General features: G+C 31.1%; 3 protein-coding genes and 1 long non-coding RNA gene across 21 annotated transcripts; 2 read left to right on the top strand and 2 right to left on the bottom strand.

The window, feature by feature from the left end:
• Positions 1-837: 837 nt before the first annotated feature.
• Rh50 (Rhesus blood group-associated glycoprotein Rh50) lies at positions 838-14,207 on the bottom strand. 7 transcript variants are annotated; one of them, XM_085489240.1, is made up of 12 exons: positions 13,883-14,207; positions 11,578-11,713; positions 11,283-11,345; positions 7,110-7,296; positions 6,651-6,801; positions 5,867-6,014; positions 4,698-4,916; positions 3,446-3,528; positions 2,236-2,379; positions 1,445-1,610; positions 1,086-1,284; positions 840-977 (listed from the first exon to the last, which is right to left on the bottom strand). In XM_085489240.1, exons 2-11 carry the CDS (start codon positions 11,708-11,710, stop codon positions 1,121-1,123), a joined length of 1,458 nt encoding a protein of 485 aa, XP_085345366.1. In that variant the 5' UTR covers positions 11,711-11,713; positions 13,883-14,207; the 3' UTR covers positions 840-977; positions 1,086-1,120. The 7 variants fall into 7 exon arrangements, with proteins under 7 accessions (XP_029169620.1, XP_085345369.1, XP_085345368.1 ...); XM_085489241.1 differs by having other exon boundaries at positions 971-988; XM_029313787.2 differs by having other exon boundaries at positions 838-1,284; positions 2,236-2,367.
• A 1,623-nt stretch (positions 14,208-15,830) lies between these two features.
• Positions 15,831-22,879, top strand: LOC114941320 (26S proteasome non-ATPase regulatory subunit 2). Its single transcript, XM_085489313.1, has 16 exons — positions 15,831-15,866; positions 15,975-16,031; positions 16,223-16,581; positions 16,782-16,958; positions 17,975-18,161; positions 18,632-18,931; positions 19,258-19,340; positions 19,526-19,761; positions 20,533-20,671; positions 20,782-20,902; positions 20,988-21,196; positions 21,386-21,476; positions 21,802-22,089; positions 22,281-22,475; positions 22,608-22,802; positions 22,862-22,879. The coding sequence occupies exons 1-16, from the start codon at positions 15,831-15,833 to the stop codon at positions 22,877-22,879; spliced, it is 2,691 nt and encodes an 896-aa protein (XP_085345439.1).
• Positions 22,880-23,099: 220 nt separating this feature from the next.
• Positions 23,100-53,850, bottom strand: Unc-115a (actin binding LIM protein Uncoordinated 115a). 12 transcript variants are annotated; one of them, XM_029316258.2, is made up of 16 exons: positions 48,032-48,206; positions 47,255-47,565; positions 37,911-38,071; positions 37,600-37,765; positions 36,455-36,686; positions 35,853-36,171; positions 34,232-34,303; positions 33,485-33,668; positions 32,939-33,198; positions 32,587-32,854; positions 32,335-32,418; positions 30,631-30,731; positions 29,096-29,165; positions 27,854-27,936; positions 25,790-25,993; positions 23,100-25,628 (listed from the first exon to the last, which is right to left on the bottom strand). In XM_029316258.2, the coding sequence occupies exons 2-16, from the start codon at positions 47,352-47,354 to the stop codon at positions 25,515-25,517; spliced, it is 2,418 nt and encodes an 805-aa protein (XP_029172091.1). In that variant the 5' UTR covers positions 47,355-47,565; positions 48,032-48,206; the 3' UTR covers positions 23,100-25,514. The 12 variants fall into 12 exon arrangements, with proteins under 12 accessions (XP_029172091.1, XP_029172094.1, XP_029172093.1 ...); XM_029316261.2 differs by having other exon boundaries at positions 27,896-27,936; XM_029316260.2 differs by lacking the exon at positions 30,631-30,731 and adding an exon at positions 29,348-29,445.
• LOC146720032 (uncharacterized) lies at positions 45,495-45,729 on the top strand. The gene is made up of 2 exons (XR_014926284.1): positions 45,495-45,595; positions 45,668-45,729. It is a non-coding gene; the product is annotated as an uncharacterized LOC146720032 (long non-coding RNA).
• Positions 53,851-60,948: the final 7,098 nt, after the last annotated feature.

Here is a 60,948-nt window from a genome sequence, read left to right as displayed (position 1 = left end):
ATGGATTCATCGTCAAACTGTGTAATATGTATTATATGTTTTTTGCAAAATTTAACAATAATCATGAAAATAAATTATCGAAAAACAAAAAACTGTACTATTTTCGGAATATTTTATTTCGTTAATTCGAAACTCCTCTTTGCCAATATCAATAAGAATTACAATTATAATTACAGACCTGCAATTTCAAAAAAGACATACATATATGTACATATACAGGGTGTCCGGTAACTAACGGACCAATGATTAAGAGCGGATTCTCTGGTCAATTTGGAGACGATTTTTCCTTAGCAAAAATGTTGAGAAGTCAATAATTTTCGAGTTATACGCGATTGAAAAAAATGGGTTTTTTGCAAACTAAACGTTTTGGAGTTAAAAGTCTAACATAATTACATTCTTCAGTTAATTTCAGGTAGAGTTTACCGTAATAAAATTTTAATTTGAGGTTTAGTTATAAAGATACATAATGACAAATATTGGAAAGTTGTAAAAAATGATGACTTTTTTCGACATTTTCGCTGAAGAAAAATCGTTCCCTAATTGACCAAAGAATCCATTTGTGATCATTGGTCCGTTAGTTACCGGACACCCTGTATATATTTATATATACAATGCTCAATAATATATAATACAATATGCGATATATGTTTGAGATTTTTTATTTACTCATTAAATTGCTAATATTTACATAAATTGTTATGTAATTATTTTATTAACTGTTTTATTCAACATGTTTTAATATTTTAATACAAATGAAATACAATCTAATCAAGAAACATTTTGTAACAATATTTTTGTGTAAAACTATTTTACAAACGAGAAAAATTTATTCTATCGATAAAAACATCTATTATATTTTCTTATTAATTTTGCACAATTTTTATATTTGATAAAATAGAAATATATATATATATATATATATATATATATATATATATTCATTCCATAAAATAACAAGATTTTCTTATAATTTTTATCTGCAATAAAACTTTGACAAATATAAATAGAATCAAAAGAAAGCCATTAAAATAATTAGTTAAAATAAAATCAAAATATATAGCGTTATATTTATTAATAATACTTACATGCAAGTTTAAATAGTTTCATAAATATCTATTTATTAAATATGTCCCATTGCTATCTGATCGTTGGCACGAGTGTTATCTTTTCGTATTTTCCCGGACGAGTCGTCCTGAGATTCTTCTTCCAATTCCCAAACATATTTATCGTCAAACTTCTCTTTATCGGTGACCCAACCGCATTTTGTTGTACGTAGAATTAAACCTGATTAAATTATATATACATTACTAATTATCTCAAAATATAATTCAATATATAAATTGCAGCCAAGAATCAAAAGCTTATAGATTTGTAACAAAATGAAAAAATTGGTTTTTCTTTCAAATTTTTCGCAATGTATGACATAGAAATCCATTGAAAATACCAGTTATTAATCCAGATACGACGGAGATTCCAAGGGTGACCACTAACGACAGTAATTGGTATCCGGCTTGCTGATGCGCAGTCCTATCAAATCCCGCTGATATCCCATAAATGTCCCTCATTTCATCGAGTTTTCCCGCCGAACTTGGTGCTCGTGCGGGAAAGATCTGTGTTGATCAATATCATTAAAGATCGTAATCATAAAATGTAATAGAAAATATTTAAGATAAAAATATATAAATGTTTTTATCCTAAATATTTTCTATTACATTTACAAACAATAATGTTAACTTTCAAAAATTTTCCATCGAACCGCACTCTTATGCATATTTATGCATGCTCAAATACATATTTCAAGAAGAAACAGGGTCAGAAAAATAATGCTAAAAATAAAATGCGCTTTATCATGCATATTATATTTTTTCTTTGCATAATACTTACTTTGTCTTCTATTGACAAATACCGATAATTTTATTACTTGATAAGAAGCGCTTAATTTTTATTATAATTATTTATATTTATATATATATATATAATTATTTATATTTAAAAAATTAATTATTTATATTATAATAATTAATATTTATTTACATATAATTAATATTAAAAATTATTTAAAAATTATTTATTATATTTACTCAAGATCTTATATTATTTCGCTATTAGATGAAATATATTAGCTAAATTTTACTATAAACCACGCGGTTATATAAATAGAAATTGATTGAAACAAATTAATTGAAAAAATCAATAAATATTAAATAATCAATTCGTGACAACAGAGTTACATACCTCATACAGAGAGTAATCATAAGACTCTTCTGAGGCCAAAGCTGCCATAAGTGCGCCGAAAAGTCCAGCCAACACGCCTGGCATCCCATGCAAATTGTGCACCCCGCAAGTGTCATGAATTTGAAGTCGTTTCTGTATAATTGGCTGTGTAATTAATAAAATTAAATTTAAGAATAAATATATTTAAGACATGAAATGGGATGATTGCAAGCAGAAAAGCGTTTTGAAATGATTATTTTGTAATTATTGCAAAAAAGGAGAGTGTATAAAAAGTGTAAATATATACTTTCTTATTGACTTTGAAAGGGAAAAGTTTTAATAAGCGATTTTAACAAACTTTATAAAACATACAATAATGACGCGAATGTTAAAAAAAAAAATATATATATATATAAGTTTGACATAACAATATTAATTTAATTCTTTATCTAAAAACTTTGATAACTTAATTGCATTGCACTAGAATTTAAATTACTTATGTATTATCTTTAAAATCATATTTTATTTTCTCTCTAAATTTATCTTTTTGTATATTTTTGGGGGAAAAGGGGTATTCTCTCTCTTTCTCTCTTCCTCTTCCTTGTCCTTATATAATTTTGTTTATCTTGTTGATTCCTTCGCTCTTCTCTCCCAAAGTTGATTCATACTTGTACTTGCCCTTATCTCTACGATACAATTTGTTGCTAAGTACTCTAAAATTTCGATTTCATTCTGACAACATCCTACAACACATTCTATTTCTGCATACGCTATTTACAAAGTTTTTCATTTCTATCTGAGTTTCGTAATAATTTTGAAAATTCTTCTGATTTTGTTTTCTTAAATTTTATAAATTTATTCCTTATCTTAAATGTTTATATTTCAGTTTAAAAAATATTTCATCCCTTCTCCTTTTTCAAAAATTTCTTGCCCTTTATGTTTACTACCCTCTCTTTTCAATCATCCCTTCAAATAACCTTCGTATCCCATTTCAACATTAAAAAATCTGCTCCTATTAAATTTCCTTTATTATCTCCAGATATTACAAGTCTTTGATTCTTTTCAGTTACTCTTTTCTTATTATATGTTTTTACTATTTTTTTATGAATATTTTTTTTTAATTATTCTTCTGACTTATATTTTATTTCTCTCAACCTCTCGTCCTCGCTTTCTTTTTTTATACTATTATTATTCCTTATTTTTCCTATTGCATATCAATAATTATAATTACCGTAAGATATTTGTATCCCAGTACACTAATAAAACCGGATAAAGCGCCGATAATCAAAGCACCTACTGGTTCACACATCATACCTATGCATTAAAAAAAGAAGAATAAAATTAGAGAAAAACATGTTTAACTCAATGAACAAGATAGCGCTAATAAAAAATATTATTGCACTTGTTTCTTGAACAAGTATTTTATAACAATTTCTCGTCCGAAGACATTTGAATTTCTTACATAATAAAATATATGAAAAAATGTTGAATTATTACAATCAATTAAAAATGTAAGGAAAGAGTCATTATGATAAATAAATAATCAGTCAGAATATAAAATGTATAAAAAAAGAAAAGCCAACAAAAATATAATAAATAAGAAACAAAATAATTATCTATTATTTCTGTACATTTTTGCAATTAAATAAAATATACTCACTCCAAAAAAAGCGGTACACTTAAAATTTGGAAAAAAATCAAATTTTAAATCACGATAACTTTGTAAATAATAGAAATAAAAGATAAAAAAGTTTCTAAAAAATAAAAATAATTGAAATCTTTACTTTCAAAATCTATTTATTTCAATGTTGCGAGATAGATTTATTAAGAATGACGGATGACGAAACAAAAGCATGCAAAATTCAAAAATAATGTCTCAGTTTGCCAAGGCACATGACGTGAATCAACATTGCAACTCAATGGGATAAAAAGCATATGATAATGCAGAGTCTTCCCTTTAAAATGCTTTTTTATTCATCTTGATACGATGATTTTTCGCCGAGATATTCGTATTTGAATAAAAAAGCAGTTTTTTACTTTTAATGCAAATAACTCTGCGAAAAATCATTGTATGGAGATGGATAAAAAAGCATTTTAAAGGAGAAACTCTGTACTATTATAAGCTTTTACCACATTGAGTTGCAACATTTGTTTCACACCATGTGCCTTGGCAAACTCGGACATTATTTTTCAATTTTGCATACTCTCGTTTCGTTATCCGTCATTTTTAATAAATTTATCTCGCAACATTGAAATGAATAAATTCTTAAAGTAGAGATTCCAAATTTTATTTTCATTTTTTAGAAACTTTTCCATCTTTATTATTTACAAAGTTATCGTGATTTGAAATTTGATTTTTTTCCAAATTCTAAGTATACCGCTTTTTTGAAGTAAGAGTGTATATAAATAATATATAAATAAAAATATCTTGTTTTCACGCGTGAATAAATTAATAAGACATCAAGAATGATTTTTGACAATACCTGCAGCTGTACCGACGGCTACGCCACCAGCCAAAGTCGAATTTTGCACGTGCACCATATTAAATTTATTTTCTTTAGAAACAAATGCGGATACGGCGAATGCGACTACGCAACTAGCAGAAATCGATAGCAAAGTATTGATTATGGCCCGTTGTTGATCATCTCCTTTCAATCCGGCGCTGTTAAATGACGGCCAGAATAGCCATAAGAACACCGTGCCTAAAAAATAGTGATTTAAAAAAATAGTTATTATTATTAATTGATCCTCTGTTAATCATGTAGCATTTTTCTCAAAATATGAAAGAGTAAAAATGTGATGATACAGGCGCATGATAAATATACTGTTAAATGACTTTAAAATTAGCTAAATAAAGATGAAACAAAAATATGTAAATTTATCTCTTAGACAAGATAAAGATGGGTTTGTTTTAAATATATCTAGATAAAAGATATAAAACTATGTGGTAATTCCTCTAGATAAAAAATTATGTCAAGTTTGTATTTTTAATTTTTTAAATAAAAGTCCATATTTTTATTGCATATTTCTTCAGCTAAATGTCACGTATACAAAACGCTATTTAGGAACTGCTTTAACTATAAGTCCCTGAGTTATAAGTCAATAAGATTAAAGTATTGTCAGCATTAGCATGTTACTCAAAGTGATTTACAAGAAGATTATAATGGATAGACTTACATCTGTGTTTGTGTATGTATCATTTATCGGCTTAAACTTCTAATAAATCAAGAAATAATATATATATATATATATATATATATATATATATAAAATTTTAGAAAATTTTTATTTAAATAAAACTGTCAAACAGTGTTTTGTAAACGTCTTGATATCAGCTATAGAATATGTAATAGAATAAAATATGTAAATAAAAGTTTTTATATTTCATATATTTATGAGAAAAGTATTTAAAAAAAAAAAATTCGAAATAAATATTAAATACAAAAATAATAAACATACAAAAAGAAATTTAAAAATGTCTTCATACAGAAACAATTATGCATTAAATTAGAATAATTTCAAAATTATGAATTTCTTATCAAAATTTTCTACAAAAAATATCAGAACATTAAAAAATTTAGATAGATTTACATGATAGTTAATACACAAAAAAAAATTTGTATCTTATATAAGATACGACCACGACACATACCAATCATGGCGAATATATCTGATTGATAAGATGATCCCTCAAGCTCATTTTCTTTTGGTCGATCCTTTATTCCAAATATAAAACTGATAGCTAATCCGAAGTATGCACCAAATACATGAACAAACATACTACCACCAGCGTCGACGGCCTATAAAAATTAAAATAAATATGTGTGTGTGTATTTTATATATATGTATATTTATGTATATTATACACACAAAGACACACATAAATAAATCTATTTATTAATATTTATTATTTTATCAATATATATACTAATATATGAATATATATTTGTATTAAGTTATATATTAATTATTATATATTATATTAATAATTATATATTATATATTAAGTTATTATATTAATTAGATTGTATGTTGGAGTCTTGCTATACAATACATTGGCATTTCACTTTATTAAATACATATGAAGCATTTTTCATATCATTAAGGAGCACCGAATATATCTTACTGTTAGATTTTAATGTTAAGAGTAACTTATTCTGTATAATTTTTTTTGTATATATTATTAATATATAAATACTACTATATAGTTTTTTAGGATAATATTTTTATCAAAGAAGAACATTATATTTTGAAAATGTCTACAAGAGATATTGGAAAATGTTTAGAAGAGCGAATGTAACTTCTTTTCTGATCCCCCTAAAAAGATGTAGACGAGAAAATTATATTTTGATAAAAACGAGGAAGAAAATCTTATTCATAAATGTTATATGTTCTTATAAATAATTGCGAGTGGCTAAAACCAGAGATAAACTTACCATAAATAAATTCTCCCCTATGTACTTGTTGATGGTAAACATAATCAGTTCCACTATTCCCATAAATATTAGTTGCATATAAGTCACCTTACCCAGGACTACACCCATGGAAATAAGTGGTGCAGCAACAGCAACATCGGCATTAAGAAGGCTGAAAAATTTTTGCATAAAAAAGAAATATATGATGCAATAATTAATGACAATCGCAACATTTATCAATATCATAAATTAATAAAAAATTGAACAAAAAGAATTATTTTTAATATTCATGCCTTATCAAAAGAATGCGTCATTATAAAAATTTCATAATGCTTTGCCTGCAGAAAGTTAAATAAATATAATTATCTTATAAATAATATAATTAAATTACCGATAAAAAAACTCATGAGAGATAAATTTTATCCATTAAAATTATCTTAAATTGCAGCTAAAATATATAATTAAAATATTGAATGATACCTTTCCAAAGAAAGATAAGCTTTGCTGCCCAAAGTCATTTGCAGCACGCCATCACAGATTAAAGCCACTTGAACGAGTATCGCAGCAACAAGGAAAGTCAAGCCTACAGCGCTCTGACTGTACCGCTTTAGAAATGTCATTAAGAAGCCAAAGCCGATCCAAATCATTACGTGGACATCTTGATACACTGTGTCATTTTAGTAAGTTTAGATAGGAATTAATATAGAAAGAGCTTGTTACAATTTTTTGGTATAATTTTTTTGAAAAGAATTTTCAACACACACAATTAAAGAACATGTTATGTTTGCTTGCTTTATATGTATTTTATTTTATAATTATAAACTATTCCGAGAATGTCAATGGCATATATTAATCACGATTACTATTTATAGTGATAAGACGAAACATGTTTTTATTATTAGATTCATCAATTTACGCGCATCCTCAATGTAAATGAATTGAAAGATAAATAGAAATATCGTAGAAATAAGGAACAATGCAAGTATAAATTAATTATTGAGAAAGAAGAAAGAAAAAAAGAAAATCAAGGGCAAGTAGCAAAGAAAAACGAATAAAACCGAAAAAATCCAGAAGATCTCAAGTCAGTTTAGAGAGAAAATAAAATATAATTTTAATTCATGTAATATAATAAAAAAAGTTTTTAAATTTATAATGTGTACAATTTTTATTTTCAATCTTTTAATATCTGTTCTAGGAAAAGTAGATTTAAGTAATAAAATATAAGCATTAAAACAACACTTTCTGTACAGACTTTTTGGACAATTAATAAAATATATACATATGTATGTGAAAAGGAACACATAATAATACACTTTAATAATCTAATATTTAACTTTATAATAATTTTTCAAGATCTTTTTACTTTATTTTTTATTTTTTTTTTTTACTGACTTATTTTTTTTTAACTTACATGTATACGAAACCGGCAGAAAAATCGATTCTCCATTCAAATGAGGTGCGACACTATTCTCTCGAAGGGCGGCATCCGCCTTCGGAGCATAATACATAGCAAAAAAAGTGCACATTAGAATGCCCTCGACAAACAATAGCATAATCGCGTGCATTAGACCATCACATATCCAGCAATGAAACGGCATCGTGCGTCATCCCATATGGGAAATGTACTAAATCAATGTGATTTCTAGTGAAATTAGTATATACAAGTAACTATATAATAAACTCAAATTAATCAAAATAGTCATCATCGAATACGCAATACGCTTCCATTAAAAAAAATTTTTTTTACCTTTTCTTTTAAAAGTACATTTATAAACACTTTTAATTTTACATGTATTTAGTGGAATTCGATTTACGAACTTTTTGCATCATTATAGTCAAATAATTTGTTAAATAAACTTTATTTGAAATAATTATAATAAATCAATTAAATTATAATAAATTAATTATTCTTAAAAATAAAGATCACATGATGCTGTATTGATTTATACACCTGAAGCTACGTCGAGTTTACCAAAATATTTAGTTAACTTTCAAATTTAAATTGTTCGACACGGCAACATTTGCCAACAGATGCCAAAGCTGTACTGTCTCCGATGACTAACGCAACTGATAATCTTTCGAATGCACAATAGTAATCGGCGATCTGTTCAAAATATAGAAAAGATCAAGACATCAGAGGTCGTAACTCTGTCTTTCATGTGCTGACATAGGTTTTTTTTACTTTTATTATGCTTTTGTACGATTATGACGCACTTTGGTATATGAAACGGATATACATAGATATCCATACAGGTTAAGTTATGTAAAATATTACAAGTTTCTCTCTTGAATTTTTTTACTAACAAGAAAATATATACAGGGTGTTGCAGGATTTAATCAACAATTGGGAGAATATTCTACAAGTAGAAATTAGAAAAAATAAAAAATAAAAAATTCGTCGTTGTCATGTTCCATTTCGAAAATCACACGAAATCAAAATCATAATACTCTATTCTAACATATTTAATTAATTTTATATCCAATAAATATTTATCATGGACTTGTAAACATGTATTCATTTAAATTTACGAAATATTCCTAACTTATGGATATATGTATTATGAATTATTTATTATATTAGACGACACAAACGTGCATTTTTTTACAATTGTCAAATTGTTAATCTTTGCCATGACAATAGCTTGATGCTATGAATATGATCATAATTTTAATTCGCCAAATTTCAATTATGTACATAATTTCAAATCGTCGAATTTCTATTTTTACAACTATTTTGTATATATGCATCTCTTTATGTATTTTTTCTTATTTCGTTTAATTTAATAAAATATAATTATGTGCGTAAAACAAATTATATTATATAAGTATGCTGCCTTCTAAGCCGGGCAATAGAGCCAAGGAAACGAAACGAAAAATTAATTAAACGGAACTGTATCTCAATTTGAGATCCCAAAGTTCCACATATAAATTAATTTCGAAACTTACATATGGAGAAATAAGCGAGAAAAATATAGGTCCGAAAAGTCGCTGACAGCGACTTTTCGGACCTATATTTTTCTCGCTTATTTCTCCATATGTAAGTTTCGAAATTAATTTATATGTGGAACTTTGGGATCTCAAATTGAGATACAGTTCCGTTTAATTAATTTTTCGTTTCGTTTCCTTGGCTCTATTGCCCGGCTTAGAAGGCAGCATACTTATATTCTTTATATTGAGAGCCGATAAAAATATTTATTTCTGAAATTATATTATTTTTGTGAAATTATATTATTCTCGTGAAAATTATATTATATTCGTGAAACAAATTATATATTCAAAAATTATATTATGCTTTGATAATAAAACTTTAAAAATTACAATACAATAAAATTATTATTGCAATACATACATAGAAATATATTTATTAATTACGTGATTCATAAAAATTCAGTATATAAATTTTTAACAGAAAAAAAATATAATTTTCTACAAGAATCTTTCAATCAAAATATATGCATTTCCATTAGATCCACGCGTCTATATGTATCCGCTACGCTGCACGGCTCGCGCGAAACTGATCATGTGATTAGATTAATTAATTAATATATCCCACACATCAGTTACAATGCGCGGCTCGCACGAAACTGATTCTCATGCGGGGTACCGCGAGCGCGGGACCGATGGTCACATGACCAGTGGTCACATGATCAGTTGTCGCGTGACCAGTCGATCCATTGGTCACGTGACCTCGGTTTCGCGCTCGCGATACCTCGAACGAGAATTAGTCTCGCGCGAACCGCGCAGCGTGATAGACATATGGGGTATGAAATTTTGCGCGAGTCTAATGAAAGCGTAGATATTTGATCATAAAAGATTCTTGTAAAAATTTTTATTTCTTCATTTGTATTTTAAAGATTTAAAGAATAAGTTAAAGATTTAATTAAATAAATTTTTATGCGTTGCATAATTAATTAATATATTTTATGCATTAATTTTAATAAATAATTTTTGCATGCATGCGTCGCAATTTTTGAGATTTTATTATCAAAGATTAATATAACTTTGCTTTGTGTGTGTAATTATATTTGGTTAGATTAAACAAAATGATATGTTTCTGTATTTTGGTCGTATTTCGAGTATTTTGTTTATTGTAAACTAATTCTCGTACAGTCCTAGGCACTTATAATGTAATTATTATTTCAACATATACGGAATGCCAATAATTTAATGTACATAATTTATATGTTAATTCTAGCCCTGATATTCGCAATCTTTGAACTTTTTTTATTTGAAAAATATATGGCATCGACAATTTCCTATTAGAATTTTTGTTTTAAAATGTTACATAGAATTTGTTATTAAAATCTTTATATTCAATTTAGAATTACCTTATATGTATATATTAAGCTGTTATATTATTTATAATTAATACTTAGAAGTTACTGTATACACTATAAAAGAACGAATCATTTTTTTTTGTAAATTATTTTATAAGTAAATTAAATTATTTATAAATTTTTATTGTTTTTAAAAACAAATATATTTTTCTAAATAAAGTTTCAAAAAGTCATTTTTGTTGTTTAATAGCACATAATATATTACGTTGAGTTAACGTACTTTAAAAAAATTGTTTCAAGTAAATGCACATATAGAAAAAATTATTTCATACCTTCAAATCAATTAATAAATGTAATTAAACTTTAATATACTTACTCGGATAAATCCGCAATGAATCTTCGTCTGGTTTCTTCGTTTGTTTATGTTTGTCGGCAATGCCTGTAAGTTTAAAATATTTTTTTTCAGATACAATAAAAATATTAATTAATTATTCAAAATATCTTTTAATTGATAATAACTAAATTCCTTACTTTGGAACTATTATTAATAATAATAATATTCTATAATTCTATTTTTTTTGTAGAAATTATATTATTTTGATGTAAATTGTAAATTGCCTCTATAACAAATATTATAAAATATACGTGTATTATATATATATTGTATATACCGGTGTGATTTTTAAGCAAACTAGCATTTGCTTCCGGGCCATACGTCATTATTGTTCCAATTAAAACAATTAGAATAATTTCTGTCAAAAGCAACAGCAGCACTTGTTGCTTCTCGGTGACCGATGTATACATTGTCTGAAAAAATACAAAAATTTGTTTGAATTACTATAAAATAGTTATGGTACTACACTTAAAATTATTAGTTTTTGTTGTCTAAAAAATGTATTGTCTTCCTATTGCATTCTATTTGCATTCTTTTTTTTCTTATAAAAAAAATTGTACAAGTTTATCTTATACATTATTTCAAATTAATTTTTAAATAGTTGGCTATTTTATTTAAAAATTATCACTGTTATATATATAAAATAGTTTCTAGGATTTAATCACATCATCATTTTCATCTTGAAATACGTTTATCTTAAAAATTCCTTGAATTGCAGATATTAGATTTGACTAAATAAATTTATAAACCAAAAATTATAAACATATTGTTTTAATTTGCTTTTTATTAAAATATTTTATTATTTATTTTAAAGTCTAGGAAAAATGTTTGCGTTAATTTTCCCGATAGCCAATAACGGTCGGATACTATGGGAAAATCATATTTGGGAAAAATGTGATAGTTATAATTTAAAAAAACATATGATTGTATAGAATAATTTTTGACGAGATTTTTCATATCTGTTTTGTGACATTTTACTTCTATTTTGTATATAAAAATAAAAGCGCAATTAAATGGTAAAAAATAATAAATAAAACAAAGTGTTGTTAATATAAAATTCGAATTGAAATCTGTCGTCATCCGAATTTATTATTAGCCTCGGATGCGTCACAGATATCTCCGAGATAAATCATTTCCCAGTTGATAGACCAAGAAGCAAAAAAGAAAAGAATTTGCTGAGGCTTTATTACATAAATACGAGACGTGTTTTTTAAGTAAAGTTCGGTCGAACATTATTAAAAAGAAAAAGCAAAGTAAGAGAGAAAACTTTTATTACTGGTATAACACTTGTACATATTTTATTTTTCTACACGTAGTTACCATTTTTCTCCTAAGCACTTTTGTGGTACCAAGAAATAAGATTTTTTATTAAAAAAGAAAAATAATGACTATATACGTAGAAAACTAAAGTATACATGTAAAAGTGTTGTAATAGTAAAAGTAAAATAGTACCCTAATAGTAAAAGTTTTCTCTTTTATTTTATTTCCTTTTTTTAATGTCCGATCGAGCCTTATTTAAAAAACACGTCTCGTATTTTCATACTGGAGGCGCTCAAACTTCAAAAATATTTGTATGTGCCAAAAATTGACGAGAAAGACAAAAACGAAGATATAATTAAAATGACACGTAAAATATACAGAGTTTTCTTCTTAATATGGCAATAATAATTAAACTGTTGAAGTCGCGCGTTAATAAAGCAAAAAAATTATGTCGTAGACAATTTGTTATTTTATAACATAACGAATAATACATAATGTTGAATTAAACAATATATTTATCGTGATTCACGATGTTGAAAAATTCGTAAAGATGCATGCTAACTGTGCAAATAAAATTAACATCTATAATGATAAAAAAATTCAATCTAATTAAAATATAAACAAATAAGCTTCAAATAAACCTAACACATTTAGCTGGAAGATATATATGTTTGATGCATTATTCATTATATTTATTATAAGAAAAATAATAATATAAAATTAGATTATATAATAAATAATAAAATTAGATTATATAATAATAATAAAATTTGAAAGATAAAAATTTTAATATTTACACAATATTTATTAAATTTTTAAGACATAGCCTAGTATAATTTTCAAAATATACACAAATATTAAAATTTTTATCTTTTCAATTTAATTATTATTATTATTAATATATAAATATTAAGACATAATTATATGTTTAATCCCTCTATAACCATATCAATATCAAAGTCATCAAAAAAATTCCCGTAAAATAATTACTGTATAAACTTTATATTACTGTTTTTCGTCGATATATGATAGACTTTTTAATTTAAAAAATGTTACTTTTAAACGCTCAAAACTTTTTATTCTCAACTAATAATTTTAATTATTTCTTTTGTATTCTATATAGACTATTTTTTATATTTACTACATAATTACCAAAAGCTTTTTATTAATTAAAAAGTGAATATTTACCAACATAATAATAAACTTTTACATATTTAATTATAATATATAATAAATTATTTAAAAAATAGAGAAAGAAAGAGATATCATTCTACAGCGCGCATAAAATGAAATTTTCACACAAAACTTATCACTTTCCTTACTTTTCGTGCTAATTACTTTAGCAAAGAGAAACAAAGATGAAATGCAAAGTATTTGCTTCCAATTCACAGACTGCCTCTTTTAAGGATATAAGATTAACTAAATCGTTTCTTTGATACACTAGTATTACATTACTTTGTATCGATGCAGAGAATTAAAGATTTAACTCAATCAAACACACATATACATGTACACAGATCACGCGCGGCAAGAGAAATCATATGATTTTACGAACGGAATCACGAGACGACCCTAACTATATAAGGATATCAGTCGAAACGGCACTTGTCGACACGAGGAGAAATCGTTCAATGCTGGCATGAAGATGACACGCGATCGATTTGTTCTGCTCAAGGAAATACATGGTCAACATATGTACTGATATAATTAGACTGTTTATAGAACGAGACAAACAAGTCACGATTCGAAGTAGGAATAGGATATTCTACAATGTGCTGAACAACGAAAAAAAAATCTACAAAGAACATGGATAAGAATATTGAATATTCCAATATTAAACTTTTTGCATGCAAATTTTAATAATATCAGAGCAAGTCTTAATGGAATAAAATAAAGTTAGAGTTTTATTTTGGAAGAAAAAAATTACACTGAGAAAAAATAATATTTTAGAAGATATTGTGCATCCCAAAAATATGTATACAAAATTATATTAAATATTTTATAAAAAAAAGATTAATTGTAGAAGGAATATTCCGAAAAAAGCGTCAACTTTCGATTAAAAGAAGAGAAAAATCGAGTTGAAGCTAAACTGTTAAGTCAGAAATGAGAGACAACGGGATTTCGAGATGGTACATCGCAACACGGTTTAGCAGACCCCTATATTAGGGTAGGCGTGTTTCCATATTAGATTTTAATCAGTTAGAAATGAAATTTTACGAACTGGGCGTGGTAGTCTGCTCCTCTACCGGTTAACACCTCTTCCTGAAAGCTCAACCATTGCGATCGTGTTATGAATGTCTACGTGTCTCTATATAGAGATTTTAGATGCAAAATCGAATAATACGCGTGATTTGACTATTCATATTTAAACGTTTAAACCTCAAATTTATATTAATATCTATCAAGAAATACGGTAGTGTCTCGAAATTGCTGTACGATGATTTTTAACGGAGTTATGAACGATTAAAGTGAAAATTATATTTTTTTTTCAATTTGCGATAACTTGATAAGGAAAGATAAAAATTTAAATTTTTTAATTTTTGCAGGGAAAACTTCAGGCTTTAACGTGAAAATGTCAAAAAAATTTTCAAATCTTCTTGTATATCCGATATGTCTACAAAGTTATTTATGATTTATTATTTGTAAACAACATGTATCAAATGGCAATTTTACCAACAGTGTTAACATTATTTTTAGCTGAATAATTCTACATTTTAAAAGGGATATAGATGACAGTACTAAACGAGCCTTGGCAAACGTTCCACGAAGAGCACTGAATAACCATTCTTTGATAACACATTCACCAAGTATTCTATTTCGAGAGATGGCTCTTGCAGTTCAAATTTTTATTATGTTGCGACATAATTTCAATTCTTGAATTATTATTATGTCGAGACATAATACAAATTTAATAAATTAAAATTTTAATTGCGTGCCGTAATTCGCTATTTTTTTTTAATATTTTAAAAACTAAGCTTCAAATAAAATTTTGGCAAAAGAAAAATCGTCTTAGAATCAAGTCAGGAATACATTTTAAAGACCAACGGTTGTTTTGAATCATCCTATATACATATAAACTATTTTTTATACCAGTTTCCACAAAATGACGAAACAAAAGCCGTGCGCTGCGTATGACGGATAAATTGAGATAAATGAATTTATTTGACAGCTTATTAATTAAAGCTTTTTCAATCGTTGAAACGTCTAATTCAGCTTTATCGAAATTTAATCAAATATTTAGCGTATGCGGCAAGAAAAGCTTTAAAAACGATGAATAAACGTGAACAAGATAAGGAAAGTGATATGGTATGCATATAACATTTAATTTAAAAGATGCAAGCTATATTTAAAAAATGTCATGTAAAAAATATATATTTGTTTGCGTATCATTACATATTCATATTTTTTATACAGAATGAAGAAGATAAGAGTTTGCAGGAAGAACTGTTACAAGCGGTTGACGTATTAAAAGTAAATAAATTTTTACCATTTTGTTATTTATTTTACTGAAAGAGAGAGAGAGAGAGAGAGAGAGAGAGAGAGAGAGAAAGAAAAACAATAAGTCATCAAAATAAAATTAAAATTAAAAAAGCTATCTTTTTCCCATCTTCCTCGAAAGGGAATTTTATACTTCAAATTATCGCGTTTAATTTTTCCATCAGGGTAAAGACGAGACAGCAATGTTGCTATCGTTAAATCATCTAAGAATGCTAATACGCACATCTACGACTTCAATGACTTCCGTTCCAAAACCTCTTAAATACTTAAGACATTTTTATTCGAGCTTGAAGAGATCGTACGAAAGACTCGAACGAAAGGAAGTAAAAATACGTTTTGCAGAAATTCTGAGTGTGCTCGCTCTAGCCGGAGCCACTTCAGCATTCAGGGATTGCTTAAATTTTTGCATCAGGGGAGAGGTGAATAATCCCGGTGAATGGGGCCATGAATATGTGAGACAACTCGAAACAGAAATCGTTGACGAATGGACAAATGCGCCGATCAAAGAGGAGAATGAGATCAGGTAAAATATATTATTTAAAAAGATAATTTTAAAATATAGAAATATAGAAATATACTTTAAATTATAAAAATAACAATTTTATGAGAATTTACTAAAAATATTTAGATAATATATTACTTTACATATTTCTAAATAAGTAGAGCCATATGCTTTTTCAATAAGAAAAAGTAAGAATAACGTAAACCGTAATGTTCTCATAGAAAACGTCTTACACCGTTAATTAAAAGCATCATCGCATTTGATATAAAACATAACGCAGAGATACAAGCATGTGATCTGTGCTTGGAGATTGATGAGCTGAATTTCCTCGCGGAACATTTGGATTCCACAAACTTTGCACGAGTGTGTCATTATTTAATTAGCTGCGCGGCTTACAGGTAATTCCAGCTGCAATAAACGACACTGTAAAACACATTACTCTCTGTGAAATTAAAAGTATATTTACTTATTTTTATTTATATAATATTACACTTTAATACTAAATTTAATGATTTATTAGACAGCCTATATTATCGAATATACAGTTTGAAACATAAATCTAATTGTATAAATTAATTAAAAGAAATCTAATTAATCATTTCATTGAGAAATGCATTGAAATATAATCTCTTTTTTAAAAAATCATACAAAGTCGATTATCCCAAATATATTGTTATTGCTTTTCCGTGATACTCCGTGATTGTCTCAATTAACATTGTGTGATATTTGTTATATTTGAGTAATTTTATTGAGAGTTCTGATAGCCCTCCAAAGAGTTCTATCGATTACCCTTATTGTTTAATGCGCTAAAATAAATAGGAAAAAAATTATACGGCCTCAAAATTGGAAAAAAATGTGAAGTTAGCCCCTCATAACTTCAAGTGCTATTTACAATGCTTTAAACGGCGGAACTATTTCTTCTCATACTCAAATGTAACAAATATCTATGCTTTCATTAGACTCGCGCGAGACTATAAATACCTCATCCATGACGTTGCGCGGCTCGCGCGAGACTGATTCTCGTTCGAGGTATCGCAAGCGCGGGACCGATGGTCACGTGACCAGTGAATCAGTGGTCATGTGACCATCGGTCCCGCGCTCGCGATACCCCGCACAAGGATCAGTCCTGCGCGAACCGCGCAGCGTGACGGACGTGTGGGGTATATTAATCTGATAGAAAGGATAGAAAGATAGAGTTACTTTCGTCGGAGCACGTAAAGCACGCGCTTGTGTTGTCTATAGTTAATTAAATTGCACTTAAATTTCTATAATATATATACATTTAGTTGCATAAGTAAAATGAGAGAAAAGTTTAACGATCATTTATCCAACAAGCAACATAATCAAATCGTGCGTTCAATTTGCATTCGCTTGACTGATTTTTATGCATAAACAACATTTATATATCCCTCAGTGAGGACACGGAAAGAAGACAAATATTAGAATTCGCCACAGAGCAATATCTGAAGTTTAACGAATTTACAAGAGCAATTTTGATAGCACTGCAACTTGCAAATTCAGAACTCATTTTCAAGTGCTTTAACGCTTGTCCTGAGTCTTTGATGAGAAATCAACTAGCCTTTATCCTCGTCCGACTGCAAGTAACTTTCTGCAAATAATATATATTCGCATCGCAGTCAATAAAATGATAAATAACATAAAACATATAAGTTGAAAGTGATAATGTCTCAGAATTGCCACTCGCACTTCACTAATTTCAAATACGTTGAAATATATAATTAAAAATATCTTTGTTAGAGCTATATGAATTTTAATTCTGTAGATTTGATTTTTTATATAATCTTCAAAATTGTAATCTTATAATTTACGAGCGTCTTTTTTTCTTTACTTCTTAATTTGAGAAATACATTTTTTATTGTCTTTCTTTATTAGAATTAATATAGACAAATTAAAATGTATAAAAAAGCAGCTCAATCACATAAAATTAAATATTTTACTACAAAACAATTTGCAACTTTTTATGTTTCACAAAATGAATTACAATTTCAATAAAATATTGTCAATAAAAAAATTGTTCAATGAAATTTAATAATCGACACTCTTTAAACAGGATCAACCCTTAAAAATACAAGAGTATCAAGGAAATGACGTCAAAGATATAGAGGCGATTTTTAGCAACGGTCACGTGAATACTCACTTCCAAATCCTTGCCAGAGAACTTGACATACTCGAGCCGAAACTTCCGGAAGATATTTATAAGAGCTGGTTAATGAGTGGATCCAGACAAATCGAACACAATTCTGCGAGAGCGAATTTGGCGGCGAGCTTTGTTTCTGGTTTCGTACATGCAGGTTTCGGCGAGGATAAATTGATGGCGAATACATCTGAATGTTGGGTGTACAAAAATAAGGTCTTTTCAGTGAATCCTATTTAGCGTTAATTAATTCTCAAAGATATAACATTAAATAAGTAATATAATTATATCTTATTTTTTTACATGAACTTTGTAATTAAAAATATTATATTATGATCATTATATAATAATAATTATATACATGATTATTTAATTATTTTATATATGAATTTAAAAAATATTATATATATGTGTGTGTGTGTAAATGTAAATAATATTATAAATATATTTCTTATTTATTGAAGAGGATTATCAATGAACAAAAGAAGCAAAATTAATGCAAATTATGATATTTATGTGCATCCTGTCATTCTCTTTTTTAGGAACATGGAATGTTGTCAGCTACTGCTTCTCTGGGCTTAATACACATGTGGGATGTCGACGGTGGATTAGTTCCTATCGACAAGTGAATATAAATTCTAACAAAAATAAGAAAAAAAATCACAAACATCGAAAATTTTACTCTAATTTTCAAAAACGTTATTTTCTGGAAGAAGAAATTAATTATTGATAGACTGATTGTGAAAAAAATTCATCATGAATTTTGTTGAAATCGTTAATTGATTGTTATAATGATTCGTTCTCCGATAGATATTTGTACACGAACGAAGATTACATAAAGTCTGGTGCCTTGCTGGCTATCGGACTGGTAAATTGTGGAGTTCATAATGAATGCGATCCCGCTCTGGCGCTTCTCAGCGATTACGTGAACTCGAGCAGTCAGATTCTTCGCATCGGGGCCGTCTTGGGTTTAGGTCTGGCTTATGCTGGATCCAGAAGAAAAGACGTTACTGGATTTCTTTCTGAAGCTTTAGCCGATGAGCAAAGTAAAACGTGCATCGCTTTAATTTTATTTTAATTAGTTAAAATTAGAAAATAAGCAGGAGGAAAAGAACCTTCCTTCTATGATTAGGTTTGTCCGGAAAGTAATGCGTCGCATTTTTTTAAAAAAGAATTTATTGATCGCATAGGTAAAACAACTTAAAATTGTTCGAAGTATGACCCTTCTGCGTCAATACATTTTTGCCAACGCGATTTCCATGCGTCATAAGATTTCTGGAACTCCTTGACTGGGATGCTGTTCAGGGAGGCCGTCGAAGTAGCTTGTACGTTGTCAACCGACTCGAGCTGTTGTCCTTTGAGCTCCCTTTTCAGCCGAGGAAATAAAAAAAAGAAATTGGGATTATCTGCACAGAGTTGCTTGAGTTCTTCACAAACTTCCACTCGGTGTTGCTTTTGCGCATCGGTCAACACTCTGGGCACAAGTTTTGCGCAAATCTTCCGCATGGCCAAGTCTTCCGATACAATCTCGTGAACAATCGTTTTCGGCAAGTTCAATAATTCCGACATTAAGCGAACATTCATTCGACGGTCTGAATTCAATAATTGGCGCACACGAGTCACATTGTCGTCCGTTCGCGATGTAACAAACTGAAGAAAATCAGGTGCTAAAAATTGAAAATAATTGTTAATTGATTTTTTTAATTATATATTTTTTTATAAAATATATTTTTACAAGATATATAAATATTGTACGTAGCTTGAATTCTTGAATCAAAGAGAGATAAAAATCGTTAATTACGCTCTGTATTTTTCAGATAATATGCAAGTGTTATCATTAATTGCCATCTCCTTGGGCCTTGTAAATGTAGGCTCGGGAGATTCCGATGTGTCTTCGACTATTCTGTTAAAATTATTGGGATTATCTGTGAAGGAACTTGCCATTACGCATTCCAGGTGTTGCATAATAAAATTATATATATTATGGATTAGCGTAATGTGAATAATAATTATGTATAACATTTAAATAAACTCGTAATATATGTAGAAATTATTTTCACGTGCAGATTTTTAGCGTTAGCTCTGGGAATGATTTACATGGGAACTCGAGACGCCATAGAAACACCATCCGCAGCACTTGAAGCTCTGCCAAAACCATATAATTTTATGTCGCAAACTATGCTACAAGTAAAATAAAATCGCTACGTAATTTTGTCAAAGTTTCTCATATTTTGTATCTAAAATTCAAACTTAATAAAGGTACTTTTGTTAGATTTGCGCGTACGCGGGCACCGGTGATGTTTTGATAGTACAAGAACTATTAAGAATCTGTTCGGAAACAAATGAGGAAATAACGAGTGTAAAAACCACACCTGAAAGCACTCCGACATCAAGCTGTTGCGATCAAAGAGAATCGCAAAATAGTTCTGCCACGTTAGAGAAGAATAAAAAGGCTGACAATCAAACTGACGAGTCTGCTAAGTAAATATATTTTTCTCAACGTCTTAATAAAAATATAAAGTACACATAAATAAATAAAATAGAAAAATTGTAATAATTATGTATAAATATATAAATTAATATAATTTAATTTTTAGAGTACATTTTAAGAGAAATTTCGTTGTAAGATATATTTCTCTGCGTATTTAGGATTAATTAATAATTTCTTAGAGATATTGGAGCGCCGCAGGCAATAGCATTTCTTGGAGTAGGAATAGTTGGGCTTGGAGAAGGGAAGGAAAACTCGAGAATTTTTGGTCAGGTGAGAAATTGAATTTTTCGTAAATCTATAATGAAAAATTGAGTAATTATTTATGCAAGCGTTTATATATCCTAAAAATAGAAAGACACAAAGAGAAACAGTTAAACCTCAATTTATCATAATTAATATTTATGGGTTCTTCCTATCATTCATTCATAACACTGCGATCCGTCTCTTTTCTCGAGATAGACCTACAAAGAGACGGAGAATCACAGTTAAATTGGATTTGACATTAATTGATATTTATTGTGAGAACGTGACCCACGTAGCTCTCGCCATCATAGATCTTTGCTATGATTATAACGTTCATTGTTAATGAATATAGATCGGAAGATACGGTCCAACGCCAGCGCGACGAGCTATGCCACTCGCGATGGCTCTATCCTCTCTGTCGAATGCCGACCCAGCAGTTCTCGACGTGTTGAACAAATACAGCCACGATCACGACGCCGACGTTGCCCTCAATGCGATCCTCGCCCTCGGTCTGGTAGGCGCCGGTACGAATAATGCACGATTAGCGACGATGTTGAGACAATTGGCGGCTTATCACGCGAAAAATCCGTCTCACCTGTTCCTCGTACGCATCTCTCAGGGTCTGGTGCACTTGGGCAAGGTAAACACCTTGATAAAATCAATAGAACTCAAACAATTAAGTAAACTTTAAATTAATGAATGATGACAACACATGGATGAACCAAGTCGCAACAATTGCTTTCTCTGATAAATTTTAATATTTAATTTAACTTTCTTATTTCCTTAAGAGAAATGTTCTCGTAACCTTTATGTGTTATTTTTTTCATCCAGGGTACTTTATCCTTGTCGCCCTTGCGATACGCCTCGAAAGTCCTAGATTACACCGCCTTAGCTGGGCTGATGGTTGTTCTCGTTGCATGTCTAGATTGCAAAAATCTTATACTATCGCAGTCGCATTATTTGCTGTATTGTTTAGCGGTTGCGATGGAGCCAAGATGGCTAGTTACCGTCGACGAAAATCTTAAGGTATATAAAAATACAAGAATTTGCTAATATTAGTCAATCAACTGATATATAAAAAAATAAATAAATATTCTAAAAAGTAAAGGATTCATATTTTAAAGTTTTGCGCTTTTCTATTAAATCGATATTTTGCAGAGTTTGCCGGTATCGGTGAGAGTCGGTCAAAGTGTGGATGTTGTGGGAAAAGCGGGTAATCCAAAATCCATTGTCGGTGGTCACGTACAAACTACACCGGTGTTACTGTGTGCAGGTGAAAAAGCAGAATTAGTGTCGGATCAGTACACATCGCTTTCCAGTGTGCTGGAAGGTTTCGTGATCCTTCGCGAGAAAGTATAATGTGTTGTTTCTACCCGTGCGCGATTTAAATGCGCGGTGTAAATATTTTATAGCAGGCTATAGTAGATTAAAAGGATTTTCATTTAACATTCTGCGGTGACTACTTGGATTGTCTTTCGATTTGACCGCATCTTCTTTAGGAGAACAAAGTCACACATTAAAAAATTTTTTCTTTAACAGACAGATCTATGTAAAATAAATTAGGGAAAGAAAATATTGTGCATGTAGACTTTGTTGCGCGATATTTGCTGATTAATGATCAACGAAGTGGTAACAATGGCTGACAAATGCTTAGATTTTTCATACGTTTGCATTTATTTAACTTTAGGGACTAGCGGAAGCAATGTGCTCTATACAACAGAAACATACATTGGTTCGCGTTACACAGTGGGAACAATAACGTTGCACCATGATCAAAAAGACCGGACACATGACAAAAAAAATTAACAAAACCGGCCGGGAAAATCGTTCAAATTGCAATAAACTGTAATAAAATTAAGAGCCAATTACGCGAATAAAAATATATTCATAAAAAAATGTAAATTTTAAATAACAAAGATAACGAAATAATTAATTACGATCATGGAGCACGTTAGCTTTTCTTTGTGATAAAGCGGTTACCCAAGCAACACAATAGTTTAAGAGAGACGTTTAAAAGATCATCACCAAGTGAAAAATCGGAACGTATTGCCGGACAGCTAATCGGGATCGTGTTGCCTTGGTAGGAATTGTAAGTGTTACACAAATGTACAGCGTGCTTAGGACGCTCTGTAAGACTAACGATTCCTCTCTCGCGTGAAATGTCCCATGACATTCGCTTAGTAGGCACATGATTTAAGGGTAAGGAGGCGAAATGTGTGTATGTATAGTAAAACGCAGTTAATTCGATAAAATATCGCATGCGCGTCGACAATACAATAGTTTGGTGACTTCGTTTAAACGAATGTATCAATCTTATCGGACGCATGCGTATCCGAAATACGTGTAATAAACGCATGTATGATAATCATACACGGTTGGCGTAACAGGCGATACGTCGTATGTTTTTTTTCAACTATATGAAAATTCAACTTTATTCGCTTTGAATAAATCCGCTCTATTTAATGAACGCGCGTACGTTCGGTATATTTAGCTTGCTGCACCTATTTCTTCGAAATTTTTTAAATTCTGCGCAGGACCTAATTTAAGGGTGGAGGATATAATTGCCGTGTATTTATAAAATTATTATTTTAGTCGGTAGTAAATATCGATAACATCTGAACATTGTTCAATTTATATTTCGAAAGTAGCATAAAACAAGTTTTGAAATAGAATAAAACTCGAGATAAGAGTGACTTGCACGAAATGCCTTTCTTTTTTTTTAAATTTTTGTGAATATGCTTTTTGATGTCATACATCAACATTTTATATAATATAAATGCTTTGTAATTGTTAAAAATTACATCAGAAATCGCTCAGTTTTAACGTTTCGGATATATTAATCGATGTAATATTTTAAAATTTAATTTATGCTATTTTTAAAAGATTGTGAAAGATTGAAAAATGCTATAAATGCTAAGAATTCTACAGATTTAAATGTGATAGCAATAGGAATGTTGCTATATATTGGTAAAATGTAATAAAACGTATATTTTGAGTTATAATGATGAACCTTTTGATGATTCGACTGTTGATCCACCACGACTATAAATTTGGTCCTGATTTTCATATTTACACTCTAATGTAGAGTGATCGAGTAATCGTAAAAGTCTATCGCAATCTGCACCGCAGAGTATTTACTTTAGTTATTACATCCAAGGATAATTAAAAACATTGATATATCTTCTTACACAAAGAAATACCGCAAGCGACTCTATAAAGTAATTATTTCCACAGAGCAAAATTAAAAATGTGATAAATTCACACACAAATTATTTGATTAATCAGCGTACTCGTACTTTTAAGCAAGCTGGGCTCACCTCTACTTATAACTTTTAACTCTTCATGTTGCACGTAGTAAATAATAATAATATAATAATAATAATAATATTATAATAGTATAGTTAAAAATTAATAATAATAAATTCTACCATATTGCAGCATCCCTTGCGTCATAATCTGCACAAGGTTAATATATATGTATGCGATTTAGAGCGAATATGCAATTACTATGAAACTTCTCTAGCTGCTTTTTCATACCGCTTTTCGATTTCTCGATTAACTTCTTATTTACAATAGCAAATTGTATTAAGAGTTATAATCGCAATCTTCCCTATTTGATTATCTTCTCATCTATATTTTAATATCAGCCGTATCATTACGTACTCGCGTCAACATATGTATGAGTGAAACTAAGTCACAATTGAATTCCAAATGATAAAATTCGAGAATGTCTATGTCGCTAAATAAATCGGGTCGTCGGTAGATAAGCTGCTTGGATTCGTTGCCGCGAGAAAAAGTTGACAATAAGTGGCAGTGATTCTGTGTCATTACATGTGTGCGTGTGTGTATGTGTATGTATTGAGATGTGCTCCTGTCTAAAGAGAACTTCTATTTTGCAAGCATACGCCAGCCGGCAGATTGCTTGCAATAGTCATCGAACACATTTTCTGTTTTTTTTTTTCTTCGCGATGCATCTACCTACGCAGTAGGAATGTACAGTCTGTACCACAGTACAACACAATCGTGACACAATGCGGATATAATAAGTAAAATGTGTAAAATGAATTAAAACAGCCGAACACGTCTTTTGATTTCATTGCGACGCCACTGTGGCATTCTGTAGAATTCCGCGCGAGAACACTGGAGGATGACCTCGAACTCTGCATCGGAGAGATGTCGCTAAAAGAAAAAAAAAGTTTTGAATTATTTCTGTTATTATTGTAATTAATATCTCATTAATTTCGATAAATATAATGACGAAGAATAATATACTGTTATATGCCAATTTTTTATAATAACTGATTAGACAACGGTTTACAACGATGACAGCTGTCACCTACCTCGAGATTGCAACGATCCACGTCAGCTGGCAGCCTGTAGTTGGTAATAACGAGTAAGTGATAGGGATACAACTTGGGTGGTTCGGTTGGTGCAGCACCCATGTCCGGCAGCGATCTTCTTACATGATGACCTCCGTGACCTCCAACAACCGAACCTAGGCCACCTGTATACGTGGTGGATGATGGAATGATCCCACCATCATTCTAAACCACGATTACAAATTTATGAATTTTACTGATCAAAATAAACATGTAGCAAAGATAAAAATAAGACATGGATGATGCATGAAGAATGATATATAGGAGTTGCACCACACAATAAAATGTGTTAAATGCAAGACTTAGATGGATACATTAATTTTATATCGAATATAAATTTTATAACAGATTTTTTTTATAATAGAATAAAATAAAAAAAGATAATTTTTCAATATGTAAATTAAAAATTTAAAAAAATATTATGTCGGGGCATCTCCTAAAATATTCTTGTCAACACCCATGAACAGTAAATATATTATTTTCACACTAAAAAAACTATTCATTGCATGATCAATTAATATAATTAATGGATTTATTGTTTTATATGCACGAATGAATGTGATCAAATTCATACGATAATTCAATAAGCCGTCTCAATATAAAATAGAAAATAGTAATTATTAATTTTTTGGTTAATGAAAATATTATATCGCGCGCAATTAAGGCTTCAAACATTTTAATTTCTTAAACAATAAATTTATTTACTCAAATCAAAGTGAATCAAAGCAATATTCCATGCGAGCATTTTCATCTCTTTTTCGAAAATTTATGCTACTATTTACTGTTTATGACTATTCATGTGACTATAATTTTTCGGATGCTAATAATGTATATATCATACATGCATTTTTTGCAATTTATTTTGTGTACGAATATATTTTAACGTGCGAATAATTTATTGAACAGATACTATCGAGAGACGACATTTATGTAATATTAAATATCCATTTTTGTATAATCCATTTTTATAAAAAGTTATCATTTCGCATATCAATAATTTTTATCATCAAATGATGATAAAAATATAATTTATTTAATTTTTGATGTTATTAAAATTTTACTAAACGGATTATATAAAATTGTATAAATAAGACTTTCAATATAAATATATGTATTTTATATCCGGAAACATGTATATATTTTTTATAATATTTTGAGACAAACAATAATTATATATTATTGGTTCTCAAAATAAAAAATATATACATATTTCCCGATGCAAAATACATTACGTAATATTAAAATTCAAAAAAGGAAAAAACATATTTTGTCCAATAAGGCTAAATAGCGTGAAATAGATCAAATTAATTAAATTGATTAACTTAACTTAATTAAAAGATGGAAGAGGCTTATAATAAATCAAATATGCAACATTGAGCAAATTGAGAATAAATACAAATAATCAAAAATGCGAAACTAAAAATCACAGCAAAATATACAGCATGCATACATATTCATTATACATAGAATTAATGTACAATATATTACATTGTAATATAAACAAGTAGCAAATTATATAAATAATCACACATACATATATAATGGGCATATTTTATTCATCGGGAAAATTTATCGGAACGTACGAACTGTATATTGCCTTGTTTCTCAGATAAATGTGTGCATTTGATATTTAATGCAACACATCTGTAATTATATAGAAACGTGCTTAAAATGCTTTAAGTAAAATTACATTTCTGTTCAACTCCATTTATTAGAATAATCAAATTAAATATTAATTAAAAAAATAATTTTTCACCATTAAAGTTCCAGCGAGAAATTGTTTATTTTTCAGAAAAGAAATGCACCGACCTCGCACTCATTAAAAACTCATTTAATAATAAAGAATTAATGATGTAAAAAAAATAACTTTCTCAATTTAACGTTTATAAATAAACTTGTAATTGCATGGCGTCAAAAGAATTTTGAGATTAATGTCGAAAGAGACGTAATTAAATTGCAATATGCTTAAATTGTTCTAATAAACGGAATTCTGTCGTCATACAAGTGCGAGAACAAACTACAAACCATGCTAATTCGCCGGGAGTAGTATGGGGCTGTGGTACATACCAATGCCCGTCGATCCACATCCGTAATGCTGCCTGTTGATACTAAAATTGGGGAAAATGTGAAAGAAAACCATATCAAACCCGTTGCACAAACCATTTCCTATGTTAAGTACAATCTGTTTTTAATCACACAATAATGTTCCCCTCTTTCATTACCTGCCTGTCAAATTTCTAAATTTATATCTGAAAAAAAATGCACAGAATAACACAAATGATTTTTCATTTAATTAAAAGTAGACAAAGTAATGCGTGGGAACATGATTGTTTCGTAATAATTCGATGATAAATAAATCTACTATAAATTCCTAGATTTTACAGATGAATTCCTTTAAGAATGTATGCAGTTTCAATAAGATCGCGCGTTATATGTATAATGTTTTCCAAGTTGAAAAATATAATATAGCTTATTGTTTCATAAATTTAGCATGATTATTTGCTTGTATGAGAAAGAAGTCATGTAAAAGATCGTAAATAATATAAGAGACCGTAAATAATAGTCTTGTAATGAATAATCAAAGAAATGAGCATTTTCTCACAGATGACAGTAGATAAGTCGCGTATATGAGACGACGTACATCAAGCAATGTACGACGTATAAACGTTTCACAGGAGCAGTGCGATAGATATGCTCGCAGAAATATTAGTAAAGCATGCAGGAACACGGTGAAACGAAATAGGTACAGAAAATCATAGCAGCGACGCGCTCGCAAAAATCACCAGCAGTTCTATCACAAACTTTGATAATTCGCTTAAATAAATACGAGAATCTCTCAAAAATCGTAGCAGCATTATAAAATTGTCGAAAAGATAAAAAATAGTTGGATGTTTGATAAATTTAAATTTAAATTAAATTTAAAAAATTTAGTATAAAATCAAAATGTTCAATTCTGAAAATAAAGACACAGCAAATACACATTTTTTTATTAATAAAAACGAGGTTGTTATGACGAGATGGTCTCCTAATCAAGATCGCAAAACTCTCAAAGATATTCAAATTAACATAAAAAAAAAAATGAATTAGAGAGGAACGTCAAAAATGTTCTCTCGATTCGCGATAGCACTGTACAGGCACTGCATCTGTCAAAATGCACGTAAAATTCGCAAGCGCGTCAAGTTTCAAGAAAAGCTTAGTGTAACCAAGTGAAAGGATCGCGTGTGTGCAGCGGGAACCCGGCGCTCGGTTCCCTTTGGTTTTACTCACTGTCCGACTTGCCAGACGAGAAATCAGTGCTGTGAGTCTTGTCGCCCATCCCGCTGAACGAATAGTCGCCCTAGACGACAGAAAAGCGTTATCTTAGAGAGGCGTGATGCGCTTGGCCGCCGCGGATATCGATTCTCTATGTATATGTTTTTATTTTTATTTTTTTTTTATCTTTACATAATAATAATTTGCACTATCAGCGCGGCGGTGCACTGTCGCATCGTCGACTGTGACTTGCGGTGCGAGACTTACAGGGAGAGCAGACACGGAACCGCCGGTCGAGGAGAAGGTGTGACTTCGCGGTGCCAGACCGTACCCCGGCTTCGGGATGTGCCGAAGGGAGCTCACAACTGGTTTGCAAATCAGTCAATCGACATAGATATTACTGATTAGATTTCAATTCGCTCCATCCCATACGAATGCCCAACGTTCGCTTGCCAGATTTTTATTTTATTTTATTTTAGTTTTTTTTTTTTTTGACACCGTTAAACTCTATCCGGAGCCATGCCGCTCCCTTTTGTCAGTCAACCACTGTTTTTTTTTTTTTTTTTTTTTTTTGGAAGGGATTTCCCTTTATCTCTTTGCGCCCCAATAATGATACATTTGGCATTTCCCATATTTTCCAATGTTTCTTTGCTAATCCGGATTGATTTGTAAAAGCTATCCATTGACATTTACATGCAATATATTATGAATTATTAATTCTTCATTCACAATTGCTCGTATAATTATAAAATATAAAATATCTCACGCAATTGGTGATTAAAATAAAAGTGATCTTTCATAACAATGATTGAAATAAAGGGTGCAAACAAGTATTGTTAAATACATCCTGTATCTAAGGAATCTTAGATTTCATTGCATGTAAGAGCAAGGATACCTGTGAAGTAACCATCTCGATAATATTATCGCATCCCCATCGGCAAACGGCGCTTAAAGAAAACCGACAGTTTCGAGTGCATAATAAAGCAGTGACTCTCGTAAAAAAGTGTGCGACTTAAAAAAAAAAAAGAAAAAAAAAGATAGACAAGCTAGCACTTTTGTGTAAGTACAATAGACTCTTCTCGTAAGCGCGCCCGCCGTATGATGACAAGTCAAAAATTTTCCTTTTTTACCAAAAATGCAAAAACAAATAAAAATGACTCTTTAAAAAAGAAAATGATGATATATTTATGTATTACGCTCTATATATACATATATATATTTTATAGTCCTACAATATAAAATTATGAAACTACTTTCAAAAGTTACCAGAAATCGATTTAAGATAATTGTTATATATCAGCAATAATTTATAAATCTATTTTTCATCGTCAAATTTACATGCCTATATTACACGTGCAATTTACAATTCTTAATTACACAAAATCACAAATAATCAGGTAATATAATACATTAAAATGATTAAAAAATAAATGTAGAAAAATTGAAAAGAAACTCAACACCGATAAATTTCAAAAAATGAATGAAATAAAGTAGATTTGTGATTTGACTTGAGACCAACGGCGGGCGAATTGGAAAGTTTTCGGACTCACCGAGTGATAGTGCCTAGCGGCGTTTGGAAGAGTGAAGGCGCGCTGAGTACCAAGGGGTGGATAGTTTCTGGGAGCCGGGGAACGCGCCGATGACCTCCCAACTGCCGCCCACGCAAACACAACACAAACACAAAAACACAAAATAGAGACACAATGATAGTAGACAGATAGTAGCGTCGTGACTAACATAGATTGTCGTATTTCATTAAATCTAGAACGCTAACTTGAGATTAGCGACTTTGTTACATTAATATAGATATTTTTGTTGTAAGTGAAGAAAGAGTTAAGTAAGAAATTTCTGGTGCATTGCAAACACTATCAATAACACAATTATTAAAAATTTTGAGATAATTAAGCAATACTTATTATAAATCATATCATAATTCATGATCTTGATTGCTTCTTTTAATATATAAAATTGAATTAATTATGATAAATATTTCATATTAGCGTTCCAAAATTAGCTGATGATCCAATATTGGAAGATATTATAAAGCAAAATTCTATGTATTTGTGAAAAAGCAAAGATATGCAGAAAAGAAATAACCATCATGCGCTGGTAGCAATAAAATAAAACAATTATTCTGCCTAATTATCTCCCAATATTGTAGGTGATATTTGTGTAACTGGAAAATATCTAAAAATTAATCGTCTCTAAAAAAAGCATTAATATTCAAATTCTTTAATATTTAGCAATTCAATTTTTTTTTTTATCAATTTTTAGAACTAAAAGATTGATCGAAAGATAAATTTTTTAGCTATACTATTTAATTATTCATTAAAATAAGATAATAAGAAGAAAATAGAGATGATAAAATCCAGTTCTATCGCAAAGAAATAATGCAACTATAAATGAAGCTAGAAGAAATTAGAAATTATTTCGATAATATATTTGTTTCATTTCATTATCAATCCTTATATCGAATGTTAACTTTGGTTAAACTCAAGTGAAATAGTTATTGCGAAAATTATTCAAACTCCTATTGAAATGTACAAAAAAAGAAAATCAATAGTTAACATTTCATCAAAATCTAGTTTGAGTTTTATCTATAGGCTGTGCCACAAAAATGACAGTGGTGTGCAATGAGGGCAATGTGTATTCGTGTATGATGAACTTCGTGGTCCCAAGGTGCCATGCAAAATATAGGACAGAATCAATTACCTCGGGAAATAATTTCCAGGGCTAAAGATTGCAATGGTAATTTTTGACTGTCCATTATTTTGAGGATCTGGTTGACGCGCTGCCTGACACAGCTCGACGAACGGAAAGATAATAAGACAAGCACACCGAATTAAGGAAACGATGCAACATGCATAGGCAATATACATCACCTGTTAGATTAATTGGGCGTCCAATGAGTAGTATTTGGTGCTATATCCCACTTAAAACAAAGTCCTGCTCATTACGTACAGTTATCATCATTTGTTAATTAGCGTGAAAAAACCCTCCCACACGTGATGGTTTGCATTCGCCAATTCGTGCTCCACGTGGTTTCTTTCAGTGGTAAAAAACTGGACCATTTACGACCTCCCGCCCTGGGAAACCCCGCTCTATCGAGACTCACAGTTTTCTAATCGATGTTACTTCAAACGGTAGAGTGATATGTTAGTGTCATGTGCGAACGTGTGGACATGTATGAGATGATCGTTACTTATGTTAATAAAACAATTACGAGTGGCGCGTTACAAGTGACGGAAACTCACCGTTGTAGCTAGGACCGCTGGATCTATAACTGAAACCATCATCGTCCTCCCAAGGCCGTGCATGGTCTATATTTCGCGAGGGGGCTACAACAAAATATTGAAATTAGTTTCTACATAAATATTTGTATTAAACACAATATACCGTTTGCATCACTTTAGATCTAATAAAATTACATATCCAATTTTAATTCAACGAGCTAAATCGTTGAAAAATCTTTACATTAAAATAAATATAAAATTAATCAAACTTACATGCACCCACAGGACTCTCGTAACGCAAACGGTATGATGGTTCCCTGGCGGCAGATGGTGTCCTCGAGGCATTTCTAGGATCAACGTTCGCAGCTCTATGTCTCAAATTTTCTCGATCCTTTTCGCGATCTTGCAGGAATACTTTAGCTATTCCCGTATCGATCTTACTCAGCTCGTCCTGCTCCTTTTTCAATTTTTGCTCCGCCTCTTTAATATACGTTGTTGTTTTGTTGTCCACGTCATCCTCGTCATCAGATGCAGGTACTCCCTGAATTAGAAATAAACATTAATCATTAATACAAATATCATTGAAAGAACAAATGAGAAGAAGGATCGAACAATAAAACAATACCTTATATGTATCGGACCATCGTCTACGTCTTTCAGGATCAGTGTAAGGATACGGCGGAGCAGGGAAATCATCTCTTTCGATTGGTGGTTGAGCACCTGGAGGTGGCTTCATGGCGTCTGGATAATGAGCTAATTCTATCGGTTCTTCGTTATCCACCTGACTTGCTGGCGACTTGGGTCTGGTGTCGCTCAATGCGTCGACCAAGGCTCGCATTCCCGATCTGCTGCTGCGTCCACCGCTACTTCTTATCGAACGGGATGCTACAAAAGCAGAAATAAATTAATTCCAGAAAATATAAATGAATTGCTAGAGTCGAGATAATATAAACACTTTATAAATCTTTAAATATAATAATAAAATAAAAAAACGTTCTTTCAAATTTATTTAAAAAATAAATAATTTTTTTCACAGTATTTATAAAAAAAATAAATAATAAATTTAATATGAAAACTCTCAGTGGGTTATAGTTTCTATTGCTCATCTTCATAGTGTTAAAGAAGCGACTTTACAAATTCTAACAAAAATATGAATAGAATAAAAACTTACAGCTAGGTCTATGGAAATGCGGGCTAGTTGGGGGTTTATCGTACGGCTGTATCGGGCGTCTCAGATATCCTTGACTGGGCGTTTCAGTCAAATACGAGTAAGTATAAATCCTAGATACATCTTCTACCCCTCGTCCGTATTCCCTCAAGATCAGACCGGGACTTCCAGTTCGCGCGGGATAATACTGAGGCAATTAATGAATTTATATCATGTGGGATAGTTTGCTTTTTTCATTTTTATTTAAACGTTATATCATTATACAAGATGCGCAAGAAACCGAATAAACGAAAAATAAAATCTTCCTTTATTTTGCATTTTAAAGCCTTTCTTTTACTTACTTTTTTCTTTCCAAAATAATTTACATTATTTTATTTATATTTTTGACGCACCTTACATATAAAAGAAAAATATCTTGCATAGCGAGTAACGCTCTGTTATTAAAAAATTACATCACAATTTTCTCTCTCTTTATTTATATTATATTTACGATCTGGGAAACAGACACAGCTGATAATTAAAATTAACAAAAAAAAATGATTGATAATGCAATTCAATTTTATAAAATTTGCGGATAAATTTTACGTCGCGTGTAACGTCGCCTTTCGTTCGACGGATCGATAGAATTGAAATCGGATCGCGAGCGTTTAACAGAGCGAAAACACGCGATGCTAAGAAAAGGTAACGCACGAGAAGTGATACCAGAAATACTTGTCGAGAGAGTGCTGTGCTAAGTGACACATGGCATACCTTGCGACTGAGGCTGCTGTAAGGGCTGCACAGCGATCCGTTCAGGCTTGGCGTGCGTGACCGCAATGAAAACTATACACAATGACCGTGCGGAAAAAGTAAACAACGATTAAGAAAAGCGATATTAAAAAAACTTAATTAAAAAATTGAAAAATAATAATATAATCTCTCTGATGTCTATATTTCGTTTGTTTCCTATGTTGAGGCATGCATGAAACGAGAGAACGATGAGCCAGTCGATTTCGAGTCAAAAAAATCAAGCTATACACAAAGCTGACAATATAGTGAATTTTTTTAGATCTACAGTGTTCTTTTTTTATATGTATATATTGCTGATGTACAGAATACTATACTAATAATGACATACAGATATATGTATAAAGTGTGCCAAAGCATTTCGCAGAAGAATCTCTGCAATGAAACGTAAAGAAACATTTTTCATTTTTCGCGAGCATATTAGCTTACAATATTATTTATAAAATAAATAATTTTTTTTAAATTGCAAAGAAATCTTTATATATTAATATGCACGAAACACTTGGCTTATTTTATTATCGTATCGTAATTAATAAATTCAATAATAATTATGCGAACAAAATACAATATAGTACAATGCAGCTAAATCGAGTAATGCAAGTGCTAAATATAAATAGCAGCATGCACAGACACGTTTTATTTTTAAACATATAATACATATATAATATCAAGATACTAATATCAAAATAAAAAACGAGACATTTTATCAACTATTAAATCACACTGTGTTAAATGCTCTGGATTTTAAAAAAACTTTATTTTATAGATTTTTAATATTATTAAATAATTCTATAAAATTATAAACACATGTTTGAAAAATATAAATTCGTTCTTAGAATTAGAAGAAGATTAAAGTTAGATATTTCGACCGTGAAGCGTGATGCTATTTTCATTCATCGTTTAAGATACACGAGTGTTGCTTCAATCTAATGTATTTACGTTATTGAATATAGCAAAGAGCTTATCACGAGCACTTAATATTATCTTTATTCAACCTATTCACTATTTGATTATTGATATCTTTTCAAACATGGTTCTTAATTATCCGTGAAATATTTATTGTTTAAAAAATACGATTTCTCTGTCTTAAAAGCAACCTATATAATGTCACATGTATATACATATTAAATGACAATTAAATTAAATGAAAATTAAATAAAGGCGCAAATAAGATTGCACCGATAATATCCTGTGTTAGTTCACAAAATCGAAAGCTCGCTTTCGTCTTGTTATATGTTGTACAAATCACAAAAATGGCTAAAAACATTATACAAAATACAAATGCCTAGTAATGTATAGCTACTATATATTTATAACAAGCTATAGCACACATGAGAATAAAACAATGCAATATTTTTAAAAAATGTTAATTTAACAATCTCAACGATCATATTAATCTATACAACATTCAAACAATTAAATCTATTAAAATGCTACAATATTGCTTTGTCAGTTCTTGTATAGTTAAATTAGAAAATAAACAAGCCTTTTTTATAACAGCCTAAATCAATTATACACGAATGTATACAGAATAAATATGCCTGAACGGCGAATCTCACCGGTTGCGCATTGCAACCGGACTTACCTGCATCTCCGAAGCGCTGCTAGAGATTCGCTCCGATTCCCGATGCTGCGGAGTGTGAGCATCGTGTCCGTTCACGATACCATTAGGTCCGGTGGTAGGTCCTGGACCGCAGCGCGGGTGCCATATGGCGGCACCCTGCAGGTACATTTCCTCCCCGTCACCGAACGGATCGCCGCATTTCGTACAACGAGCGCAAGTCGGATGGAAATGATGGTTGTCGCCAGCTTGTAAAACCTTGCCGCTGATGTAACGATTGCAGTAGGCGCATTTTACTCCAAATTGCTTCTGATAATCCTTCTCGCAGTAGGGTACGCCGTCTCTATTGAAAAAAAAAAAAAAGAATTAATTATTACAGTCTACTTATTTTATATCTTTATCCGTTTCGAGACCCCAGTCTTAAAAGAATCATTTAATGTTGAAATACATAAATTTTCACAACATTATGTTAATCAGATAAATCTATTTTCTTAAATGTTTTTGTTTTTAAACTTATCTAATTCTATGACTGCATTGTTAAAAAAAAACAGAATAATTAAAAGAATGCAATTAATACTCTGGATGATCGAATCACGAGATAATTGTGAATCGCACAAGTGACTCACTTTCCCATGTATTCTCCATGGAGCACAGTGTCGCAGCTATGACACTTGAAGCACCAAACGTGCCATTGGCGATCGAGCGCGACCAATGCCTGACCTTCCCTCAATTGCTTTCCGCAACCAGCACAGGCACCAGGGTCAGCGTGTCCGCCACCTTTACTACCGGCGTTATTACCGAGCGGCGTAGAGGCCTCGCGAACTGGGATAACAACGCATCGGTGACACAGCGCTTGACCTACGAATACACAATTCGCGGAGATTAATGAAATCCGGCAACGGATCTGGCGTCATCATTAGCCTTCGCGCTACGTATCAACCTTTACATCTCTTACATTATGATACTTATCATTCAATTTCACATTAATTCCTATAATTCTTTCATTCGGATACAATCAATCTAGATGACACAAGTTAAAATCTATTATACATATAGTAGCTATATATAAGACATTAATTATTGCTTTATTAATGGCAGTAATCCAACATCAAGAATTATATAAGGTTCCAAAAAATGATATCAAATATATTTTCATAAAGCTATTGATAAAAAATGAGATGCTGTCAGCGAATCTTTTCGTGAATTAAATATGAGAAAAAAAAATAGAATTTATTTCTATTTTATTTTCTGATAATATAAGATGTTAACGAGATATTTAAATACGAGATTCAATGCAATTTATTTATAATGACCTCAATTTCTTGAGAAATGTGTGACACGGTTGGACCATTGTACCATATCACCGTAAACTGATGCACGTCACACCAGGTTTTTACTTTTGACTGCATAATAGTTACAAGGACATAGTACAGACACGCGGCCTTGTAATAGTGGAGCAACGATATGCCCAAGTGGCAATTTACTCTAACAGATTGACTGCCACGCTAATTGTGAAAGCTGCACTAAAGTGACGCTGGCTGCGTAATCTCAGCACGCATCGTTATTTATAATTGATAGAAACGTCTATTTGAATTAGCAACTTTCCTACACGTCGTTCCGCCGTGCTCATTTTGGTGATGACTACGTGTATATTGTTATATTAAAAGGTGATGTGCACTAAATAACGATATACAGAATGAATACACTATTTTGCAATATATCAACTCGGCCTTAAAGCGAGTTAAGAATCAATTGTGTTTTAAACAGGTACCTTGAACAAGAGATACTTTGGTCCCTTGTCCAAGCAGCGGTTGCCGGCATCTCTGGCAATGGAAGCAATTCGGATGAAATGCGTGCTTCTCGCCGGCTGTCACCACGTCACCTTCCACATATTCCCCGCAACCGGCGCATCGTGTACCCCAGCGTTCCCGATAATCCTACAAGCAAGAAATAGCAGATCAAAATTTTATTTCAAATGTCAATATATTTTTTTCTCTTATTTTTTTTTCCGCAACAAAAGACTCTTATGAAGAGATCATATTTGAGATATGATTATATGTCGAACAAAAACACGCAACTCACCTTGGTGCAATAATAGGAACCTTCATGCGTGAAAAATCCACCCAGTGCTAAACTGGCATTGCACTGAGCGCACTTGAAGCACCCTATGTGAAAGTATTTGTCTTGCACACGTAGCACCTCCCCGGTGCACTTCTTCTTGCAGGATTGGCAAAATGTCTTACCTGAAACAACAAAGCGTTCGCTATTTGAGAGATGGATCTCCTTTGCGAATTATTGGTTTTCCATTTTATTTTCATACAATCTAATATCCGATAATCCAATATCCAATTTAGCGAAAATAAAATGAATTTAGAGAATAATTAATTCGCAAGCACCCTCATGCGCAATAAATTTATAAACCTGTATCGAACATTTATATCTTCGAACAAGCATTTAGAAAATTTTTATTTTAAACATTTAGGATATTTTTGCAATCTGTTTTTTTATCTTATTTTTATTATTAATAGTCTTGAAGAAGACTAATTTGGTATACAATATATTTCCAAAAAATAACAAATTTAAGTAGATCACACATTTTTTAGCCTACTATTAAAAATTGCTAAATAAAGTGATTATTAGCAGCGTGAACTTTTTCCCGCAAGAATGTCTGCGAGATGGAAGATAGAAATAAAAACAAAACGACTGTATGAATCATACACCTGTTCGCTCGTGCGTGCTGATCATTCGAGATTTCTACGAGTGTTTACGCAACAATGGCGACTCGCATCTTCCACTTGCTCGTACTCGCGTGATCATCGGGCGCTCGTTTAAAGCACACGTAACGTCTAACTTGTTATATAATGCAGCTGTCGTCAACTAGAAGGGTGCATTACAATGTCCGCCTTCAGGAAGAAGATTAGACTGTCTCGCGAGTATAATAATAGCGCTTCCTATTCGGACGATCTGGATAAGTTCCAAAATAATCACATTCGATTTCCACTAACTGATATTTGTATATTTTTAGACAGATTTCGCAAATTAAAACATAAAAGTTTAATGATGAGGTTAAATAATATAAGATTCTAAATAAGATAAGATAATGTCTATTTATGTATATGTATATCTGTTTAGTATAGGAATTTCTTTATAAAAAATTGAGCAACTTTAATTGATTTTCCTGATATCTTTTGAAATAATAATTAAATATTGCAATACTATGTGCAAAGGATTTTTCATCTTTTTTCTATTTTATAAGTACGTATAACAATCAGCTAAAAGGATTTTGATGTATCACTTGTTTATCACTATTTTCTCTCTTTTTGAATAAACACTCGAATTTATTTGCATATTTAATATTAAAGAAATGAAAAAAATTAAGAAAGAACAAAAAAAATTCCTGAAAAAAATCATGCGGACGCCTATGGGTGCACATGTTATGTTACGAGTAATATATTATAGATACATTATTCATTAATCATCCATTTTAGAATAGAAATCTATACTTATAGTATGATCGTGTATCCGCATATATTTAAGCATTCCTTCATTACATGATAATTACGTTATCAATAAAGCATATCTTGATTCGACATGAGTAGCATAACTTATTCTTTTTCAATATGAATTCTTATTGTTAGATAACTGCGACTTAAGTGTGTTTTTTCCGTCATCTTGTACTTTATATATCTGAAATTACGGTATCGCCAGAGTAATTAAGTAGGGGAGTAATTTAGTAGGGAAGATTCTCGAAGAAGCAGAAAGCGTTAAAAAAGGTCGTCAAAACAAGCGCTTTTATTCCATTTAGTCATTTAAATCGATGAGTCAGTCAGCTCCTATACGACAAAACGCGATGAATGTGGCGCTTTTATTGAGTTATCGGTTGTTTTCAACGGCAATCCACGATAAATATATCTATAGCACAGCTGTATTGTGCATGAAATGTCAGAGAAGTGTTTCCTCACGCAATACGATCAATATTTAGAGAAGCAGAACGAATAATTTTGCTCTATTTGCGCTCGTTGCACCGAATCCGGTTGTTCCACCTTGTTTTCAGTTAATGATGTGTGCATAGAAAAAAAAGATGCACGGGGAACAGCGTTGCATTACGATTCGATCTCGTTGGTGCGAAACAGACTTTTTATTATGTAAATACGGAGCAATATTCTGCGTAACGAACTAACCGTCTGTTAATTGCGAATACCTCATTTAACGAAGTCGCTCTTTCTATCTGTTGAGAGAATTCGACGGTTTTAATTATTTCTGGGTAATTATTTCCGAAGATTTATATTAATAAACAGGTTCCAATTCAGGAGAAAAATTTCGTATATAAAATATTATTTCTAAATTAATATCGAGTAGATGCTTTTATAGAAATCTAATTGCAAGTGAAGGTTTAATTTGCAAAATAATTAGAACTGACATTTTAAGAAATACGAATAAATATAACACTTTTTTCCAAATTCTTTCGATGCTTCCTTTTGCTGAAAATTTAAACTCTCTTAAGCTATTTGGCAAATACAAAGTGTTTCAAACATCCTGTGTATAAGTCTCACGAATATGCTTCAAATGAATGACTTTACTTCGCAGGAATTCCGTGCTACCAAAAATTTCACGCGGACTCAATGAAACAAAAGCAAATATCGGTGATATTTATAAATAACTTGAAAAAGAGAAAACATGCATAAACTTTCAAAGCCGGAGGTTGGAATCTCGTATATTTTTAAAAATACGCGTTGACATCATAGCCTCCTCGTATATCTGACGTCATCGAGTCGTTATATGAGTTAAAGTCGACAAGCGCGAAAAAAAAAAATTCTCTCCACATGTAGGCAGTCGTTGTTAAACGCATCCGCTTTGTTTCGATATATCTAAATGCTGTGAGAACAATTTATTTACAGAACAATTGGATTTTGAATTCTAAAATCTATGGAAATTTTAATTCTGAGAATCTGATTATTCATGACAAAGTTATATGCATTGTACAAATGAAACGAAAATTAACGTCGAGTTTGCTGCAAAAGAAAAATTGAACTTTAAATACGCGCCCATTAAATCTATGATAATATTTGCGTATAGAAAAATACAGTGTTGTAATAATAAATAGAAAGTAAGTATGGCGAAACAATTTCAATGCTTCGGCTGAAATTAAGCATATTGTTACGCGCACGGTTAACTCTTCCGGTTTCAAATAATGCCGAGGTTACTTTCTCTATCTAGCCGAGAAGAAGAGTGCGAATAAAGTATAAAGTCACGACTCGAGCACCGTTACGATGCGAGCTCGCATTTAATCGAACGGGGGCACTCGTCCATAAAGTGACACACCCTCGTCTGAGCGTCACATCTCGTTTAATTTACGGCACGCTTCAACCACGGTGAAAAAATCTGTGGTCAGAAAAAATGTTGGTCGATAGGTCCAACAGAGACGATAACGAAATTTATCGCTCCCGCGATTCACGCGCGAAGTGTCAACTATAGTCATCGATACGATAACAGCACGTCGATGTCACGTGCAGCACAAAAAAATAAAATTAAATCGCATTGTTTAATCGAGTCTTTCGACGAAAGAATTTTGTGGCAAATAAGAGAAAAAAAATGTTGATTAATATAAATTTATATTTCTCTATTTTGATTTTGATCATACTTTTTTTAATTGCTCCAAAAAAGCTAAAATGAATTAATTTTTATGAAATAATCGAAGAAATTATGGCAGCTGTGTGAATATATGTATCTCTTTAAAGCATAAATTAAATAACAATGCAGATATTTCAATCACGTTGTTAATTATTAATATCTGTATTACTTTATCATTGTGTAAAAACTTTCTGCGTCATTCAGTTGCATAAAAAATCAAATTGTTGCATTTGTGGAATATTAATGCTTAAAGCTAAATAAAGAATCTATTCTCTTATACGTAAAAGTTTATGCGTTAAATTATTTATAACATTTTATATTTGTAACCAGTGTTTGCTGTTATCTAATAAAATTATATAGATGATCATCTATATGTAATTTTGACGTCATCTTAGCTTAATAAAAATAAAAATGAAATAAAAATAAAAATAAAATTAAAATAAAATTATATAGATGATCATCTAGATGAAACTTTGGACGTTAGCTTTATATAAAAATATGTATTATCTATATCTGCATTAGATAAACAAAAATTATATTTACTAAATTATCTAGAATAATTTTCAGATAATTTTGATATAGAATCATGACACATAAAATACTTAGATAGTAGAATTTAAGCAAGCGATAAAAATGTATAAATAAAAATATGAATATACATATATATATATTTTTATAACTCTTTTATAATTTACATTTTTTTAACTGTGTTTACATAAGCAGTCTTAAAAATTATCTAGAAAATTATCTAGATGAATCGTCATATAATTTTATCTTTTATCTAGATCTATTTAAAACAAGATCATCTTCGTCTTATCTTAGATGAATTTACATATTTTTATCTCATCTTTATCTAACTAATTTTAAAATCATCTAAGCACAATATTGTAACATTAAATATCTTGGAAAAATAAATCTCGAATTCTATATTGTTTTTGGTTGCGACACAAAATACACGCAAAATTAATTGAAGAATATGATTTTGTCGTGACTGTTCTACATAGGTACCGTCATACGGCAACGTGGTATGTTAATATGATTCATAAGTGGTCTAAATAGGATGTGGCAAAGTGGGATCAAACGCAGCGACCCTGGACTGCCCTGATCTTTCTCGTGTTGCACTCTGGGTTATAAGATCGGATAGTAATCGATCGTGCAATAAATGTCTGTCTCTCATTATACCTAATCGCCTTACACTTTTCTGCCATGCATCGAGCGTTTATTCTGTGCACAGCAGTTTCTTATTACATGTTTCTATTATATATGTTGATATCAATCAAGAAAACACTTTTACCCTCATTTGTGACTTATTGCTAGTTTTCCTTTTATAAATTGTACGATTTTTTTAACGTGTATCTAAAAAGATAAGATAATTATAAAATACTAAAAAATTAATAAAAGAGTTAAAACTATTTTAGAAAAAAAAATTATTTTATAAATTGTATGATTTTTTTTAACATGCATCTAAAAATATAAAATAATTTTAAAATCCTAAAGAATTAATAGAAGAGTTAAAACTACCTTAGAAAAAAAATTATGATTAAAAATAATGTAATTACTGTTGTATTATTTAATATTGTGTTGTATCCATTTGTATTGCTAAATATTATATTGAGAAAATATGAGAAAATATATATACTGTACAGAAATCTAATGAGTTTTTTTAAACAAATATGATAACTCAAAAAACAACTAAATTCTGTTTAATCTGCGTTTTTATAATAACTATACATGTAACTTTATATTACATTATAATTCAAACAGATCGGAATAAAAGCTTACATAGAATAATATAACAGAAGAACACGTGTATCTTAAATTTCGCTGAATGCATGTTTAAGAGGAACATCTGCAGAACTACTGTTCCTAACTAAAACATGTTTTAAGAGCTTATTTCTGTTCAATTATTTAAAATATATATATATATATATATATATATATATATATATATTAATTGTTGCCACAATGCCACATTTGTTACAATTATCAATTTGCTAGACACATTAATTTTCATGATTAATTAAGCAAAATAATAATTTATAAATCCTGCTTTAATATTTTTTGATTTACAGAAATACATTATTCTAAAAATATTTGTTTCACGTTTGTACTCTGTTTCAATTTTCCTAGACTGCTAAAAATTTTTTTAATTTCTAAACAAAATATAAAAAAAAGAAATTCAAATAATAATGAAATAATAGTTTAAAACAATTTCTTAATATAAAAAATTATTTTATTTTAGTGCTCGCGAAAAATGCTGTTCTTCGTAACTAGCCTTACAACGGAAAATTATTGACGAAGGAAATATCAAGTTTAATTATCGTCCATGCTTAAATTCGTTTTAATTAATAAAACGTGTCAAACTATCGCACACACATTTTAATTGTCTTGCGATAACAAATTGATGTAAGGCATAAGATTGCATTAAATATTGCATTAAATATTGCATTAAATATTGCATTAAATATTGCATTAAATATTGCATTAAATATATTGCATTAAAAATTATTAATATACGCATTGTTTGCGGAGAACGAGTTAATAAAAATATATATCGTTCAAAGATTATGAAGCACGTAACTGTACGATAATTGTGGTTTTTGCGGTTATTTTTATCTCTGTGCACATGGTAACAGGTTTCCTTGATGTTATTTTCGTCGTTCTAAGATATGTGCACCGACAAATTCAATGATGATTTACTTCAATCAGTAATATATGCACACAATATAAAAATACATATAAAAATAGAGATTTCTTATTATAACTGCTGCATAATGCATTCAATGCGGTTCAAGGCTGTGCATACCGTTCTGTAAAATTATCATTGCAATATCTTACAGAATCTGATCGTAACATGATGTAACATGAAAAAATGCATTTTTGTCGACACGTGCTCATTGTATGACAATTGTCCGGCAACTGTTTAATAATGCATGGGGCGAATAATTAGAATCCCACGATGAATGAGAGAGTAATTGAATTACAAATATATATATATATATATATATATATTTTTTTTTTTTATTCGCAATGTGTGCGTACTTTCATCATCAATAGCGTGAACGAAGCGAAATCGCAATAATTACATCCCGTGAAGTGAATAAAGAATTCTTCGCGCGCCAAAGTATATTTATTAACATTTGTTCGCTAACTCAGCTGTCCAGTGTTGTTTCAATAAACAAAAGAAAAGCACTTTACAATTTTAGACATCTCATCGGGACGATATCTAAGATTAACAAATAACAAATTTGATGAAAAAAATTCCTTGACTTTTTCAGATTTTCCAAGACCAGAAATTAATTTTTGCCTTACTTTTTAGTATTATTTTTTCCAAATATATAATTTGCATATATCTATATGATAAATCAATTAAATATTAAATCATGAAATCCTTGAGATATTTTTGTCAACAATAAAAAGGTTTGGCTAAACTATTTAACTAATCACCTTTTTTATTTATATTATATTAAATTTTTTAGTTTTATCTCTATCAAACACATTGAAATAAAACAACACGATGAAAATATAAATTAACAAACACTATAGATGAATCGTTTTTAAACAACACTGAAAATTAGCGTGCTGGGAGTCGAAGAAAAGTTTAGATTCATTTAATAAAAAATTTCAAATTATTGAGACAAATGTAGAATAATGTGAAAAAATCCAGATAAATAGTAAAATTTCCTGACTTTTCCCTGACAATTCCAGATTTATAAAATTCCCTGACAATGTCCGGTTTTCCAGATTTCCCTGACCGCTACACGGAGAGAATTTTCTCTTAGAATTTACCCTGAAAATCATCATAATCATAGACAATATGGTATTGGAAGAATTTTGTTTTTTGCGTATATATGTATCGACTGTGTCGAGGTAGAATACCGCACAGTCGTTAGAGTGATGTGTCACGTGTAGCATCGTCTTCTCTCTGTTTTTACTGTCGGGGTGAATGTACTTCCCGGTTTTTAATTTTTAATTTTTGTGGATTTTTCTACGTTTAATCTATACTATGTTGATTAGTGTTGGTAAGGGAGTCATTGCTCTGCTTCCTTCCTGACGATGGTCACCGTTAGGGAGACGCTCCGACGGCCGGACGGTTTGAATAGGGAGGAGAATGATATTTAATTTATTTGCGGATTGTATGTATAGGGGTTTTTTAATTTTCTGTTTGTACCGATTATCTTTTATTTTTGTTTCTTTGTATTTTGCAGCTACTGAAGAAGACCCGAAGTGGGTCGAAACGTTTAGAATTTAATAAATGAGTTTGATTTGAGATCTCATTTTAATTTATTAATTTTGTGCATGTCGTCCGCACAGGCTCCGATTGCCGTTGAGATTTTATTTTTATTGTAACACAATAATTCGAGCCGAGATTAACTGTTTTTATAATTTTATAAAAATTTTTCTGATTAATATTTATCACAATAAAAAAAATATTAATACGTACATAGTAAATTTTAATATGTACAATACATAGTAAAATTCATGAAATATATTTGATATTTTATTGTGGTAAATATTAATATTTTTATTGTGGTAAATATTAATCAGAGAAACTCTTCTAAAATTCTTCCAACACCATATTGTCCATGATTATTATGATTTTCAGGGTAAATTCTGAGAGAAAATTCTCTCTGTATAGACACCCTGTTAAGCTTGTACTAAATTTAGATTTAAATCGTTTATAATTTGGAAAGCAGACTATAGTGTTAATAAATAAATAAAAAAAGGTGTTTTTGGCACTTTTCAACTATATGTGCTGAAAGACACGAGCGGAATATATTTTTCTCCTCGGAGCACAATATATATCAGAATGGTTAAAAATGCTTTCGGCGCCACGTCACGTTCTTCGGATTCGCCTCGTCACGAACGACGAAAATCGTGACGCAGATATTCGTGGCTGTGAGGCATGAGCATCGCATAATATGCAAATATCTCGTTTTTCTGAAATATACCGCGGCTCGCGCGCGTATTATACACACGGTACTTTCGCATCGTGTAATTTAAGTGTCGCCGTGATACATCGCCGGGACTTTAAACCAGTTGTGAATCGAGTTGATAAGCGCGGATGATGATCGGCACGCCGTAAAATATTATCGCAATATAATCGATTTAGCACTATCGCGTAAATTTTAATTATATCGAGCCTCTTTTTTCGTCGACACGTATTTTATTTCAGCACGCGATACGATTTCAATTCTGTAAATTGAAAAATAGAGGCGAAGAAATGGGAGGATTTATATTTATAAGTTATTATTTCACGTAATTAATTTCTTTTTCGATGAAAATTAATGCATTCAGCAAATCGATAATTCTAACGATTAATGAATATTGATACGACGAGCAAATATTTCGATACATGCTTTATTTGACATTATCGCCGCGCGGGTTTTACCCGTAAATTTTTCTTATCTATAATAATATCACCATTTATTTATTATTATCACCATTATGCAAACATGCACAATGAGATGAGGAAGTGATGGGGAACGAACACCAAATTGAAAGATAACGATATTGCAGGAAAAGTCAACGTCGAAAGGCCGATGATTCATTTTAAATATCATTTATAAAATCTTTCGAAAATTACAGCGATTATATCATCAGAAATCTATCGCATCTAATCTCAATCTTGCCACGTTATCGTCTATACATATAATATAATTATACAGACGGGTGCGAAATGACGTAAAGAGTAAAGGATCGTTCACATTGCGGCGATCGCGGAATAAAGCTGCCTCAAGGAAACTAAACGAGATTCGTCGGTTTTTGCGGTCTGTTCCATCCTGTTCCCTTACCTTTTTTCAACTGTTTTTGCTTGTGCTCGTTGGCAACGTCTCTCAAGATCCCCGCCTTGCTTTCACTCGCTATGAGACTCTCGCTAGTCTTCGATTTCATTGTGCCTGGTTGGCTGCGTTGCGTAACTTCAGGGCCACAAGTCGCCCGGCACACACAACTCTTCTTCCTTTTTTTTTTTTTTTTATTACTTTCCCCGCCCGATGTCCCGAGATACCGATAAGATAGCGTTAAACTGCACAGACAGTTGGTGCGCGCGAATTTTGGCCGATGAAAAATTCGATCTGTGACTTGTCAGAGGAGCCGGTTCGATCTGTCAGAAAATCATGTGACATTTAAATGAGAGAATCAATCAACTTTGCCTGATGATCAACGCGTCTTTTTCTTGCTAAGTCAATTTGAAAAAGTTTCCTACGAACTACGAAAAAGTTTCATACGAAATTATAGGGGACACTGATAATTAATTTAGTTGCGATGAATCTAATAAATTGAGATTAAACGTTTTTGATATTTTTTTTTAGTCTAATTTATCTTATCCTATACATGTCATTATGAAACAAGTATCGTTTCTAGGTAATAACATCCTCGGTAGATTAACGAGATATCAATTTTGCCGAAGGTGATTGATATTGTTTGCCGAGAGCTGAGTGCATCGACGATAGCGTGATGCATTTTTACAAAATGTAGGAACCTATATATAAACTTGACTATATTGAGTATGCATTTTCACTATAAATATATATATATATATATATATATATATATATATATATATATACATTTCGTGTATACGCGAAATTTTATACGCCGCTGGAATTTTTCGATCCGATTAATCGATCATTCACTTCGATGGGTTAATCTGAATTTCAATTATTCCGAATAATATGAAAAATTGACGCGAAATAGCTGCGATACGATCGCTACGACCGCCGATCGACGACTGCTAGTAGAGGAGACTCGTTGCGTCGAGTCCCACGAGATTGTCAACCCGTACAGTCGACGCAGATAACGTTTACTTTTCACGGTTGACTACGCCCTGCGAAAGCCTAATCTTAGATCGGCCGAAGTGACTTTGCGCTTTGTATTTTGCCGCATTTTTTTTTCTAGTAATCTATTGAGTGCTCAACACATATTTGCAGTGTTGTGCTTAGATGATTTTAAAATTAGCTAGATAAAGATGAGATAAAAATGTATGTAAATTCATCTTAGATAAGATAAAGATGATCTTGTTTTAAATATATCTAGATAAAAGATAAAATTATATGGCGATTCGTCTATCTGAGAATTATTCTAGATAATTTAGTAAAAATAATACTTTTTTTCATCTAAGATATATATATATATATCTTACATATATTTTATTATCTATAAAGATGAGATGACGCCAAAATAGATGATCTATGTAATTTTATTTATTATAGATAACAGCAAACACTGCATATTTGCAAAAGATTGTCTAAAAAAATTGTAAAAAATTATAAATATATAGAATAATTATAAATTAATGTTATAAGTTTGCGCTTATAAAAATGCAGAGCGAATATTTGACAATTAACATTTTAAGACACCTCGAAGATGGATAAAGTTTCATAGTTGCATATAAAATTCTACAGATTTGTTTAAAAAAATTTTTTTATATTAGCATAATTATATACAAAGAGAATCTTCTCTTAAAATTTCACCTTAGAGTTTCTCTGATTAATATTTATCAGAAAAAAGATATATTAATAATCTATTACAGTAAGATATAAAATATGTTTGATTAATTTTATTAAAATTTAGTATGTATATATTAATATTTTTTATTGCCATGATTTTCAGGATATAAATTCTAAGAGAAACTTCTCTCCGTATATATTTTTAAAAAATGTGATTTATATTTCTGTAAAAGGTATATAATAAGCTGTAACAATACTACTAATAAGTTTCGTCAAATTGAGTATAACTGGAGTCAAAAGTTATATTTGAATGTAATTTATAAATGGAAAGTTGTTATATATATACAAGGCTTTATAATCCAGTTAGCTGGGAAGATGTCCGGCGTCTGTCATAATTTTATCATCATGTATGCACGCGGTGTCCTAATTCCGTCAGTTTAAACTGGTTTTGCACATAACAAGATTACTTGATTAATACCAGAATAATAAAGTGTTACTGCATTGCTCTTTTAATACCCAATAAAAGATTGTCTTTATAAAAATTTCTATAATAAATATCAAAGGAATTAAATATCGGAGCCAGACAAATTATGTCTGTTCTCGCAGGCAGATGTAGAAATTTACTTATGCGTTGTTAATAATGATGATAGTGTTATACTATTAAATATTTATGTTCTCGAGAAAAACCCTGATAACTTTATCTCCCTAGTCAAGCATTGCAACTTCAGAATTACATTACGTTTACCGAGATCGAGTCAAAGGGCCCTTCGGCGCAGTCAATGCACGCTGCGCATCGTATGCACCAATAAGCGTCTGCAATATTGATCTAGGATGCATGTGGCAACTGCCTTTTCAGCTAGATAATTTAGCGTTTCCTTCGAGAGAATATTATAATATTAAAAATTCAACAGTGATGCCTATATTATTATTTTTACATAAACGATATAATATATTTAAACTCATACGAAAGAATGTCATTTTTTAATAAAAAAATTTCAAGCATTTAATAACTTTCTAAATGAGAATATTATTAATCTCAAAATTGATGGTGAAATAATTATACAAAAAAATATAATTCTCTAAAAGAAATAATTATGTATACATGTATGATTCACGAGAGAAATATTCCGTGCCATTTCCGAAAGCAAACTATATTTTCGTGCTCGACCTTTCGTTGACGCCAATTAGGGGTCTTCACCGCATAGTGGGATTTCCCCTCAAGAAATGCAACGTGTGTACAGGGAATAGATATCGATCAGCAGCTAGCAGGGTTTGCAGTTTCAGCGAAACGCGTTAATAGCATTTTCGAGGGTGGAAGCTCCGCGTCTGTAAATGTGTCAACGTCCAAGGGAAACCGAGAAAAGGATCAATACCGCGATACGTCAATCGTTTGTACTCCAGGTTAACGCGCTTCGTCGTTAACTGATCTATTATGTAGACGTTTCCTCGTGTGTAAAATGGCCCCATATACCGCGTATAAAGTCTTCGCGTTTACGTGCGGCATGTGTGCATTGTGAGATCGACGTAAGCCACGTAATGCTGCGGATCGAGGTTACGACAGTGTCGTAATATGATTCACAAACGTACGTCGAAGATGCAAATGTGTAATAATCGAATGCACGCACTGCAACGCAACTAAAGTACTCAAATGTGACAGTACAATTAATTTCATTATTCGACAAATTTTTAATTATCCAAAATTACTATCTTTTAACGTTTATATACGCGCAAATAAATATAAATTAATTAATTAATTAAATATTATTAATATATAATAATGTGAAACAATTTCTCGCGTTTAATTTTTAATTTAAATATTTTTTTAGTCAAAGAGAATAATTATAAAATTCTAATATATTTTAGTAAAATCGTCCAAAGCTTCTCTTAATTTCTTAATGAGAGAAAGCTGCTGGAAAATATTTTCTATTGGCTAGAGAAATACATATAACAATAGCTTTAGGTTTTGCTAATGCTTTGTATAGTCATGTAATGCTATAATTATCGTAAAATTAACTTTCCATAAGTTTTTTTAGAAACTAATCATCTCTCTGGTTGTATATTTTAAAGTTATTGAATTGCTCTAAATATGATTTAAAATGGGTGACAACAGAATGACAGTCCATTATGTAAGGAGTGTTGCGACTAATTAATTAATTTAATTATCCGACAAATTTTTATTTATTCAAAATTACTATCTTTTAACGTTTACATACGTGCATATAAATAAATAAATAAATGAGATGTTATTAATATATAATAACGTGAAACAGTTTCTCGCGTTTAATTTTTTATTTAAATATTTTTTTTTAGTCAAAGAGAATAATTATAAAATTCCAATATATTTTAGTAAAATCGTCCAAGCTTCTCTTAATTTCTCAATGAGAGAAAGCTTTAGGTTTTGCTAATGTTTTGTATAGTCGTAATGCTACAATTACCGTAAAATTAACTTTCCATAATTGTTTTACAAACTAATCATCTCTCTGGTTGTATATTTTAAAGTCATTGAATTGCTCTAAAATATGATTTAAAATAGGTGACAACAGAATGATGGTCCATTGTGTAACGAGTGTCGCGACTGAATACGAATGCAGCACGAGTGTGTAGGAGATGAAATTGCAACGAGCAAATTACAAGATCGCTGGCGTCTCGTCGGCTCCTCCAACGTGGCACGTAGATAATCAACTTCGTAATTGCAATCGCGAATAATTCAGATGATAGATCGTAAGCAATTGGCAGATAGTCGATTCGTTCATTCGCCAAGGCAAAGTGCAGCATTACATGAATATTAAAAAAACTGTTTCGAAGTTATAACAATAATTTTCTTAAAAAAGAAAAAAAAACAGTGAACATTTCATGTTATTTAAACAATAACATGAAATATAACTTGTAACAGCTCTTTAAAAATTAATATACATATAAAAGGCAATAGGAGCTAATTAGGTTCTTTCATTAATATTTATTTGTGGAAAAAGATTTATAACATAAAATATTAACCGAACAATTAGCGAGAGATTTTCGCGACAATTACATAGAATGACGATTCAAAGAATAGAATATATAAAAATGCTCATGCTTTAAAAATGCTGTAATTTCGTTTTTTAAAAAAATAGCTTGACAGTTATGAATAATTGATTGTTAATTTCTATTAATCTTTAATTTTAAATGATGCGCTGAAGAAGATTGAAAAAGGCAACCGAAACGTTCGAATTTATTTCTGTCTATTTTATGTTATAAATCTTTTTCCACAAATAAATATTAATGAAAGAACTTAATTAGCTCTTATTACCTTTTATATGTATATATAATAACATAAAAAGTTTACTGTTTTTTTTCTTTTATAAGAAAATTTTTTTCTAATTTTTTTATTCGTAGTTGCTCTTAAAAAGAAAAAAAAAAAGGAAATGTGTTGCAACTTGCGCATTATATCTCGATAATACCGCGATGTTACGATGTTTTTCATTGGTAAGAAAAAGTCGATAATTTCAAAATATTAAAGCGGTAGTAAATTGCGGTAGTTCTCGAGCGCGAAAGCATCTACTTCATCAGCAATTCTATTCACAAGCTCGTGCCGGCATTCACGATGAAACGTCAAACGCGCCTTGCAATCAATTGCACTTCTATATGCAACTTGCAAAATATGTGTCATAATTGTTTATTTACAGTACAAAATTGAACGATTAGATTTAAAACATCAATATACCTCGAGCTGAAGAAAAGCATCATTTTTTGTACAGTAATATTCTATTTCATTATTAATAAACAAATATTTTAATATTCTGTTTTTTCAATAAATATCACATATTAATATTTTGATTATTAAAATATTATCATCGTGTAATTATATAGCGCTGCAGTGTTTTCGTAATTACATATTATCTGACATTTATCTTCGTCATTAGTCCATCTTGTTTTCGACATCTGTATATATCATTTTAGTAAACATTTCTTGTTAAAGATGATTTCGAGTATATTTCTGATCTACATTGCTGCGCTCTAAATAGCAATCTAAAATTAAATATGATTCTCTAGTATAGACAAATAAAAATAGGATACAATCAAGAGAGACGACTTGAAACGATCTAATAATAATGAAAAAATAAATAAATAAATAAATAAAATACTAGATGCTTCATGGAAAGCTGATCAAGAATGCAATGCGACATAAACCAACAGAAAAAGGAAGAAGAAAAGGGTCGTTTTCCTGGCACATAAGAAGGAAGTAGGAGAGGATGGGGGACTCGTCGTAAAGAAAAAAAAAAAAAAGTAGGAAAGCAGGATCGAATGACACGAAATTCTTCGGACGAACGCGGTGCATTAAATCGGTGCGATATGCAAAAGAGAGAAAAGGAAAACGTCAAACCGACGGATTCACCTATTTATAGACCACCGAGTGAGTCCGCGAGGCGTACGAGCCTTTCGGAAAACATCAGCCGCTCTCGGATGAGTGCGAGCTCGTGGAAATTAGACGGAAACTGCACGAAGCAGGGGCGTACCCCTTCCTATGCACGCGAGTCGGGAAGGAACAAACGGACGGACGGACAGACGCCGCATTCCATCCTTCCTTCTCTCTCTGCGTCCTCTTCCTCTCTTAGCCCCGAAGTCCGTCGACACGACAAAGAGACAAAGGGAGAGAGAGAGAGAGAAAGGGAGAGGGCTATAGGGCGAAAAGAGACGAGCGCTCGTAACCGGCGTTAGCGTTTCTCGCTGATATCTCGTTACTCACCCATCTTCGGGAGTGGCAGGAGCTGCGGCGAAACTACGGCGGTACCCTCGGTGACGTGCGGACGGTCACACGGTCATAGCACAACACTTGGACGGCGATGGCGGGCGCGCGAGGACGCACGTTTTCACTTAGAAAATCGCGGAAAACGCGAGCGACGTTCCCGACACGGTACGCTCGACGGCCGACATTGCGGTTGCGGTGTCGCGCCGAGTCGTGCCGAAACGCGGCGCGCGGCTCGCGCATGCGCGTCGCGCGCGGCCCGCGCATGCGCGCCGCGTCGACAGCCGCGTCGCGGGATTCGAACCGCTGCACGATTAAGTGCCGCGTCGAATATTCGCTGCACTGTCTCGTCCTACATTCTATATTCATCGTCCGAATCCTGGAAACGCGAAAAAGGTACATTCGAATTTTCGCGTCATTATTATTATTATGTCAAGCGAGAGTTTCTTTTATATTATTTTACATTAATTAAGACAAAACAAATTAATTTAATCTCGATCGAATATCTATCTATATATATATGTATAAAACAACCTTAAATATATTTCTTAGAAGATTCATTCTTTCGCTGTATGTCACAAGTTTATATCAGCAACTTTCACCAATAAATTAACGTCAATCGACTTTTAATAGCGTAAGAATATAAAACCAGAAAACAAATTTTTTTTAATTAAAAAAAATAAATTCGTGACACGTATGTCCATCTGGCGTCACGTGTTCGAACGAATAAATATATACATTTACCATTCGAGAATAGACAGCACTTTTACCCTCGACAATTCAATGACAGTTTATGACAGTTCGAAAAATTACCGCGGCTGGAAGACAGATGGCGCTGGGAGTGCCGTTGCTCTCTCTCGATCGCATCCACCCGTTCCTCTTCAATAGCCCGAGCCCGCAGCCGCGTTAATTGGCGGGACCAATTAATTCCGACAAGTTCGCCCGATGCGATTAGCGCGTACGTGGTGGTGGCTGCGGTTTATGTAGCCCCATCGTCCCCAAGTACCGCCGATGAATCTGCCTCCGGAAACCGGAGGAGAACCTGTTCCTGACACTCGGCTTTCTCACATTCTCGCTGCTTTCGCACGAAAGATATCGCATCGGCGCGACGCGCGCCAACGAGGACGACGCGTCGCCTCTCGCCGTGCTTGCGGACACAAATTACCGGAGCTACCGGAGCTACTGGAGCTACGTGCCCGCGGCGATCTTTTCGAGAGACGTTCTTCTTCTCTTTCGGAGACGCCGTCTCTGCTCGGTGAATAATGGCGACGCGCGATTTGTTGATGCCGTTGTAATTGGACCCGCTCTGCGCTCGATAGATTCACGTCAACGTACGTATACTGTCATTCATTTCCGTTTATCGAGAAGCGATTTAATTGTATCTTAATTATTTATCAAGTGTATTATCTATTATCATGAGGGACAAACGCTCCTTTATCCTTCGCTCCTTCGAATTGATTAAAAAATTAAGCATTATTGCTCTCCTTTTGAATAAACACTAGAATTTATTTGCATATTTAATATAAAAAATGGAAATAACGAAAAAATTAAATTTCGAAAAATTAAGAAAGGACAATAAAAATTTTAATCGCATGTTCCCTATGAAAAAAATCTTGCAAACACCTACTATTATTAAAATGTAGCTACTTTTCGATTGACAACATAATTCTATATTGTATCATCTAATTAAATTAATGTACTTGAATAAACACCGGAATTTATTTGCATATATAATATAAAAAATGGAAATAACGAAAAAATTAAATTTCGAAAAATTAAGAAAGGACAATAAAAAATTTAATCATGTTTCCCATGGGAAAAAATCTTGCAGACACCTATACTTATTATTAAAATGTAGCTACTTTTCCATTGACAACATAATTTCATATTGTATCATCTAATTAAATTAATGTACTTGAATAAACACCGGAATTTATTTGCATATATAATATAAAAAAATGAAAATAACGCAAAAATTAAATTTCGAAAAATTAAGAAAGGACAATAAAAATTTTAATCATGTTCCCTATGGAAAAAAATCTTGCAGACACCTACTATTATTAAAATGTAGCTACTTTTCCATTGACAACATAATTCTATATTGTATCATCTAATTAAAATAATGTATTTGAATAAATACTGGAATATATTTATATATAAAATATAAAAAAATGAAAATAACGAAAAAATTAAATTTCGAAAAATTAAGAAAGGACAATAAAAATTTTAATCATGTTCTCCATGGAAAAAATCTTGCAGACACCTACTATTATTAAAATGTAGCTACTTTTCTTTAACAACATAATTCTATATTGTATCATTTAATTAAAATAATGTACTTGAGTAAATACCGGAATTTATTTGCATATATAATATAAAAAAATGAAAATAACGAAAAAATTAAATTTCAAAAAATTAAGAAAGGACAAAAAAATTTTAATCATGTTCCCCATGGAAAAAATCTTGCAAACACCTATACTTATTATTAAAATGTAGCTACTTTTTACTTGACAACATAATTCTACATTGTATCATCTAATTAAAATAATGTATCGACATATGTATAATTATCATCACGATATAGCGAAAGATTTATTAAATCATATTTGCATAAGGAGAACTATTAATAAATTATTCCCGCCAATCTTGTTAGGACGATGAAAATTAAGCATAGTGACATTAATGCGTACAAATTAATCTAACATCCATCGTCTTATCGGAGCATAAATGTATACCGCAAATGAAAGATATTTACAATTAAGCACAATTTTGCATACTTTGTCCAGAAAGGAATAATCGAAGCGGTGCAAGCGCTCGGATAAAACTTGCTCCGACGATTTAATCGAGATCTCCAGCACGTCAGCCCGGAACGTCGATACAGTTTGTTCGGCGAATTCGCATTCGAAATCAGGCCCACGGTGTACCGCACGTCCGGATGGTCTACCTATGAATCTAGAAGGTCAGGAACGCGGAGCCAGGAGAAGGAAGGTAAGCTGGCGGTTGATTTATCGGCCAATTAGTCTACCGTATCGGGTGCGCTTCTCTGGTGCGTCTCATCTTACAGACGATATCCCGACGAAGACCGGCGCGGCGCACCGGGTTAAAACGCCGGGAAGATGAGAACGCCAGGGACGTAAGCATGTTTTTTCGTTCAAATTACGAACAATCTTATAAACGAAAGATAAACGATCATGATGATGAGATAAAAAAAGTGCAACGCAATCATTATTTATATATGAAAAAAAAATTAAGATTCTTTGTTTGCTCGTTTGTTTGATTCAAAAATTTATAATTGAGATAATCGAATGTGGTTAGTAGATTATCGAATAGTTAATAGACATCATGGAATAGTTTTACATATGTTTATTTTTTTATATAAGAAACTGTCTTTAGCTCTTCTCTTTTTCTTAAGTTAATTAAATTTTTCTGTTTTCAAAAGAACATATATATTTGTGAAAGAATATCATACTTTTGTCTCTCCGTGCGTTTGCTTTTATTAACTCATAATTATCTGATGCTATTATGATTTTTAATTTTATATGTAAATTATATATTTTAATTTCATCTGTCTCTCTCTCTCTCTCTCTCTCTTTCTCTCTCTCTCTCTTTCTATATATATATATATATATATATATATATATATAAAATTAAAATATATAATAATATCAGATAATTTTATTCAGAAATTTTTGTAAATGGGTTGCCCATATTTGAATCGACGTAAAGCACAATTAATTTATAATTGGATATATATATATATACATATATCCAATTATAAGTTAATTGAGTCTTGTATCGATTGAAATATGCACAAAACATTTAACATGATATTCTTCGAGTTGCAAGATTATTGACGTTTAAAGATGAGAGAGGCTGGATTTACCGTTGCAATGATTGCAAATGTGGGAACGGCGTTTATTTGACACGCGCGACGACGAGTGTCGTTTTTTTTTTCTTTTCGGAATCTTGCTTTGCGACGGCTTCATTAGGCCAAACCCGCTTCGATTTGCGGTTAATGATGCACAGGCATCCACATCTCACACACACATCCGCAGAGTTCGTCTTTCGTATCTTAAGGTAAGTCTACATGGCGTACGTCGCTGTTTAACGCTTTAGCGTTTTAACCCGAGGTTAAAATAGACGGTGGCTCTCTGCTTAAGCGTTCTCAGAAAAATCCTTGTCGCTTGGGGAAACAAAATTAAAAGGCATCTACAGTGTCAGCTGTAAATGGTCCCGATACCTTGCGTCTTTGATATGAAAATTGCAGAGGCGAGAAAAAGAGAAACGGTACCCAAAACTCTCGAACAGAAGTGCTGTCGAGTGATGGGAAATTTGCAGTGTTACAAAGTACAATACCGTCAATGTCATTTTGTGAACAATTGTCTTTTTATGTTTTACAGGTGTCTTGCACATTTCAGGAGAAACATTGCAATTACAACTTAAAATATTAGAGATGTACACATTTAAAAAAAAAAAATATATATATATATATTTAAAGGGATTATATACTTTTAAGAGATGTTTTTTAATCAAATTTATTCAACGCGTATTTTTAAAATTAATCATAAAATATGTAGCTAATTTTGTATCTTATTTAACAAACAAGATTGCAAATAAAGAAAGAAAGAAAAAGAGAACACGAAAGATATTGATAAATTCACATAGTACAAAAATTTATGAATTAATTTATGAATTAAACTAGCTCTTTTCATTTAAGCATTTGTAGAACTTTTTACGATCCTACAGAATTTTTACTTAGAATTTACCCTGAAAATCATAGTAATCATAGGACAATATGCTAATATTGGAAGAATTTTTATAAGAGTTTTTCTGATTACATATTTATTACAATAAAAAATATTAATATATACTTAGTAAATTTTACTATGTACATAATAGAATTAATCAAACATATTTTATATCTTATTGTGGTAGATATTAATATTTTATTGTAATAAAAATATTAATCAGAGACACTTTTAAAATTTTTCCAATACCATATTATCCCACGATTATAAGAATAAATTCTAAGAGAAAATTCTCTCTATCTCAAAGAAATTAGTTTTTAAGGGATGTTTCTCAATTAAATTTATTTAACGCATACTTTTAAAATTAATCATAAAATACCTAACTAATTTTGTATCCTATTTAAGATTAAAAATATAGATAAAGAAAGAAAAGAGAAAAGAGAACACAAAAGATATTGAGAATATGTTCACACAGTACAAATATTTATGAAATTAAACTAGCTTTTTTTTCATTAAAGCACTTGGTGAACATTTGTTGGAGCCTTTTGCGATCCTAATAATAAATTAAAGTAATCGAAATATATATTGACGCAAAAGAATTAACATTGTGAACTGTCGAGACGGCACAAGAGCCGATCGCAAATTCACGTGTTGCTATTGCGATGATACGCGCGTTAACTAATGCTCGAAACACGACACGACGATTTTTTTCATGTGTCAGTGATTTCGATTTTATTCTTCGTGACGACGGGGCCCGAAAAGGGGCCCGTACGTGATGACTTGCCTCTGGCACCATTAGATCTGCCGGCTCGAATTTCAGTTATGCCGCTGCGAACCGAACGATTTTGCGGGCCCACACTGTTCCGCCTGTGAGAGGTTCCAACTTTACGCCCATTGTCGAAAAACGCGCGGACGGAGCGACAAATTCAACGTAATTAATGCGGTAGAGGGATTGTGTTTTTATATATGAAAAATAATATTAATTTCGCAATGTTGCTGAATAGATACTTGAATGATCGATTAAATCGGATGAAATATGAACTCTCTACATCTCTGATTTAATTAATATTGATTTAATTTTAATAATCTAATTTTTAGCAGTCAGATTATTTTTCGTAATTATTTCAATTTTGTATTAACCTGAAAAAATACATTATGAAATGTATAATGTATTTCTTCAAGTTAATACAACATTGAAATAATTACACTGAAATTAGATTATTAAAATTAAATCAGTATTAATTAAATGGCAGAGATGTACAGTTCATATTTCAGTTTTATATTCATATTTCATCGATTTACTCGAGTATTCAAGTATTCATCAACATTGCGAAATTAATTTTTTTGTAAATATAAATCATACTTTTCACAAGATGTTGCTGCATATAAAAATACAACGATATTAATTTAAATATTATATATGAATTAGCAATACGCAGAGAGAATTTTCTCTTAGAATATATCCTGAAAATCATGGTAATCGTGGAACAATATAGTAGATGGGAGAACTTTATAAGAGTTTCTCCGATAGTAAAATTTATTATGTATATATATATATATATATATATCAATATTTTTTATCGTGATATGAAATATTAATCACAGAAAAATCACGATTACCACGATTTTCAGAGTAAAAATTCTCCTCGCTCAAGAGCATCGTCTTCAATAAAGTAGTATTGATCGCTAGACATGATTTAGCCTCCTGAACCCTGAAATTTTCTATCGAATCGAATTGTCTAGTTGAACGTTTAACGGGTGACAAAGTATATTGCGGTTCGCTGACGCATAACGATAGAGAGCCAAGTGTTTTCTAAATTGTTTCCCAGCCGGAATTTCTCGCGATGCGAGCTGCGGCGCGGATAAGCGCGTGGCAAGAGAGGTTTACGATTTTACTTTATTGCCTCGGCGATGCATTGTCAAAATGTATTACAGTCGCGCCTGTATGGAGCGCGCGGTTTAATATCCTGTCTGCATTTAATCGCACCGGTATTAGAGTAGCGACTACGGGTGGTCCTATTAACCGCCACCGCGCCACGATGGTGGCGGCGGGTTTACTTCACCTTTCGCGGATATATCCGGCCCGTATTTGTGCGTTATTAGTTCGCCGTTACGTCACTCACGCTTTTTCCACCCCCTCCGAAAACGTTGATTAACGCGCACAATGCCCGGGCCGGTAATTAGATGTCGATGCGCGAACGCGCCGAGCCAGGCCTCGGCTAATTGGACCCTTGGGTTTGCGGATCCCCGGGATCTTCCTGGCTCCGCAAATTTCGGGGAACGCGGTTATATTAACGTCGATTAATGCTCTGGCTGCTGGTCACGAAATGGAATACACTACGGCAATCTTACGAAATTGTTTTCAAAGTAAAAAGGATCAATTAATATGAAGAAATCGTTTAGAACATTCTTATTTAGAAGTCGCGCAACGATGAGGATTGAACTAAAGATTTAAAAAGTATTATGAATTATTATTTCATATGTGTAGTGTTGGGTAAATATCTAGATACATTTTGTGTACCTGAGTCTGTACACAGAAAAAATTTTCTCTTGGAATTTACCCTGAA

This window comes from Nylanderia fulva, unplaced genomic scaffold (genome assembly GCF_048542155.1).
Source record: "Nylanderia fulva isolate GAGA-0341 unplaced genomic scaffold, ASM4854215v1 Scaffold8, whole genome shotgun sequence".
In the NCBI taxonomy this organism is placed as follows: domain Eukaryota; kingdom Metazoa; phylum Arthropoda; class Insecta; order Hymenoptera; family Formicidae; genus Nylanderia; species Nylanderia fulva.
Note: the sequence above shows the minus strand (reverse complement) of the source record. Positions and strands in the feature narration are given on the sequence as shown.

Bases quoted from the DNA above. Each gene is read 5' to 3' on its own strand.
- Unc-115a (XM_029316258.2), bottom strand. From the start codon at position 47,354: ATGAAATCGAAGACTAGCGAGAGTCTCATAGCGAGTGAAAGCAAGGCG. The intron at 38,072-47,254 runs GTAAGGGAACAG...TTGTTGTTTCAG, and splicing joins GCAAAAACAGTTGAAAAAAG to GTAAGACATTTTGCCAATCC. The intron at 30,732-32,334 runs GTGAGTTTCCGT...CGTGGGCGGCAG, and splicing joins CAGCGGTCCTAGCTACAACG to TTGGGAGGTCATCGGCGCGT.
- LOC114941320 (XM_085489313.1), top strand. From the start codon at position 15,831: ATGAATAAACGTGAACAAGATAAGGAAAGTGATATG. The intron at 16,032-16,222 runs GTAAATAAATTT...TTTTTCCATCAG, and splicing joins AAGCGGTTGACGTATTAAAA to GGTAAAGACGAGACAGCAAT. The intron at 21,197-21,385 runs GTAAATATATTT...ATAATTTCTTAG, and splicing joins CAAACTGACGAGTCTGCTAA to AGATATTGGAGCGCCGCAGG.
- Rh50 (XM_029313773.2), bottom strand. From the start codon at position 11,710: ATGTATACATCGGTCACCGAGAAGCAACAAGTGCTGCTGTTGCTTTTG. The intron at 1,611-2,235 runs GTATGTAACTCT...TGATCAACACAG, and splicing joins ATGATTACTCTCTGTATGAG to ATCTTTCCCGCACGAGCACC. The intron at 1,285-1,444 runs GTATTTTCAATG...TAATTTAATCAG, and splicing joins CGTATCTGGATTAATAACTG to GTTTAATTCTACGTACAACA.